Raw genomic sequence first — 72089 nt, 5'->3', positions numbered from 1 at the left:
GAAAAACTAACCATTGCACTTGCACTAAAATATCTTCTAGAACCCCCACAGGATACACATTAGATCTATCAGCAAGTTGAATAATTATACCCATTCCTTTTAATGGACCAACATTCAGAGATGGATAAACAGATAAAGGCATCACATTAATTGAAGCTCCTAGATCTAACACTGCTCTTTCAATATTAACATTACCTATCTTGCAAGGGATAGTAAACATACCAGGATCTTTGCACTTAGGAGGTAATTTTTACTAAAGGATAGCTGAAACATTTTCCCCCATGCTTACCATTTCATTTCCTTTAAACTTTCTTTTATTGGTGCACAACTCCTTGAGAAATTCAGCATACCGAGGAATTTGTTTAATAGCATCAAGTAAAGGGATATTTACCTCAACCTTTCGAAAGGTTTCAAGAATTTCTTTTTCTTCTTCATTCTTTTTGGATTTAACCAATATACTAGGAAAAGGAGGAGGAATTACCAAAGACTTCGGGGGCTCATCAACAGGCTTTTGATCATCTTGAGGTTGATGGACCTCTTTTTCAGTTTCCTCATCTCGGTTGGGTGTTTTTCTTACTTGAGTAGATTCTAGCAACTCTTTTCCACTTCTCTGTGTAATTGCACTTACATTTTGCTTTGGGTTCACCACAGTTTGTGATAGCAATTTACCCTGAGACTCCAATCTACCCAAGGTGGATGCTAACTAGCTCATTTGACTTTCTAAGTGTTAAATACTTGTTCTTGTTTCTTGCTGAAATTGTTGTGTGTTAGTAGCAAGTGACTTAACAATATCTTCCAATGACATACCTGAATTAGAAGATGACTGTTGTGAAGATGAAGGTTGTTGTTGTGGAACAGGCTGAAATTGTTGAAATTGTGGGCGTGCTTTATAACTAAAATAGGATAATCCCTCCATCCTGGGTTGTATGTATTTGAGTAGGGATCATAATTCCTTTGGGGTGGCCCCGGAAATCCTCCAACTGCGTTAGCTTGCTCACAAGAGTTGTATTGAAGAGTCGGGCACATGTCAGTCGGATGGCCAGTAACAGCACAAATCCCACAAGCTTTTACTTGTTGCACATTTCCTACAACTAACTGTTGAACAAGAGTAGTTAATTGAGATAATTTATTGTCAAGGGAAGAAATATTTACCTCATTCACTTTTCTTGTGAAGATGCATCTTGTCTACATCCAAACTGTTGTGAATTGGCAGCCATGATGGATATCAAATCTCTAGCTTCACGAGGAGATTTAGTCACTATAGCACCTCCACTAGCTGCATCCATCATATTTCTCTCGATAGGAAGCAATCCTTCATAGAAGTATTGAATGAGGAGTTGTTCAGAAACTCCATGTTGGGGGCAACTTGCACACAGTTGCTTGAAGCGTTCCCAGTACTCGTGGAGGGTCTCTATGTCTCTTTACTTAATGCCACATATTTCTCTTCTAATGCTAGCTACTCGTGATGCTGGAAAAAACTTTTCAAGAAATAGTCTTACCATATCCGTCCATGTGGTTATTGAGCTAGGAGGGAGATAAAATAACCAATCTTTTGCTCTCTCAGCTAATGAAAATGGGAAGGCATGCAGTTTGATTTGATCTTCCGTTACTCCTTGTGGTTTGAAGCTCGAACACACCACGTGGAACTCCTTTAGGTGCTTATGTAGATCTTCATTTTCAAGTCCACGAAAAGTTTGAAGTAATTGAAACAAACCTGACCTTAATTCAAACCAACCTCTAATGCAGGATGTTGAATACAAAGCGATTGTTGATTCACATTTGGTACAAAAAGCTCCCGCAAGGTCCTTTGTTCTTTGGCCATTGCTTGCTCTACTTCGGGATCGCAACAAGAGGCAGTTGATTCAGTTGTGGTATTTGATTGAAGAGATGTTGATGAAAGGGCTTGATTTTTGCGCAACTTAGTTTCCTTCCTCAACCTTTTAGCAGTCTTCTCAATCTCAGGATCGTATTGCAGTTGACCTGTACGAGAAGAACGTGGCATAAAAATAAATCTATTTGACACCAATCCCCGGCAACGGCGCCAAAAATTTGACGGATGTCGAATCCAGCAAATAATAAATTACTTACTCTATAATTTGCAATAGTGATGAGTAAGGTCGTACCCACAGAGATTGGTTTGATTTAATTTTATACCAAAATTTAAATAAAGAATGGAATGATAATTCGAGTTCAAAAAGCATTAATAAAATGATAAAGAATATTAGGTAAGAATGAATAGCAGGGAAACTAGTATCCAACCCAAGACATAATATCAGAATTGATTCAACGAAGTGATCATTGAAATAAAGTGTAAATCCTTTATCCTACACCAAATTGGTTATGGTTATTAACAAGATCTAACAACCTATCTCTCCTTGCTTTATCGGTAATCAAAACATGCTCTTCAATTACTTCCCTATATAATTAACAACTCTAAACAAGCTCTTAGGATTTAATTAACTACCAGCATTAAAAATTTGAAAGACGACCAATTCTAGTCAACAGACTCGCAAGCTCGGTCCATTTAAACTAGATTATACATTTCCATAACATAAGATTGAAAATCTAATTTATAATCAACTATGTTATTTTACTACTAAGGTTTCGAACACTTCAACAATTACGGATTTAAGAATTCTAAAAATCAATTTACTGGAATAAAAATTGAACAACGGATCCTTTTTGCACAATTAATCAAAGCAGTAATATCAAGATAATAGAAGATCTATAAATAATATAGCATAAAAGAAAATCAAATTAGATCTCACAATTCAAGAGGAACCAAAACTTCTATTATTCTTGAGTTCGAAAATAAACTTAGTAGAACATAATAATTAAAAGTTTACAGAGAAATAAAATTGTTCTAAAAACTGACTCCCCTCCACTGAAAAATCCAGCTCTATTTATACTAGTTCAGGCTCCCCAAAACATCACAAAATAGCCCTAATTTCCCTCACAATCACAAATTAAATTCATCTACCCAACCACAAAAAAACTGAAAAATAAATAATAGTTATTTTTCTAACCAGAAGAAATTAATAGAATAGACCCCAATTACTCCTTGCCTCAATCTGATTTCATCACGCGTAGGAATTCATTGCTAAAGTTCGTCGGTGGAATCCTTCATCGCAGCAATTTGTGGAAGCAGCTCGCGAACGGAATTCATCGCAGATGTCGCAGACGGAGTCTCCTTCGTTTCTGCCGTAGTCGTCGATCGAGTTTGTCGCCTCAGGTGCCGATGGAATCGCTCAAATCTCCTTTGAAGTCACCGACTGAAGCTGCTGCTCTAATCCCTGCGTAAAGTCACGTACAGAGCTGCAAGCCTGCAAATGGAATAAAGAATAGGTAAGTTGATATTAAATGGAACTTGGGCTTTATAACTTTTAAAATAATTACATCATTGTTTTGGGCTAAATAAATAAAGTAACAAAGTTTAACTCTTATTTATTGTAACCAATCATAATAGCTCAAAAATAATATTTAAGCTTAATTATATAAATAATTATTATATTATTGCAAAATATAGAATAAAGTTTAAAATAAATATAATATTAAATAAATAAAACTAATTTATTATAAAAACTAATCTAAATTAAATATATAAATAGTGCTTATCAACGGACCACCCTGGTTTGCTTGCTAAAGGCATGAGTCAGATTATAAGCACTGCGGTGCCATGTCTTTGTGCTATATGCAAGACCCCTTGATAGTGGTGCTAGAGGCACGTATCATGTGTTAATGACTTAATGGTAATGCGGTGCTAACAGATCGGTGGTTTGTTGGAGGTATGTTGGTGGGGGCATGTAGTTGCGTGGAGGGATAAGGGGGTGGTGTTATTAGGGTGGCCTGGAGGTACAGGTTGGAACTGATATAAGGATGGAGAGGAGTAAAGATTGGAACTTGGTATAAGGCTGGATTGCGATGTTACTGTTGCTATTGCCTTTGCTTGTCATTGTGATTTGTTGTTGTTATTGTTTGTTATTGCTGAGCTTTGTGGTTATCTTATCTTGCGTGTTAGGACGCATGCTAGTATCTTTATGATGATTCGTAATGTTAGACCAGTTGTTGTGTCTTGAGTCTTGATCTGGTTTTAAAGCTAGTGTTTTTTTAGGATTATATATGTATTCCAGTCTCAAAATGGTTTCTTATATCTACCTATATTATACTTAACGCGTGGGAGTGGGTTACCAGCATTATTCGCTGACGGTTGTTATACCGTACGATTTTTCAGGTGCAGATCAGTTGCTCCAGAGTGCACTAGATGGTTATGAGGACCTATCTCAGATAATTTAGTATTAGTTAGATGGCCTATGAGCCTTGGCTTGTATTATGGATACTAATTACAGTTTTTGCTTGTTTAGTCAGTTAGCCTGTGCATCTAGGTTCTCAAACCTAGATGTGGCATGGCACCTCGATACTTATGTTGTTAGTTCTGCTTTGTTTGGATGAATAATGATAGATTTGCCTTTATTTTATAGGCTTTAAATGTTTTAAAAATTTGGGGTGTTACAGTTGTTCCCCCAAGTTTAAGGTTGTTTTATTAAAGTTTAACTTGAGTTAGTTTTCTCCCTTTTTAGCCTGTGCAGTCATCGCGAGTGGTGACTGTGGCGGTAACACCCGTTATTGGTTTTAGTTGGTTTAAGTTATTAATCTTACTTTTAATTTCTTGTTTAGCTTATCTTGTTAAGTTAAGTAATCAGGATTTAGATTAAGAAAAGTGTGGTGTTACAGAAGGCCTCCTACCTTCCCACAACTCGTAAGGAGTCTTATTGAGTTTCTTGTGTGGTACCTTATTTAAAAGGTAATTGCTTGACAAAACTATCTCACCACACATATTTTGGGGTAAGTCCAAACTTATCAACATCGCATTCAACATATCTTTTAATGTACCCCGTACGATTTTTATGTTCAACAATACCATTAGATTGAGGTAAATAAGGTGTCATACGCTTGTGTACAATACCAATGCTTACGTAATAATCATCAATATGTGTTTCATATTTACCACCTCGATCACTTCTAACCCTCTTATTCTTATGATTAAGTCTGTCAGAGTGTGGCTCAAAATCATGTGGCTCAAATTCATTCCACTCACCATGATCATCCACGTATTGCGCCCATTGATGCAGCTTTCTTCCCACGTAGCAAGTGCGCACGTCCTCCCTTTCTTTCATGCGCAATTCTCTCAATTTTTAGTATAAATAACATTTGTCGTCTTTGCTTTCTAATTGCATCAATCTCAATTGCAATCATCCTTTCTTGTCTTTTGTTCTCACGTAGGTTATATATTTGTGATTTTGTGTGAAATGATAACCTACAATATTGATCTACTTGTTTTATCAAACAATTGGTGCGCAAGCTTAACACAGACAGTAAACCGGATAATCAAACAGATAAACCAACAGAAAGTAAAAGAGCGGAAAATAAATGCAGAATGTAAATCAACACAGAGATTTGTTTACCCAGTTCGATACAATGTGTATCTACATCTGGGGGATGATCACCGATGCGTCATAACACCAATGTACAAAGGTAGAGAAACTATCTCACCCAAGTGCCCCACACTATGTTTGTACCCAATCTACAGAGGTTTAGTGAATTGTTGAAGATGGAGAGCCATGCATCCAGAAGTCTATGAAATCCCTTCAATGGATAGCTAACTTTGATGCAGTCCGCTTCAATGACGCAGTACTACGCTGTTCCCACAACTGAGTAATTTTCGCGTCCACTGTTTAAGCACATTTGTTTCTTCTCAAGTTCATCTTCTTAAATCACCATGAACTTTTAGTCTTGAGAAGGGATGATAACCAGAGAGAGACTTTTGGAACGATGAGTGCTATTTTTGATTCAAGAGATGGATTGTGTGTATGCGTAACATTTCTTGAATCAGCAACTCACAATATATATGTGGCAACCCAAAATTTTTTATCCCAAATTCTATTTTATAAATTCCAAAATAAATTATTTTTACTCCTACTTTAATTTCCAAATGGGTGTATGAATTAAATATTTTTAATTCCTTTATTTTAAATGATCCAACACCAAAAAATACTTATATTTTAAAAATCCTATTTATTGAGTATATTTATGTTTCAAGTTTTGACTCAAAAAGTCAATCTGAGTGAAACCTGAGAGGAACCTGTGAAACTGATTCAAGTGTTTTGATCTAGAGATATTCGTAAGATTGAACCCATTTCATTCCTAATAATTTAGAAATCCATTTTTATCTTAACTTGACCCGACTTTTGACCCAAAATTATAACCCGATATTTTAAATCGCGAAATGACTTTCTTACCCCCATTGGCCAAAAATTTCAGCACATTGCCTAGGGTTTTGAGCCCTACCTATTTAAACATCACTATTCCATTGCCTAAACTCAATCCCTCCCATTTGTTCTACCTCTCCAAACTTCTAGAGAATTTTCAAGAAGAAGAAGAAGAAGTTCTTGTAAGAAAAATAATCTTTCCTCCATTTCCATCCATTTTCATTCATCTATCTTCCTATGCTTTCATCTTCTATCCTCTTCTAGTCTATTCTTTTAGACTATAGTTTATGTTTGTGTAAGTATGTGTGATGTATTCTCTATGTGTTCTTGTTGAAGGATTTAGGATGTGAAGGTGGAAATCTTGGTTGAAGAAGAGGGGGGATTCCTACTAGTGTCTAACAAGCTCAAGGTATAAACCATGGACTCCCAAATCTACTATTTTAATCTTGTGTTGTTGTTGATGATATGAATATTTTGTTGGTGTTTTGATGCCTAGAAATGTTGTAGAATATATGTTTATGTATGTATTATGAGCTTGTGTTGCTACCATGTTGATCTTGAATGTTTGGGATTGTTTTGATGTTGATCTGGAAGTCTGGAAGTGGAGTTTTGGTTTGCTATGTGTCATTTTCGAGCTCACTGCCTGGGCACTGATTTTGACCTTGCGGAACCACCAACAGACCCCGGAGGGATCCGCTGGTGTGTTCCGCCACCCAACAGAACATGGTGGCGGACCTAGAGGGGCTCCGCCACCTAGCACCGTGGCTCAACAGAGCCAAGTGACGGAGCTCCTCAGGCTCCGTCACCTAGCTCCATTGGGTAGTTCTGGGAGGGCAGGGCCCTTGTGGCTCAGCCCACTTTGTTGTTTCGGACCGGGAATCGTGGGCCTCTGTGGCTCGGAGACTCGGGCTCGTAACGACATGTTAGTATGAAATATGCCTATGTGATTTGTGAATAAAATCCACATTTCCAAAGAAGCATGATTCATGATTTTCCTAAGTGTTTATTGAGTACCGTTGAGTATGAAAATTGAGTACCATGTTGGACTTGAGTTATGAGATGAGTTGATTAAATGCCCTAGTTGCATTATCTAGTTCATGAGTATTGAGATTGGCATGATCATATGGTTACATTTGCATGAGCTACTAGTTTATAATCTTTGATACATGAAATCCATGATTTTCATATTGAAAGCTTTTGTATACTTTAGATGGCCTATATTATTGCCTTAGGATATTTTCAAAACCCGTATATGTATTTCGGAAACCTATATCTATATTATTTTGAAAAGCTTGCATATCATTTTAGTTGCCAACATGAAAAGAGAAGTTGTATGAGATATATGTATGCTATCTATATGAAGTGAGGAAAATCATTGTTTTGGAGCTCCCGTTTGGACTATGTCCTTTCGTATGAAAAGAGAAAAGATCGGTAAAGTCACTGACAAAATGAAGTAGCTTGGATGTGGTTCCCGAGTTGCTAGGTTGGATACTACCCACTGGGCTTGAAATCCCGGTTAGGGGGTGTGCACACTGAAAGTACGATACCTGATTCCAAAGAAAGAAAGAAAAGTTAGAACTATGAGTATTGGTTCGGTGGGCGAGATGAGTATTAGGTCGGCCCTTGTTTGCTAGCCCGGATAGGTCCATTCATGATTCTTGAAGTTCCTACCTCCCCACGAGTTTGAGGTTCTGTAGGTACGGATGTGGCGGTTGTGTGGGAAGCACCGTCGCTAGGACTTCGCTGCGGTGGAGTACCTGCCTCATAGACCCACTTTTGAAAAAAAGAAGAGAAAAGAGAATCACGAGATGTGAAAGAGGTCCCCCGCATAAAAGTATTATTATTATTATCGAAAGTATGAGTATCTATATATCTATACTATTGCATCTATCGTATGGCTTTTCATTGTTGCATAGTATATGCCTTATGATGAGTATTTGAGAAGTGAAACATGTTATTTTGTTGTACTTACTCGTATGATAAAATGTTCTTACTTGATACTCATACCTCTTGCTTATTGTTTATCTTAGAAATGTGTCGTTATTGCATATGTTGATGAGTATACCTGCTTATATGTATTGTATCCTTAATTGGGTTATTGTTGGTTTATTCTTTTATCTATATATATACTCATTGTATTTGAATGCCAACCATTTTACAAAATCTATATATATAGTTATGTTACAGGGTTGAGTGGTTTTATACTTAGCATTTTATGCTAACGGGTTTATTTTCCTATGTGCTTTTATAACCCTTTTAAGGTGGTCTTGATGCATGACGAGAGCTCACTTGTTAGTTGTAGTGTGTAGCTCTAGGGCTTAGTTGTTGCTAGCTCTAGTTATCCCTTCCATTTTGGATGTAGCTTGACTACTTTAGTTTTGTTGGTGTTTGGACACCGGGGATTGCATATTCCCTTATGTTGATGTTTAGAGCTTTTGACTCTGGATAGTTTTACAATTGTTTAGCCTGTGCAGTTACTCGAGGGTGGGTAACTGTGGCAGTGACACTTCCTCTTTCTTTTGTTAGCGTTGATTTTGGATCTATATTTATCTTTTTTTTTTTTTTTTTTTTGTCTTTTCCGCTGTTTTCGTCTTTTTAGATTATTAAATCTAAGTTTTGAAATTTAAGAAAAAGGGGGTGTTACAATATATCTCTGGTTGAAGGAGTAAGACACGTAATCGAGAATTCAAGCAGCTTCTTAGTTAGATTACGTCCATACCCTTTGCGGTGTTCAATTAAGGAATGACTTTCTTGTAAATTCACCTCAGGCCATAACAACATCTGCCAACACATACTCTCCTTCAATAAAATGTCTTCCAACGGCTTTAGATCTTCAGAGACGCTTCTGATGGATTCCCTGATCAATCAGGTCTTCATTCTTCAAACTCAGACTGACTCTGATCTACAACCTATTCTAATTCGCCATAATAATAATGTCAATTACATGTTGGGGTTTTAAGTAACCAAAACACTAACAAACTCCCATTCTGGCTATTATTTGGCAAAACAACTCAATAAAACAAAATACAGGATGATAACACATTTTAAACCAAAAGGTCAAAAACATACTGGCAGTTTTACTTAAGCAATTAAAAAGACATAATGTCATCATTACAACCAAATAAAATATCATCAGCACACAACCGTGCTGGAATAGAACAGAACCAAAAACAGATCAACAGATCAAACTTTAAAACAGACCATGAACCACAAAGCACGCCCAGACAAGGCCAGAAGGGACAGAACTTCAAACACCCCAACATACACCATCTTTTTACTCCCCCTGACTACTAGCTACTCCCCCTTTTTGCTAGATAATAGACAAAGTAGGTCCTCATTATCAGAGGGACCTTCTTCACCAACAGCTTGAGTGGAGTCAGACACCGGCTCAGCATCAGATAGACTCGTTGAAGTAGAACAGTAGCTAGCTCAGTGCGAGCAGCATGGAGTTGAGTGTTAATAATAGTGCTAGCAGTTTGGAGCTCATCAATACGAACCTTCAGGATCTTAGACAATCTTAGATCATTCACATAGGGAGTGGTGTCAGTAGGATCACTCGAAGCACCTTGTAGAGGATCAACTAGTTTCATGTCTCGAATATGCTTGCCACCAAGAAGTCTGGAATCAACAGTGTAGTATAAGGAGGTGCGTACGACCTCATTTGGCATAGGAACAAGCCCTTGAGACGTTAGAATTCCGAAATTCAGGTTTGGATAGAGCAGTTTGACCTTTTGCTCCCTTGGGTGAATCAGAGTCAGCATGTGGTCGAATATCCATTTGCCTAGATCCACAGCTTTCTTCGTGCCGATACGAAAGATTAGAGCTGCAAGGGATTTGCTAACAGTGTAGAAGTGGGTTGATGGCAACCAGTTGTGTAGAGCAATCCTGTGCAATATCACAAATTTTGAAGTAAAATCAGCACTTAACAAAGCATCTACATCAGAAGAGGGCCATTTAGTCAGAACACCACCAGTCAAGGTCTTCGCGACCAGATCCCAGTCAACAATTTCATCTTCATCTACTATAGGTAAGCCATAATATTCATTAATAACATCCGGACCAAAGACAAACCACGTCTTTCGGATAAAGATTTGCATGCATCTCTCATGAGTTAAGTCATCAATGGACTTGGACAGATTGCAGAAAAACTCATAGGTGAGAAGCTTGGAGTATGGACCAACTTTCTGCACAGTACTCATCAAATCAAGTTCTTCCAGAAGAGGCACAACATCACAGTCTATGTTCAGTTGCTTGACATCAACTGATCTTTGAACAATAAGCTCTCTTTGATCATGGAGGGCCATTTCTCTTCTACCTCAGTGTCAATAAAGGATGAAGTATACACATAGGAATATGGACTCTCAGGAACTTCAGGTGTGACACTTCTTTCCCTAGATTTGGAGGAACATTTGGCTTTCTTTCCCTTAGGAACTGGAGGTGGAGCAGCTAGATCTTTTCCTTTCATAGAAGATCTCAAAGTCTTAAAGACTTGTTGAACAGGTGGATATGGGTTTTCCTTTTTTTTTTTTTTTTTTTTTTTTTTTTTTTTTTTTTTTTTCCAGAACAAGGGGCTATGACAGGCTGAGAGGTAAGATCAAACCACGAATTTTTCAGGAGCACCTTTTCTCTTAGACTTTCCGGATTCTCCCTTTGGAGACACATCAACAGGGGTAGTGGAAACAGAATGACTCGTTTCAGTGACAGTGGGCTGAGGAGATGTAAGAATGTTCTGGACATCTCTGATTTTGAAACTAGTTGACTCTAGATGAGCAGTCTCAGCAATAGATTGATTAACCTCATGAACAATAGCCATTGCAGAATCACCCATCTTCTTAGTTAACTCAGTGAGCAACAGATCATCATCATCAAGAATAGGAGCAACAGACTTAGGAGATAAGACTTTAGATGGAACAGGAACAAATTCAGTAGGCAGGTTCGCAAAGTATTCAACTGTTTCTAGTTTCTCAAGAGCAGTTTTGGGAGTATAAACAGGAATTGTAACACCCCGTGTTACGGCCTCTAAACCAAACTAATTACTTAATTACTTACCCTTAAAAGGGGATTTAATTCCCTTAATTAATTAAGAAGGGTCCACCATAAGCCATGGACCCTTATCCCTAAACCAAACCCTTAGTCCTATAAGAAATAGAATTAGTAAATCCACATCATTCAGACCCTAATTAGGACTCTTGGATATATATAAGGACATAGGAGGCACCTAGAACTCACACCACAATAGCTTTCACCACACAAGAATTCCAAAGAATTCCCATAGGAGAAACAAGAAGAGGAGATCTTAGAGAAAGACCCTTTATAGCCAAGGATTCTAATTAAGGCTAAGAGGTAACCCATGTCTCAACAAAACCTATTTTCCTTGCTATAATCTTCTTCTTTGGCTCCTTCTCTATGCTTGTGTCTTGATAAATCTTTTATGATGATTATGATATGATCTTGATGTTGATGAGATGATCTTATGTGTTGATCTTGATAATCTTGATGATTATAAGAGGATCTTGATAATTGTTTGTTGATTCTTGATAAATCTTGATGTTCTTGATTTTAAAGATAAGGTATGATTTTGTGATTTAAATATGTTTAGAGCCCTAGGTTGAATCGTGAATTTCGTATTGTGATATTCTTGGTATATTTGGGTGGGAATTCGCATGTTCGGGTGTTGATTATGTTTAGAAGTCATGTTTGGATATGTTCAATGTGATTCTTGGTTTTGATCAGTTATTTGACTACATGGTGTCGTCCTTTGCGTTTAAAAGTGTCTAAACATGGCTTCGGGTTCAACAAAAGATCCTGGGACCCAAGTATTGAAAAAAAGTCAGTGGGGGGTAGGTGGGGGTAGGGGAACCCGCCACCTACCTGCTGCCCCTATTGGGCGTCGCCGGCTGCCCGCTGCCGGGGGCAGGCGACTGCCCGCCGGGCACCCGCTGCCCAGCGTCTCGCCGCCGGCGGGTGGAGGTCCACCCGCCGGCCACCCGCTGGAAATTCCCAATGTGGGAAGGTGGCTTCATCGTTTGATGTTTCCCCGACCCTCGTGGTGTCCCAACGGACTCCGTTTATCGTGCCTGAGTCTAGTTTGATGTTTCGGGTACCGTTCGTAGGATAAAAGAGTCTTGTGTATTGCATGCTAGTTGAATTGGTATCCTGTTGGCCTAGATGAAAGAAGTATGAACCCCTTAGGAACATTCCTAGTATGTGGATGACCATGCATAAGTTTATTATACGTATTCTCACCCTTTTCCCAATGTGCTAATGTGGGTTACATGTGCTTGCTATGTGTTATGTGTGCATGATACCCCAATTTGGTTACGATCAAATTGGCTATACGGGCAGTTGGATAGGTTGAGAACCATACCAACTGTTGCGGTCCACCGTTTGGTTGCGATCAAACGTTTTACATGAGCTGCGGTTCATAATCTGGTTGCGATCAGAAATACACTTTTGGGCTGCGGTCCACCGTTTGGTTGCGATCAAACGTTATGATGAGCTGCGGTTCATCGGTTGGTTGCGATCAATCCCTTCGTGTTGCGATACGAGGTAGGGTGCTGCGGGGCCGTGTTAGCGCTATATGCGCTGACCCTCATGTATGGGCATGCGATTGGTCCTGTGGCGCCACCAAAGTGTGCTTATGTGCTGAGATAATGATTGAATGAAAGATATGAATGATGTGAAATAATCTTGTGTCCTTAGGATATATGCTAGTATCTTTATGTGCATGATTATATCTGTTGAATGTGCTTGTCCCTACTTGTTGAGTCTATTCTCGGTTTTTAAAGCTAGAGTCTCCTAAGTATATATCTTCCGGCTTCAAAATGGTTTTCCTATATATATATATATATATATATATATATATATATATATATATATATATATATATATATATATATATATATACCTATATTGTATTTTAACGCGTTGGAGTGGGTTACCAGCATTATTCGCTGAATAGATATATTTGGCTTTCAGGCACAGATGAGTAGACTCCGGAGCGCGCTAGAGGACCGAAGCTTAGTTAGATAGTTTTCCTTTCGGCCTGCGTGCCAAGATGTTGTATTGACATACTTTGAGGATATTTAGTAGTATAGCCTGTGCATCTGAGTTCTCCAGCTCAGATGTGGCATAGCACCCCAGACTCTTATGTTTAGTATGCTCTGTTTTGAGATTTAATGATAGTATTGCCTTTATTATATAAGTTTTATAAGTTTCGAAAATCTGGGGTGTTACAGGAATACCAACATTAGATTCAGTGGGGACAGACACATTAGGATCAATGGACTCTTTCGAAACTATAGGCTTGACAGAACTATCAAAGACAACAGCATCAGGCATATCAATATCAGTAGAATCAACAATTTGTTTTAAAGAAACATTATCAACCGACATGGGAATAGATTTATCAGACAAATCAGATTTAGGCAAAGCAGACTCAACGTTCTTAGACTCAGGCAAACTAAGCTTAGTCACAACAAAATGATCAGTAGGAATAATATGGGAAAACAATGAAACATTCAAAACAGGGGCAGCAGATATAGACTCTACAACATTAACAGAGGATAGATTAGATTTAGACCTGGTTTCAAGAATCTCCATCCATCGTTGTACCTCATCATGAGCCAGTTTCTAGTTATGTTCCTGAGCAGATGATCGATATCGAATAGTATCTTCCCATTCAAGAGCCTATTTCCCGAAATGCTTCAAAAACTCTCCAGCCCTGTTTCCGTCTTCAGGATCATCGATCGTGTTGCCAAAGAGACATCACTGTCTATGTCAAATTCCATCAACATCTGTGTAGTAGTATCATCATCTGACATTCCTTCAAGGAATTCTAGAAAGTTGGAGATTATCGTCACAATGATCTCGTCTCTAAGAACCGGGTCAAGCTTCAATATGTTCTTCATAGCAAGCTGAAGAAGCGACTTGACGTGCTTTAGAGCATTCTCAGGAGAATGGTCATTCATGTAGAGCTTAATCATCATATTCCTCACTACGTTAGCCATGGATACTAAGATTTTTAGTGAGGGAGAGGAGATGCAATTCATAAACCCTAGAAGGAGGCTTAGAAAATTTCAGAGTGTTAGGGAGAAATCGAATGAGCTAAACCTTGAGTATTTGCAACTAAAAAGACTTAGATGGTGTTTAGAGAGAGAAGATGGTAATTAATGCGATTGATGTGATAGACATGCAAAAGCAATTTTTACTGACACAATGGTACAACTATTTTTTCGGCATGGAAATGACATTTCCAAAAATAAAATAGTGTAGGCTTTGAAATAGGGATATCAGATCCGAATTTGAATTAGACGGACCAGATCAATTTGAAGAAGGAAATGTTGACTAAGATGGACTCAAATAGCAAAGAATACCCAAAAGGTAACATTTTAGACCATGATCCCATATCCTTCTTCTGATACGATAGACTGGCTTAGTTATCCATCCGGCAGACTCCCAGAGCAGACCTGAGAATCTCAAACTGATTTGCATCAAGTGGTTTAGTCAGTATATCTGCCAATTGTTTATCAGTCTTAACATATTCCAACTCGATCTCCTTAGCTTCAACAAGATCCCTAATGAAGTGATGCCTTATATCGATGTGCTTAGTCCTTGAATGTTGAACAGGATTCTTAGAGATATTAATGGCACTCATGTTGTCACAATAGAGTGTCATAGATCTTTGTTGTAACCCATAGTCCAAAAGCATATGTTTCATTCATATGAGTTGAGTACAACATCCACGAGCAGCTATATACTCTGCCTTAGCAGTGCTTAATGATATAGAGTTCTACTTCTTACTTAACCACGATACTAGGTTTTTCCCAATGAAGAAGCAACCTCCAGAGGTACTCTTTCTGTCATCCACATTTCCAGCCCAATTAGCATCACAATAAATAACTAAACTCACATGGCTTTCCTTAGAATACCATACGCAGTATTGTTCAGTTCCCTTGACATACTTCAAAATCCTTTTAGCAGCAATTAAATGAGACTCTTTAGGGGCTAACTGATATCTTGCACAAATCCTGACACCATACATAATGTCTGGTCGACTAGCTGTCAGATAGAGAAGACTTCCAATCAGACTTCTGTATACAGTAGAATCCACTGGTTGACCTGCATCATCCTTTGATAACTTTGTTGAAGTAGAGATCGGCGTTCTAGGTGATTTGCACGATTCCAGCTCAAACTTCTTAATCAGATTCTTGGCATATTTTTCTTGAGAGATAAAGTATCATTCAACAATTTGTTTCACTTGAAGACCTAGAAAATACGTCAGTTGACCAACCATAGACATTTCAAACTCTCTCTTCATAACATCTACCAATTCTTCAGTATACTTCTGTAGTGTATATCCGAATACAATATCATCCACATAGATTTGAGCTATAGTAACATGCTTTCCAGTAGACTTGACAAATAAAGTCTTGTCTACTCTTCCCCGATCATAACCATGTTGAAGAAGCTATTGAGTCAGACGTTCATACCAAGCTCTTGGAGCTTGCTTAAGGCCATAAAGAGCTTTCCTTAACTTGTAGACATAGCCTAGGTACTCAAGATCCTCAAATCCTTTAGGTTGAGCCACGTAGATATCTTCATGCAAATAACCATTTAGAAATGCTGTCTTTACATCCATCTGAAACAATGTGAAACACAGAATGCAAGCAATAGCCAGTAGAATTCTAATTGATTACAGCCTAGCAACTGGAGCAAACGTTTCATCATAATCTATGCCTTCCATTTGAGTGTAACCCAGAGCAATAAGTCTGGCCTTGTGATGTTGTATATTTGAGTGGGATGGAATAAATGTGATGGTGAAAGTGTTTAAATGAGGATTGTGGAACCCCCGAGTGTCGAACTCAAGGATGGCTGTTCGGAGCAAGTAAAGTGCAAGACAACCGTTGTCACAATGTATCAAACGAAGTGAACTAGGTGTAAGTAGGAGAGTGTGGTAGGTGTTGGGAACAAGTGTAAACATAGAAAACAAGGAAACAAAGGAAATAAAACAAGAAGGGAAAACAAGGATTTGGATGGAAAGAATTTGTGATCATGCATTCATTGGTCTCAAGGTGGACAAGAATGTGATGCATGGCTTGACTATCCTAAGGGAGAACCAAGGCACCAACATTAGGTTGTGTCAAACCTAAACTCTCATTCCCTACTTTGGGTGAGGCATTTTATCAAACACTTGGCGGGTGGTCTACCGTCTCCTCCCCTAAGTTCGCCCTCTCGGGTCGTAGGAAGGGGGTTGCAAGGTCAAGACTAAGGAGAGTGAAATCTCTTGCTAAACAATACTCTCACACTCATCTAACCATTGGGTACCTCAACGGAAAGAGATCTATATGCACACCTCTACAACATAGGCATTCAATGCCAAACAATACATCAAATCTCATCATCTAATCTATACAAAGCATGAATACACAATCATAATCCATTTCCAATCCTAGTCCTAGAAATCTAGCAATTCATCATCATCAATAGACAAAAACACACATTAGATAAGAAATTAAGAACAAGAAGAAGAGGTATACCCCAAAGCTTCAATCCAAGGTGTTGTCATCCATAAGTAATCTTGTACAATGAATTCTAGAGATGGGAAAATGAAAAGCTAACCTAAACCTAATCTAAGAGATCTAATTTTTTAAAATAGAGGAAATGAAAATGAGATAGATGATGGAGAATCCCCCTACAAGCCCTTGCTTATATCCTGAAATTTCCTTTAAGTGATTTCGCAAAGCCCGTACAACGCACGTTGCGAGCTTCCTAGAATTTTCTGGGATTTTTTCCCTTCTTCGGAATTGTAGCCCTTGAAAAGCCCGAACCATAGCCACTTGAATCACTTCATTTGGACACTCCTAGCTCAAGATATGATCATTTTACTGAACTGTCGTCGGAATGCCCTAAAAATGACAATGTTTTGCTATTTTTCAACAAATGCAAGATAATTAGTCCTTAATCCTAACTTCTATCAAATTAAGCTATTTAAGCATGAATTAGTCCAAAAGGACTCCAATTATAACACAATTTTTCTCCTAAATACCCTACAAAACATAGCATCTTTGCCACTTATCACCTTGTTCCTGGCAACATTTCCAGCTTCATCATTCTTATTTTTGAAGATCCATTTTGTTCCGATAACGTTCACACCATCTGGTTTAGGTACGAGATTTCACACATGATTTCTTTCAAACTGCTGTAGCTCCTCTTGCATTGCCTTAACCCAGTGATCATCTTGCAAAGCTTCTTTGACATTCTTGGGTTCTATTTTTGAGGTGTAGCAAGAATATCCAGCCAACTCGATCAAATTTTTCCTCACTCTACTTCTTGTGCAAATTCCAGTAGTCGGATCACCAATAATGTTGACTGATGGATGATATTTTTGAGTTCTGCTTGACTTGTCCCTTCCATCACGATCAGATAGAGGTTGACTCATCACAGTATTATCATCATCTTCATCTGGTGGATCATCAGAGGCAGGTGGTTGATCATCTTTAGTGATGAATGCCATAGACTTTTCTCATCTGCTTGAACTCATGTTATCATTAGCTAACACTTCAATTTCATAAGTGTGTAGACTCCCCATTAGTTCACCAACACTTTTATTTTCCCAACCGGCATTTTCTTGGATCGCAGTCACTTTCATCCGGAATCTCTTCGGCAAACATCGTAGTATCTTCTTGACAACTCTATCTTCTTAAAATGGTTCACCAAGAATAGCCACTCTGTTCATCAGATCTTGAACTTTTCTATGGAAGTTCGAGATATTTTTGTCTTCATCCATTCTTAGAGCATCAAATTCTGACAATACCATATGAAGTTTTGATTTTTTCACATCACTTGTGCCTTCATATCTGGTTTCTAGGATCTCCGATGCTCTTTTGCCTCCTTTACACCAGTAACTTGAGTGAATACGGATTCATGTAAGGAACCCACAATCAAATTTAGGGCTTTGTTGTTGAGATTTGAAGCAGTTATCTCATCATCAGTCCAGTTGGCTATCGGTTTAGGCGTAGTAGTTCCATAAGCATGCTGGACTGTTAGAGGTGTCCATCCAGTGAGAATGGTCCGATACACCTGTGACACCCCGTAATCCAAATTCGATTAAGGGATTAATTAAGTAATTAATCCTAATTCAATTGGTAATTTAATTCCCTAAATTCCTAAAAATTCAATAGTCGAGGCCTAGTAATTGACTAGTCAACCCAAAGTCAAGGTTGTACCTAAAGCTTTGTGAGTAGTTCCCTTGTTCCCTTACACCTCTTCATTTTAGTAAGGGTATTCAAGACATTTCACCTTATGTTAGTAATGCAAGCTAACCTAGAAGACACACCTCATTCTTTCTCCTTACCCTTTCCAAACTTGAACTCCTCCTTCTCTCTAAAAGTTAGATAGCTTTTCTTCCAAGCCAAGTTGGAGCTTTGTCAAATCTTCAAAGTTTGTCTCCAAGATTCTACCTTTCATACGTTTGAGCATCTAGGAGGATAAGATCTATGTTTATCTTGTATTTTTAGTGTTTTCTATGGTGTCTTTCCTTAAAGATAGAATCTTTATGATCTTTTGGTGTGTTCTTGAAGTGGGTTTGGAAGGTGAACCTTATTAGGAGCTTGGTGAAGTGTTAAGTGAAGGTTTTTGTCTACAAGAGGTAACCAATGCTCTATAAAATCTATTTTGCTTACCTATTTGATGATTCTTGGATTCTACATGTGATTTTGCTATGAAATGTGAGTGTTTATGCATTGTCTTGTGAAAATGCATATCTAGAGTTTGTTATTAGGGTTCTTGTATGCCATTGCTTGGCTATTCCTTTGGTTCAAGCCATTTTGTTATATTTGGTGAGATTTGACATGTTTTGGACTTGAATTTGAGCTTGGAGTTGAAAATCCCCGAAGGGATTGTTTTGGTGTAAAGGTATGTGGGTGTGTATTTGGCAGTGGCCTACCCGCCGCCCCACCCGCGGGGTACAGGTGGCTTGTGGGTGTGTACCTGCTGGCGGAACCACGGGTGGGGGTCTACCCGTGGGTCCACCCGCGGGGAACATATGTTGACTTGTTTGGGGATTTGCTCCCCGTGATTCTTTTGACTCGGTATTTGGTCTTTTGACTTCCCGATGTTCTTTTGTGGAACTATTTGAGCGTCTTCTTGATGTTTCGTATGTCTAGAACTATATGGTAGGAATCCATATAGGTTTTGGTGTCTTGAATCGTGCTAAGTGTTCAACATTGTGTTTCGTTGAACCGTGATGAGTCTTGTGTGTTCTTCGGAACTACTTTCGGTTTACCCGTTTGATAAGCATGCTAGTTCAGTGTTTAAATGCTAGCATGTATGTTGTCTGTACTTTCCTATTGTTAATGATGACTTGTTTTAATCATCGTTGTTGTTGGATTGTGATCCATTCCTTGATTGAGTATGGTTTCATATCTTCGTTGTGATCCGTTGATTGATTCCTATTGTGGCGTGGTGTGTGTGGCTGTACCTGGATTGCACGATTAATGGTTTGAGACATTAGTCTCCAAGGTACGGTAGTGGTCCTCGTGGTGGCCATGACGCGATTATGGATTTTGTGACCTTTGTGTAAGGTTCACGTATTTCTTGGGAAGCATGTGTTGCCGTGTGTGTTCGGTACCCTCGTGTACTATGAAATCGGTGGTTCTGTTGGAGATCTTTTGGAGAGGGGACGACGGTCCTCGGAGGGATAAGGTTGGACTTGGTGTACAGGGGTCCTGGAGGTAAAGGTTGGAACTAGATATAAGGTTGGGGGTAGCCATAAGGTTGGAACCGGGCATAAGGAATGGATATGAATTCGTAATGGGTGATGTCACGAAGGCTTATGTAGCCGTGGTTGTGTATTTCTTTATTTGTGACGTGTGATGTCACAAAGGCATGTGTTGCCAATGGTTGTGTCTTTACTCTCTCTTGTGTTATGCATGTCGGGTGTTAATCTACTGTGTGATGGTAGATTATGCCTTGAGTCGTTCTTTTGCGTCGTTGTACTTCTTGTGGTCTTGGGATCTGTTCCCGAATGCTTGTGGTGAGTGCATAGAGCCTTGTGTTGACTTCTGCTCTTGGTTTGAACATATATATATATATATATATATATATATATATATATATATATATATATATATATATATATATATATATATATGTATTCCCTTTCGCAAATGATTTTACATACGTATATCCTATCTATGTATGATATTTCACATGTATTGGTGGGTTACCAGCATTATTCGCTGTCCGGGCGTCGTCCCATCTTTTATGTGTTTCTTTCAGGTGATGTGTAGACGAGAGCGCGGTCTAGAACCTGTTAGTGTAGATCTCTTTGTTTTGAGTTGTTGTGGCCTGTGAGCCAAGGATAGACATTAGTACTCTTGTGTGGTATGGATTTAGTTGTGGTTTATGCAGATGTTTATCCTGTGCGTTCACCTTTGGGTGGGCGTGGCATAGCACCCCTTTTATTTCCTGTTTATATAACCCTTGTTTAGTCTTCCGCTGTGTTTGATGTTTTAGTTAGTTATCTGCATGATTAAGGCTTAATTCTGCATGGAAATTAGGGGGTGTTACAACACCCTTGTTCCTTGAGCTTGAACGTAGATCTCCATTCGAGTTTTCTAGAATTGGTAATTGTGACCGTCTAACTCTGGGGGTTTCGTTTTTGCATCTATCCTGACACAATCAGACAACCAACCAGCACCATAGATAGAAACACAAACAGATAGAAAGAAATACTAACTAACTCTATTATCAAGACATACAAAAAAGCTTTTCCCGAATGGATCAAGTCACTATGTAGACTTAAAAGCCCTGATAGCAATTGTGATTTTGTGTGAAATGATAACCTACAATATTGATCTACTTGTTTTATCAAATAGTTGGTGCGCAGGCTTAACACAGACAATAAACTGGATAATCAAACAGATAAACCATCAGAAAGTTAAAGAGCGGAAAACAAATGCAGAAAGTAAATCAACACAGAGATTTGTTTACCCTGTTCGATACAATGTGTATCTACATCTGGGGGACAATCACCGATGCGTCCAATCCACTAACCATAACACCAATTTACAAAGGTAGAGAAATGATCTCACCCAAGTGCCCCACACTATGTTTGTACCCAATCTACAGAGGTTTAGTAAATTGTTGAAGATGGAGAGCCATGCATCCAAAAGTCCATGAAATCCCTTCAATGTAGAGCTAACTCTGATGCAGTCCACTTCAATGACGTAGTCCTGCACTGTTCCCACAACTGAGTGATTTTCGCGTCCACTGTTTAAGCACAGTTGTTTCTTCTCAAGTTCATCTTCTTAAATCACCATGAAATTTCAGTCTTGAGAAGAGATGATAACCAGAGAGAGACTTTTAGAACGATGAGTGCTATTCTGCATTCAAGAAATGGATTGTGTGTATGCGTAACATTTCTTGAATAAGCAACTCACAATATATATCTTTGGTTAAAGGAGTAGGACACGTAATCAGGAATTCAAGCAGCTCCTTATTTTGATTACGTCCATACTCTCCTTCAATAAAATGTCTTCCAACGGCTTTAAATCTTCAGAGACGCTTTTGATGGATTCCCTGATCAATCAGGGCTTCATTCTTCAAACTCAAACTGACTCTGATCTACAGCATATTCTAAGTTGCCATAATAATAATGTCAATTACATGTTGGGGTTTTAACTAACCAAAACACTGACAAAGTAGCTTTCTTCCCACGTAGCAAGTGCGCACGTCCTCCCTTTCTTTCATGCGCAATTATCTCAATTTGTAGTATAAATAGCATTTGTCTTTGCTTTGTAATTGCATCAATCTCAATTGCATTCAACCTTTCTTGTCTTTTGTTCTCACGTAGATTATATATATATATATATATATATATATATATATATATATATATATATATATATATATATATATATATCTTGTATTTCATTTTGAGAGTTTAATATATATTTATTCCATATTCCCAATTTTGCAATTTTCTTATTTGTCATTTATATAATTTTCTTCATTTATATATTTTCACTATCATTTAACTTTTATAATTATCAATTTTCGATTATTCGTTTCCGCATTATTCCACTATATTTCTTACAAGTGGTATCAGAGAGGTTTAATTGAGAATTATTTTTAAAGATGTCCACTGTTACCAAGTTTGATATCTAAAAGTTTGACGGGAAAATTAGCTTTTCTATCTTGAAGGTTCAGATGGATGCCGTTCTACCCCAGAACGGTTGAAGAAAGCTCTAGCTAGGTGATAGACTTAATTTCTAGACATTATTTAGAGTAATTTTAACTAGTGATTTGCATAAATAGATTAAGTTTTAGGGTTAATTATATTATAAATATTATATTTAGTATATGTTACTAGTTTAGACTAGTTTAGATGAGTTTTAATAAATATTAGGCTAATGTTGCATTTTTATTAATTTAAATAGGAGTTTTATTTTATCTATAGTATTAAATTTATTTGGTAGTTTTATATCTTAAATTTTAAATTTGTGTTTTATTTATTAAGTAAAGTGGTGTCATTAGGTTAATATAATTATTATTATTTTAACTTAATTGGTTTTGTTTTATTTTTCCTTTACAGAATTGCGTAGCAAGGAAAGAAAGAAAAAAAGAGATTAAGGTTAGGGATTATGCTTTTAATTAGAGGGTCGGCAGATTAGATACGAAACAGAGAGCTTAGAGGCGGCGGCGACTTCGGCGAGGAGACTTCATCGCAGGGGATTCCTGAGCTTCGATCGCAGCTATCATCTTTTTAGGCTTGAATTATTTCTCTTTATCTTTATTTTTATTTCTTGTTAAAATTTCCAGAATGCTATTTCTTGAACATTTAATTATGATTATTGGCTAGAACTCTTTATTAGGGATTTGGATTAGCCTAGATTAGATTAATTGACTATTTTTCGTGTGTTAATTCTTCCAATTTCAATTTAATAATTGAACTTGATTATATTTATTTTATGTATTTTAATTGTGGATTGTGTGACTGGCCATTGCATAATTCTAATATTAGGGTTCATAAGAAGAACTGACAGGTGAATTATGAACCTAGAACTCGTAAGATAAACACTTTTGACCTAAACTAGACATAGCTTTAGGTATTTGTGGTGATACTTGATTGTTGCTTAATGGGTTCAATTAATGTTGGTGAGATATCGACGGATGATCACAGTTAATTGGATACAACCTAGTAGCTCGACGGAGTATTAGGATATATATGGAGCAATTGTCACTATAATCATAAGAATCAATATTTAGGAGAGTTAGTTAATTATCTAATAGGTGAATCCCAAATCCCTAATCTTTTCTCAATTGGATTTTCCCTCTGCTTAAAATTCATAAATATTATTTTTAATTATATTAATTATATTTATTTGCTAATTTCCTTATTAACAATTTGATGATTTAAGATAACAGTTAATAGTGTTCTTCGTGGGATCGACCCTGGAATACTCCAGGAATTTATACTGTGATTGACTCTGTGCGCTTGCAGATTATAGCAATCACTGGGAAGAAGAAAAAATCGGCTACAATGACAGATGAACCCTGGGAAGATTTAGATGACAAGGCACGTTCAACCATTCTTTTGTGCCTGTCAAAAGAGGTTCTACGTGAGGTGGCAAGTGAGACGACTGCGTCAGATTTATGGTTCGCGTTGGATTCGCTTTACATGGCCAAATCTCTGGCGAACATGCTACGCCTGAAGGAGCGTCTGTACACAATCCGTCCGACGGAAGGTACTTCTATTAAATCTCACTTGGATGAATTCAATTCTATTTTATTGGATTTTGGGAATATTGATGTCATAATTGAAGATCAGGATCGTGTTTTTTTATTGCTTGTCTCTCTCCCTAAATCATACAAGCATTTCAAAGAAATTATGTTGTATGGTAATAGTAGTGATACCCTTACTTTCAACAGCGTTAAGTCAAACCTATTGTCCAAAGAAATGTTTGACTTACAAATTAAGTCCGAGGACAAAGGTGAAGGCTTGACTGTAAGGGGTCGCTCACTTGAAACAGAGAGTAGTAATAAAAAAACTAGATCCAAGTCCAAAGAACGTAAGTTCAACAAATCCTGTAAGTACTGCAAGAAGCATGGTCATGATGTGACTGAATGTTTCAAGCTGAAAAACAAGCAAGAGAGAGAAAAGAAGTCTGCTGAAGCTAGTGTTGTTGAAAGTGATTCAGAAGGCGATGTTATGTTATCTATTAGTTCCGGTTGCAAACGGAGCGAAACCGAGTGGGTTTTAGACTTTGGTTGTACATTCCACATGTGTCTTCACAAAGACTGGTTCGTCCTCATAAATCAGATTCTTACGCACTTCCAGAGCATACAACACATTGTTTAGAGTCAACTCCTTCCTGAAGGCCATCTTCAGAACCACTCTACCCACGCCTTCAACATTGGAATGTGAAGAATTTCTCATCCGCACCATCTCACTAGTAGCAGTCTCAAAGGTAGTTAACAACTAATGGTTGAAGCATATATGTTTGGTAGCACTAGTGTCAATAAACCATTTCTTTTGGTTGGACCCAACCATGTTCACCTCGAACACTATCTACGAGAGATGATTTTAGCATCTTGATTGCTTTGTTTCCACCAGATTAGCATGAGAATTTTTATTCTTTTAATTTTCTATGGAGCTTTGCAATCAGTAGACTTATGGCCTATCTTGCCACTATTAAAGCATTTTCCATGAAATTTACTCTTTGAAATGCCACCATTAGGACTGATGAGTGCCAAAGATGTATCTTTCTAAGGGTCATTTTGAGGTTGTTTTGTGTTTAATTGGAGTCCTTCGTGCTTAATTTGGATAGTAAATGACATAAAATTATTTAATTGAGGTATACGGACTAATGATGAGTGCAGTATAGTTTTTTGAAGGGGTTTGAGCTAAAGTGGAAGAATTTGGACCTAATTTGGAGAAAACGCTATAACAGCAAGGGACACGAGTGGGTGCACGACCGTGGAGCTGGTGTGGGAAAACTTCTACAAGTTCCACTACACTGGCCATGATTGCGGCACGATTTTTGGAACTGCACGAGCACGACCACGATCGCTCATGCACAGGTTCGTGGGCAGAGGCGCGAAGACTATAAAAGGCTTGAAGAAGTTGACTTTTGGATAGCCAATCTTAGACTTTAATTTTACATCTTTTCGTCAGCCCAAAAACTCTCCCAATCTAGAGAGAAAGTGGTTCTAGGGTTCAAAATGAATCGACAACTTGCTTTAATCTTAGAGCTTCTTCTTCTTGCTTGAGTTGGATTTCTTGTTGGATTGATGGCTATTGTGAATTGAAGCTAAGTAGTTCCAACATTTTCTCCATTTAATTCATCCTTCATCTCCATTGATTGCTTCAATTTCAATCGTTCTTCAATCTAAACATGAGCAACTAAATCTTCTTAGGGATAGGATTAGCATTTACTTGCATGGTGCTAGTGTGAATGTTAATTTCTAATTGGAAATGTATTTGTGTTGATTGCTTGATTTCTTGATGGAAGTGGAGGTTTGTTTTATTTTTTTTGGGGTTAGAGCCAACTTTATGGATGATCTAGAAATTTGTATGCTTGATAACCGCTTGCAAACGTACTAAGAGCCTTGATTCCACTTGCATTTCACGCTTTAGATCCGAGAGGGCAAAGTCCGGAATGAGGTGTAGGCAAGGTATTAGATAAAATATCTCATGGTTGTAACATTGTCACTTGGGTGCTCTATTACCCCATGATAGGCCAACAAGACCTAAAAGGATAAAATGGCTTTGGCATTGGCAATCACCACACTTGAATTCCAATTAGCACAATCATACATTTCATACTTTAGACACTTGAAAACACCATTACAAGGAAAGGCTAATCCATACCCATTTCATATCATTTGTTCTTACTCCAACGGAACAATTTTCAAGCCTATAAATACCCCCTTCCTCTACAGAAGGAGGTTCTGATCTTTGAAAAATATTTAAGTGCAAAAATCTCTATTGAAACATCGAGTTATTTGTGACTAGTTTGAGAGAGAAAATACGCTAAGTTTATATCCATATTTACGAAGGCTTGTGTTGCTACATCGATTCACACCCAGTTTTTAAAGCCAAGTTCTTCAGTTGGAGGAAGAAGAAAAATCTTCTTCGTCTTTGTTTCCTCTACTTGGAATAGTAGAAAGAGGAGGAGTATACTTGGAAGAAGTCAAAAAACCTGTGTAGCAAGATTTTGTCCAGCTTTGTGTCAATGAACAATCTTGGGGTGTTTTTGTACTAAGGAGATAGAGCAAACTTTCACGTATTGGGAATAAGAGTGGAGTAGGCTTTGATAACAGCCGAACGACTATAAAACTCTCTCTCCCTCTCTCTCTCTCTCTCTCTCTCTCTCTCTCTCTCTTATTTATTTATTTTTTTATTTACATTTACGCTTACATACTCTTACACACTACAAACTTATATTTTATCAATCAAACCTACGTGCAACCAATTCTTAAAAGAGTTAACTTATTTCCGTTGTGCATATAAACTCTAAGCGAGTGGTTAAGTTTTACACTTAATGATTCGTAACAATTTTTCAAAATCTAACAAATCTATTCACTTCCTTCTAGAATTGTTCCCTAAACCCTTCGGGACCAATACGGGTTGGATCATGTAACCCACGGGCGAACCCGTCTTACCCACTTCCCATGTAACACCCCCTAAATACCATGCTATTTAAAGCCTTAAACATGAAGATATCTTAAACAAAACATTAGACACAACGGAAGACTGAAAGAGGAATATATAAACTGGAAGTAAAAAGGGGTGCTATGCCACGCTCATCCAGAGATGAACGCACAAGCTAACATCTGCATAATTCGACATCTAAGACCATACATGTTCAAGTACTAAGTCTATACTGGGCTCATAGGCCACAAAACAAAAGAAGGAGCTACACTAGCTGGCACTAAACCGCGCTCTCGTCTAAACATCACCTGAAAGAAACACGTAAAAGATGGGACGACGCCCGGTCAGCGAATAATGCTGGTAACCCACCAATACATGTGAAATATTATACATAGATAAGATATACGTTTGTAAAATCATTTGTGAAACGGAATACTTATATATAAGTTCAAAACCAAGAGGAAAGGTCAACACGAGACTCAAAGCACTCACAATAAGATAAGGGAACACATCCAATGACACGCCAAGAAGTAACAATGACAACACAAGTAAGGCTCAAGTGTAAAATCTATTATCACACAATAGATTAACACCCGACATGTATAACTCCAAAGAATAAGGACACACCCAACGGCAACACATGCCAAGGCAACACATGCTTTTGTGACTACACACGTCACAAGAAGAGAACTCACAACAACGGCTACACAAGCCCTCGTGACATCACCCATCACGAGTTGAAATGCCTTCCTTATGCCCGGTTCCAACCTTATGGCTACCCCCAACCTTATGTCTAGTTCCAACCATTACCTCCAGGACCCTTGTAGTTCTTAGTCCAACCTTTTTCCTCCTGGGACCATCATCCCCCACCAACAAACCACCAACAAGACCACCAATTCATAGTACACGAGGTACCGATCACACACACGGCAACACATGCCACCCAAGAAATACGTGAACCTTACACAAAGGTCACAACTCCATAATCACGTCATGGCCAACACGAGGACCACTGCAATACCTTTGTGACACCCCAAAATCCAAATTCAATTAACGGATTAATTAAGTAATTAATCCTATTTCGATTAGTGAATTAATTCCTAAAATCCTGAAAATTCAATACTTGGGGACTAATAATTGACTAGTCAACCCCAAAGTCAAAGTTGTACCTTGAGCTTTGTAAGGAGTTCCCTTGTTCCTTACATTTCCTAATGTTAGTAAGGGTATTCTTGACCTTTCACATTGTGTTAGTATTGTAACCTAACCTAGTAGACCATCTTCATTCTATCCCTACACTTTCTAAAAATCTAGCGCCACCCTCTCTCTAAAAGGTGAGTAGTTTTTCTTCCAAGCCAAGTTGGAACCTTGCCAAGATTTCAAGAGTTGCTTCCAAGATTCAACCTTTCCTATATTTGGGCATTTAGGAGGGTAAGATCTAAGTTCATCTTGTGTTTTTGGTTTTATCTAAGGTGTCTTTTCTTAAAGCTAGGATCTTTATGATCTTTTGGTTTATTCTTGAAGTGGGTTTGGAAAGTGATCCTTGCGAGGAGCTTGTTGAGGTGTAAAGTGAAGTCTTTAGTCTACAAGAGGTGACCCATGCTCTACAAAACCTATTTTGCTTACCTATATGTGATTTCTTGGATTCTACATGTGTTTTGCTATGAAATGTGAGTGTTGATGCATGATCTTGTGAAAATGCATATCTAGAGCTTGTGTTTAGGGTTATTGTATGCCATTTCTTGGCATTTCCTTTGATTCAAGTCATTTTTTTGTGTTTGGTGAGATTTGGCATGTTTTAGACTTGAATTTGAGTTGGAGATGAAAAATCAGCGAAGTGGTGTTTTGTGGTATAGGATATGTACCCGCGGGCGGAACGGCGGGCGGGGCACCACCCGTCGCCCCACCAGCGGGTACGATCCTTGTGGGAATGTGTTCCCGCGGGCGGAACCACGGGCGGGGCACCACCCGTGGGTCCACCCGCGGGTACACAAGTGGTGTTGTTTGGGGATTTGTTCCCCAAGATTCTTTTGACTCGGTATTTGGTCTTTTAACTTCCCGATGTCTTTTGTGGAACTATTTGAGTGTCTTCTTGATGTTTCGTATGTCTAGAACTATATGGTAAGATTCCATGTAGGTTTTGGTGTCGTGAATCGTGCTAAGTGTTCAACATTGTGTTTCGTTGAACCGTGATGAGTCTTGTGTGTTCTTCAGAACTATCTTTGGTTTACCCGTTTGATATGCATGCTAGTTCGGTGTTTAAATTCTAGCGTGTGTGTTGTTTGTACCTTCCGTTTGGTTGATGATAACTTGTGTTATTCATCCTTGTTGTTGTTGGACTGTGATCTATTCCTTGATTGAGTATGGTTTCATATCTTCGTTGTGATCCGTTGATTGATTCCCGTTGTGGTGTGACGTGTGTGTGGCTTTACCTGGATTGCACGATTAGTGGTATGGGACACTAGTCACCAAGGTATTGCAGCGGTCCTCGTGGTGGTCGTGACGTGATTATGAAGTTGTGGCCTTTGTGTAAGGTTCACGTGATTCTTGGGTGGCATGTGTTGCCGTGTGTGTGTACGGTACCCTCGTGTACTATGAAATTGGTGGTCTCGTTGGTGGTCGTTGGTGGGGGGCGACGGTCCCAGGAGGGAAAAGGTTGGACTAAGAAGTACAGGGGTCCTGGAGGTAATGGTTGGAAAGAAGATACAAGGTTGGGGGTAGCCATAAGGTTGGAACCGGGCATAAGGAAGGCATATTAACTCGTGATGGGTGATGTCACGAGGGCTTGTGTAGCTGTTGTTGTGAGTTCTCTTTCTTGTGACGTGTGTAGTCACAAGGGCATGTATTGTCATCGGTCTTGTCTTTATCCTTTGGGATGTGTTCCCGTATCCTTGTTGAGAGTGTTGAGTCTTGTGTTGACTATTGATCTTGGTTTTTGACTTATATACTTATGTATTCTGTTTTGAAAATGGCTTTACAACTTATATCTTACTTATGTATGTTATTTCACATGTATTGGTGGGTTCCCAGCTTTATTCGCTGATCGGGCATCGTCCCATGGTTTATTGTGTTCTTTCAGGTGATGTCTAGGCGAGTGCGCAGTCTAGTGCCTGTTAGCATAGCTCGCCCGTTGGTTTATGGCCTGTGTGCCTAACTAGTTGTAGACTGTTGAGATCTTTTGGATAGCTGTAAACAATGCTGATTCTGCCGTAGCGTTCATCTTTGTTGGTGAATGTGGCATAACACCCCATGACTTGGATTTTTATTTATCCAGTTATCTTTTAGTCTTCCGCTGTGTTTGTTGTTTAGTTGTGTTATCTGCATGTTTTAAGGTTTTAATGAGCCTGTTTTAGGGGGTGTTACAACCTTGGTGACTAGTGTCCCATACCACTAATCGTACAATCCAGGTAAAGCCACACACACATCACACCACAACAGGAATCAATCAACGGATCACAACGAAGATATGAAACCATACTCGATCAAGGAATGGATCACAGTCCAACAACAACGATGATTAACACAAGTCATCATCAACAATAGGAAGGTACAAACAACACACACACTAGCATTTAAACACCCAACTAGCATGCTTATCAAACGGTAAACCAAACGTAGTTCCGAAGAACACACAAGACTCATCACGGTTCAACGAAACACAATGTTGAACACTTAGCACGATTCAAGACACCAAAACCTACATGGATTCCTACCACATACGAAACATCAAGAAGACACTCAAATAGTTCCACAAAAGAACATCGGGAAGTCAAAAGGCCAAATACCAAGTCAAAAGAATCACGGGGAACAAATCTCCGCCAATCACCAAAGTTTACCCCGCAGGTAGGCCCACGGGTAGACCCCTACCCTTGGTTCTGCCCGCGGGTACATACCCACGTCCAACTTGTACCCCGCGGGTGGGCGGCGGGTGGACGCCTACCCGCTATTCCGCCTGCGGGTACGTACCTGTACACCAAATAATCCCTTAGGGAATTTTCAACACCAAGCTCAAATTCAAGTCCAAAACATGCCAAATCTCACCAAATACAACAAAATGACTTGAATCAGAGGGATAGCCAAGCAATGGCATACAAAAACCCTAATAACAAGCTCTAGATATGCATTTTCACAAGACAATGCATAAACACTCACATTTAATAGCAAAACACATGTAGAATCCAAGAAATCATCATAGGTAAGGAAAATAGATTTTGTAGAGCATGGGTTACCTCTTGTTGACAAAAACCTTCACTTAACACCCCACCAAGCTCTAATAAGGCTCACCTTCCATACCCACTTCAAGAACACACCAAAAAGATCATAAAGATTCTATCTTTAAGAAAAGACACCTTAGAAGACACTAAAAACACAAGATGAACTTAGATCTTACCCTCCTAGATGCCCAAATGTATGAAAGGTAGAATCTTGGAGACAACTCTTGAAGATTTGACAAAGCTTCAACTTGTCTTGGAAGAAAAGCTATCTACCTTTTTAGAGAGAAGGTAGAGCTAAAGTTTGGAAAGTGTAAGGAGAGAAATGATGATTGTCTACTAGGTTAGCTTGCATTACTAACACAAGGTGAAAAGTCATGAATACCCTTACTAACATAAAGAGGTGTAAGGGAACAAGGGAACTCCTTACAAAGCTTAAGGTACAACCTTGAATTTGGGGTTGACTTGTCAATTACTAGTCCTCGACTATTGAATTTTTAGGAATTTTAGGAATTAAATTACCAATTGGTTTAGGATTAATTACTTAATTAATCCCTTAATTGAATTTGGATTACGGGGTGTCACATCCTCTCCCCCTTCAAAGAAGCTTCGTCCCCGAAGCTTGGGTACGACAAATTAAGACAAACGGTGAGATGAAACAACTATGTGACAAGAATGCCAAGAACAATCTCTTTTGGTCAAAACCCAAAAGGATTCAAAGCAAGAAAGAAGGTATACTAAAACAAGAATTGGAGGAATTTAACCAACAGATATATTGAGCATATCAAACTCTAAACCAAACACAACTGCCAACTTCTAGCCAACAACTACGAACTAACGACTACTTCAAAGCACCAACTAACAAAGCTAACTACTCAACTAAACAAACAAGCAAGAACAAACACAAAAGGCAAGCAACAAACAACTAACAAACGATAGGACAAGGTACCTGCCGAGAACAAATCTGGGTAACGCTCCCTCATGGTCGATTCCAACTCCCAAGTAGCTTTTTCTACTCCGTGATGTGACCACCAAACCTTCACCATCTTCACCGATTTCCTACGCGTATCCTGGGTCTTAAAATCCAAGATTTTGAGCAGCCTTTCTTCATAAGACATATCATCGTCCAAAGGGATCACTTCTGGTGGAAGAACATGTGTCAGGTCGTGGACATACTTCTTAAGCTGAGATACGTGGAAGACATTATGGACCCGCTCCAACTCCATCGGTAGAGCCAACTGATAAACTAGGTTCCCAACCGTCTCAAGTATCTCATAAGGTCCTATGAAACGGGGGCTTAGCTTGCCCTTCCTTCCAAACCTCATCACTCCCCGGCTGGGCGATACTCTTAGCCAGACTTTATCCCCCACTGCGAACTCTACTTGCCTTCTTGCTCGGTCGGTGTAGGACTTTTGACAATCTTGTGCCGCTTTCATCTTGCTCTGAATCTGTTTAACCTTTTCTGCGGTGTCAAGCAAGAACTGTGGTCCTAAAACTACTGGATTGACCTTATCCTCCCAACACAACGGGGTGCGACACTTTTGACCGTAAAGAGCTTCATAAGGAGCCATGCGTATACTCAAGTGATAACTGTTGTTATAGGAGAACTCTATTAAGTCCAGGTGATCTTCCCATGATCCTTGAAAATCCATCATGCATGCCCTCAAAATATCCTCGATAGTCTGAATAGTCCTCTCTGTTTGTCCGTCTGTAGCCGGATGGAAGGCGGTACTGAGATTCGGCTTGGTCCCCAAAGCTGCATGCAAGGACCTCCAAAACTGTGACAAGAACCTTAGATCCCGATCGGAGACTATATCTTTTGGCACTCCATGATACTTCACTACCTGACTAACATAGGCTTGGGCCAACTGCGTCATTGTCCATGTTTCTTTCATCGCGATAAGGCGAGCGGTCTTGGTCAAGCGATCAACTATTACCCAGATTTTATCCTTACCGGAACGGGTTGCCGGCAAGCCTCCACGAAGTCCATAGATATGGAGTTCCATTTTCCTTGTGGAACCTCCAATGGTTGTACCAAGCCTTTGACCCTGCAACGCTCCGCTTTCACCTTTTGACAAGTCAAGCATCTGCCCACAAACTCCGCCACCTCCTTCTTCATGTTAGGCCACCAGAAAAGCTTCTTCACGTCTTTATACAATTTTTCGCCTCCAGGATGTACCGAATAGGGTGTATTATGGCCTTCTTCCAAAATCTGACGCTTCAACCGATCTCAAGATGTAGGTACACATAGACGGCCTGCGTACCTCAGCTCTCCCTCCGTGGACAACTCAAACGGTCCCCCCTTTCCCTTTTCTAGGTCCTCTCTTGCCTTCATCAAGTTAACATCCTTCCATTGTTCCGCTCTGATCTCCTCCAAAAGCGTAGGTATGACCCTTAGGTTGAAAAGACGAGTTTCCGACTCAACTTCACCTTGTTCCATCACTTCTAGGTTCAACCTTTGAAATTCCTTGCAAAGCTCATCAACCACTACCCAAATGGAACTAACAGCATGTTTGATCTTCCTGCTCAGAGCGTCCGCCACAACATTTGCCTTTCCTTCGTGATATTGTATATCCAACTCATAGTCTTTAATGAGTTCCAACCACCGTCTCTGGCGCATATTGAGATCCTTCTGAGTGAAGATATACTTGAGACTCTTATGGTCCGTAAAGATCTTGCAACGAACGCCATACAAATAATGCCTCCAAATCTTCAAAGCGAAAACCATGGCTGCCAACTCAAAATCATGCGTGGGGTAGTTCTCTTCATGCACTTTAAGCTGTCGCGATGCGTAAGCTATCACTCTCTCATTTTGCATTAACACACACCCTAGTCCATTCTTAGATGCATCACTATATACCTCGAACCCCTCTGTCCCGGATGGTAGGATTAGCACTGGTGCAGTCGTGAGCCTCTCTTTCAACTCCCGGAATGCTAATTCGCAAGCTTGATTCCATTGGAAGGGCATATCCTTCTTCAACAGCTTTGTCAACGGTTGAGCCACCTTAGCGAAGTCCAACACAAACCTTCGATAATAACCTGCTAAACCCAAGAAGCTTCTTACTTCCGCCACAGTTCTCGGCACGATCCATTCTTTCACCGCCCGAATCTTATCTGGATCCACCGATATACCTCTACTGTCTATCACATGGCCCAAGAATGCTACACTATCTTTCCAAAACTCACATTTCGAAAGCTTGGCATACAACTCCTTTTCCCTCAGAATCTGCAGTACTGTCCGAAGATAACCCACATGGTCTTCTTTATCCCGAGATTACACAAGGATGTCGTCTATGAACACGATCACGAAGTCGTCGAGATGAGGCTTGAATACACGATTCATTAGATCCATGAACACTGCTGGCACGTTAGTTAACCCGAACGACATTACCGTGAACTCGTAGTGACCGTAGCGCGTTCGGAACGCCGTCTAAGGTATATCCTGATATGCCACTTTCAACTGGTGGTAACCTGATCTCAAATCAATCTTGGAGAACACCCCGACACCTCGGAGTTGATCAAACAAGTCGTCTATCCGCGGCAGGGGATACTTGTTCTTGATTGTGACTTGATTCAACTCGCGGTAGTCGATGCACAACCTCATGCTTCCATCTTTCTTCTTCACAAACAACACTGGCGCTCCCCAGGGTGATGTACTCGGCCGGATGTAGCCTTTGTCTAACAATTCTTGTAACTAAGTCTTCAACTCCTGCATCTCCTTGGGCGCTAAACAATAGGGAGCTTTGGATATAAGCGTTGTACCGGGTATAAGATCCAATGAGAATTCAACTTCTCTTAGAGGAGGCATTCCCGGAATCTCCTCGAGGAAGATACCGAGGAATTCACATACATCAGGTATGGTCTGAGCTACATCTCTTTTGCCCTCCAGGTTTTCAACTGAGCACAAGAAGATCTCGTGGCCCTTCTCCACGTACTTTTTCATCTTCATCATGGACACTAACTTGATCCCTGGTTCTTCTGTTGACCCTCGGTACGACACCCTCTTTCCACTTGGTCCTCTCAAAACCACTTTCTGTTCACCACACAAGATCTGGGCTCTGAACCGTCCTAGCCAGTCCATACCCAGGACCACATTTATCCCGTCCAGGCCGAACTGTATTAGATTACTGGAAAAATCTTCTCTGCTGATGGCTATCCTAACGTCTTTGAAGAGACGATCACAAGCCTTAACTTCTCCTGATGCCACTTTGACGTTAAGCTTCACCCCGACACCTTTGGTTAGGCCCAACTTCTTCACGAGTTCCGGGGATATAGACGAGTTGGACGCCCCGGAATCGAACAAGATTACTGCTGGAACGGCATGCACCAAAAACGTTCCGATCACTACATCACTGTCCCCCGCCCGAGCCTCGCTTAGGATGAGGGTCCTCTCTTGGGTTAACTCTTCTGACAAACTCTGAGCCCCCAACCCACCACTTCTTCTTAGATCGCGGAACGATGGCAAGGTAGCTGCGCAGGGGCTTATTCGGGTGGACGTGCCACTTCGAATCCATTGCTCGACTATACTAGGGGCGTCACGAACTCCTGTTGTTCTGGGTCTCTTGGCGGCATAACACACTTCTTCAAACGACACGATACGCCGACGAGGAGACATCGCAAACTTCTACAACAACAACACGGTTACCAAAAGACAACAAACAAGCAAATAACTGAAAGCAACACTCAGCTCACCGCGCAACCTAGAGTCCTAAGCCTAACACTTAGATTCTTGGGGTCATTTTAAGGTCTCAAACCATACTTAGCCACTTAGAAGTCTAGACTTAACCCTCCTAGGATCAAACCTAGGCTCTGATACCAACTGTAAGAACCCCTAAATACCATGCTATTTAAAGCCTTAAACATGCAGATATCTTAAACAAAACATTAGACACAACGGAAGACTGAAAGAGGAATATATAAACTGGAAGTAAAAAGGGGTGCTATGCCACGCTCATCCAGAGACGAACGCACAGGCTAACATCTGCATAATTCAACATCTAAGACCATACATGTTCAAGTACTAAGTCTATAATGGGCTCACAGGCCACAAAACACAAGAAGGAGCTACACTAGCTGGCACTAAACCGCGCTCTCGTCTAAACATCACCTAAAAGAAACCATATATGCTAACGAGACTTTGTAAGCATTCATGTATTATTATCAATTTATTTAAGTCATTCATATATATATATATATATATATATATATATATATATATATATAGCCACACATGACAATTATTCGACAAGTTCATTGTGTTTAGTTGGTAAGGACTTTAGTTCTCCATTATTAGGTTTAGGGTTTAAGTCTTAGAATATATGAATAATAAGAAATTTTTAAAACAATATAATTAATTATTTAATTAATAAGAAACGGGCTGGATTGTTTACCCCACAAGCCCGTGCTTAGCCGGGTTGTGCCAAAAATCCCAACCCGGAATCAGAACGGGTCGGGTTGAGACCGACCCATTTTTTCCCCAACCCGTGATGGGCCAACTCGTTTCCACAGCTCTACAGAAATACTGTTGCGATGTGAGTGCATTTTTAGCATCAAATATGTTGAATTCCATCTAGTTGGCACATCAAGAGTCAAAGAAGACTTGACTTTCACCCCAATAAAATCAGCAATGTTCAAGAAAGGGCTTGTAATCTGTAATACATTTGAGATACAACAATAATACAGAATACAATAGGAACAAAAATTGGATCATTTGATATCTTCAGGCGTGTAATCACTTTCCTATAAGCTTTAAATCTCCCTATATAAAAGCAACAAGGTACAAGATTTAATCTTATGGGATACAAGAAGATGAATGAAATTCTCAAGTATGTTTGTTTGAGAATTTCCTGAAGAACTGTAAGACAGTGAAAATCTCAGTTTAATGCAAGTTTTTGCATATCCCTTTTAGATGTTTCTCCAAAATATTTATAGATGAAAAATATATCTGTTTGGAGAAGTTACATGGAAGTTGCTGTGATTTAAAACTCAACTTTCATAAGATAAGATATATCCTGAATGATATATCCATCATTGGAGAAAAAATTAAATTTATTTTGAGTCAGTAACTATATGCAAAATTATATATATATATATATATATATATATATATATATATATATATATATATATATATATATATATATTCCTTACGCATGAAAACATATAAATAATATCCATATATGTAGTTTAATAATCCCAAGCATATAATTACATATCTCAAGCATATAGCTATATATCACAAGCATATAGCTATATATCTCAAGCATATAGGTATATAAATCTCAAGCATATAGCTATATATCTCAACCATATAGCTATATATCACAAGCATATAGCTATATATATCAAGCATGTCGCTATATAAACCTCAAGCATATAGCTATATATTATAAGCATATAGCTATATATCACAAGCATATAGCTATATAAATTTCTCCCAGTATTTTAATTAACTTTCTACTGAACTAAAATAATATTTATAACTCCACAACTCCAAATATTATTTAAGCTTTCATGGTAGTTCATTTAAAACATTAATCTCCATTACTATATAAATTGTTGTAGAAAGGGCTTGTAATCTGTAATACATTTGAGATACAACAATAATACAGAATACAACAGGGAACAAAAACTGGATCATTTTAAAGCTTTCATGGTAGTTCATCTGAAACATTAATTTCCATTACTATATAAATTGTTGGAGAAAGGGCTTGTAATTTGTAATACATTTGAGATAAAACAATAATACAGAATACAACAGGGAAGAAAAACTGGATCATTTGATATCTTCAGGCGTGTAATCACTTTCCTATAAGCTTTAAATCTCCCTCTATAAAAGCAACAAGGTTCAAGATTTAATCTTATGGGTTACAAGAAGATGAATGGGTTACAAGAACTTTTGCATATCCCTTTCAGATGTTTCTCCAAAATATTTATAGACGAAAAATATATCTGTTTGGAGAAGTTACATGGAAGTTGCTGTGATTTAAAACTCAACTTTCATAAGATAAGATATATCCTGTATGATAAGTCCATCACTGGGGAAAAAATTAAATTTATTTTGAGTCAGTAACTATATGCAAAATTATATACACTATATATATATATATATATATATATATATATATATATATATATATATATATATATATATATAATTCGGATAAGGTGAGGACCTAATCTTAGGTGAGGACGTGAGGACTAATCTTGTGTGTTTGTTTTTTTATTTGGATGGTCCAGATTTGAGTTCTTGAGATGACATGGATTGATCTTTTTTGTTAAAGTGGGATAATAGTGTCTATTTCTATTTTTTTTTAAGTGTGAACGCATGTATAATCCTTGGCCAAATAAATTTCCTATTTTCTTGGATCATCACCGTTGCAATTTGGAGCCGCGATTTCTTCATCATTGATTGAGTGTTCGCCCATGCAAACTAATCAGTATTTTTTATTTTTTTTAGCTTGTTCTTTTGAGTATAATATTGTCTATATTTGGATTGTCGTGTATATGTATAAATGCCTGGGTAGTATGATTGTGCATTCGTGTGTGCTGATTGTGCAATCTAGTGTTGTAAGTTGTGCACTATAGGCTAGGGAGTTGTGCATTATAGCACATAGTTCAATGCATCGTAAAACATTGGATGTTCACTGTATGATTTTTTGGCGGGGTTTGAATGCACAACAATGAAGTTATTGATGCACAACACTCAGTATAGGAATGCATAACATTTTGTATAGGAACACACATCTTTTAATAACACTGATTTACCCTAAATTTATATATTTTAATATTTTAAAGGGATTTGTTTTCTTAATCCTTGTGATTTGTTTCTTTTAATCTCAATCATACATCATTCTGATTTAATGGTCTAGATTAGTCCTCATGTCCTCACCTAAGATTAGGTCCTCACTTGATCCGGACCCTATATATATATATATATATATATATATATATATATATATATATATATATATATATATATATATATATATATATATATATTCCTTACGCATGAAAACATGCAAAGAATAAATATAAATAATATCCATATATGTAGTTTAATAATCCCAAGCATATAGCTACATATCACAAGCATATAGCTATATATCACAAGCATATAGCTATATATCTCAAGCATATAGCTATATAAATCTCAAGCATATAGCTATATATCTCAAGCATATAGTTATATATCACAAGCATATAGCTATATAAACCTCAAGCATATAGCTATATATTATAAGCATATAACTATATATAACAAGCATATAGTTATATAAATTTCTCCCAGTATTTTAATTAACTTTCTACCAAACTAAAATAATATTTATAACACAACAACTCCAAATATTATTTAAGCTTTCATGGTAGTTCATTTGAGACATTAATCTCCATTACTATATAAATTGTTGTAGAAAGGGCTTGTAATCTGTAATACATTTGAGATACAACTATAATACAGAATACAACAGGGAACAAAAACTGGATCATTTTTAAGCTTTCATGGTAGTTCATCTGAAACATTTATCTCCATTACTATATAAATTGTTGGAGAAAGGGCTTGTAATTTGTAATACATCTGAGATACAACAATAATACAGAATACAACAAGGAACAAAAACTGGATCATTTGATATCTTCAGGCGTGTAATCACTTTCCTATAAGCTTTAAATCTCCCTCTATAAAAGCAACAAGGTTCAAGATTTAATCTTATGGGTTACAAGAAGATGAATGAAATTCTCAAGTTTGTTTGTTTGAGAATTTCCTGAAGAACTGTAAGACAGTGAAAATCTCAATTTAATGCAAGTTTTCTCATATCCCTTTCAGATGTTTCTCCAAAATATTTATAGACGAAAAATATATCTGTTTGGAGAAGTTACATGGAAGTTGCTGTGATTTAAAACTCAACTTTCATAAGATAAGATATATCCTGTATGATATGTCCATCACTGGGGAAAAAATTAAATTTATTTTGAGTCAGTAACTATATGCAAAATTATATACACTATATATATATATATATATATATATATATATATATATATATATATATATATATAGAATTCGGATAAGGTGAGGACCTAATCTTAGGTGAGGACGTGAGGACTAATCTTGTGTGTTTGTTTTTTTATTTGGATGGTCCAGATTTGAGTTCTTGAGATGACATGGATTGATCTTTTTTGTTAAAGTGGGATAATAGTGTCTATTTCTATTTTTTTTTAAGTGTGAACGCATGTATAATCCTTGGCCAAATAAATTTCCTATTTTCTTGGATCAACACCGTTGCAATTTGGAGCCGCGATTTCTTCATCAATTATTGAGTGTTCGCCCATGCAAACTAATCAGTATTTTTTATTTTTTTTAGCTTGTTCTTTTGAGTATAATATTGTCTATATTTGGATTGTCGTGTATATGTATAAATGCCTGGGTAGTACGATTGTGCATTCGTGTGTGCTGATTGTGCAATCTAGTGTTGTAAGTTGTGCACTATAGGCTAGGGAGTTGTGCATTATAGCACATAGTTCAATGCATCGTAAAACATTGGATGTTCACTGTATGATTTTTTGGCGGGGTTTGAATGCACAACAATGAAGTTATTGATGCACAACACTCAGTATAGGAATGCATAACATTTTGTATAGGAACACACATCTTTTAATAACACTGATTTACCCTAAATTTATATATTTTAATATTTTAAAGGGATTTGTTTTCTTAATCCTTGTGATTTGTTTCTTTTAATCTCAATCATACATCATTCTGATTTAATGGTCTAGATTAGTCCTCATGTCCTCACCTAAGATTAGGTCCTCACCTGATCCGGACCCTATATATATATATATATATATATATATATATATATATATATATATGTATGTATGTATGTATGTATGTATGTATGTATGTATGTATGTATGTATGTATGTATGTATGTATATATATATATATATATATATATATATATATATATATATATATATATATATATATATATATATATATTCCTTACGCATGAAAACATGCAAAGAATAAATATAAATAATATCCATGTATGTAGTTTAATAATCCCAAGCATATAGCTACATATCACAAGCATATAGCTATATATCACAAGCATATAGCTATATATCTCAAGCATATAGCTATATAAATCTCAAGCATATAGCTATATATCTCAAGCATATAGCTATATATCACAAGCATATAGCTATATAAACCTCAAGCATATATCTACATATTATAAGCATATAACTATATATCACAAGCATATAGTTATATAAATTTCTCCCAGTATTTTAATTAACTTTCTACCAAACTAAAATAATATTTATAACACAACAACTCCAAATATTATTTAAGCTTTCATGGTAGTTCATTTGAGACATTAATCTCCATTACTATATAAATTGTTGTAGAAAGGGCTTGTAATCTGTAATACATTTGAGATACAACTATAATACAAAATACAACAGGGAACAAAAACTGGATCATTTTTAAGCTTTCATGGTAGTTCATCTGAAACATTTATCTCCATTACTATATAAATTGTTGGAGAAAGGGCTTGTAATTTGTAATACATCTGAGATACAACAATAATACAGAATACAACAAGGAACAAAAACTGGATCATTTGATATCTTCAGGCGTGTAATCACTTTCCTATAAGCTTTAAATCTCCCTCTATAAAAGCAACAAGGTTCAAGATTTAATCTTATGGGATACAAGATGATGAATGAAATTCTCAAGTTTCTTTCTTTGAGAATTTCCTAAAGAACTGTAAGACAGTGAAAATCTCAATTTAATGCAAGTTTTCTCATATCGCTATCAGATGTTTCTCCAAAATATTTATAGATGAAAAATATATCTGTTTGGAGAAGTTACATGGAAGTTGCTGTGATTTAAAACTCAACTTCCATAAGATAAGATATATCCTGAATGATATATCCATCACTGGAGAAAAAATTAAATTTATTTTGAGTCAGTAACTGTATGCAAAATTATATATATATATATATATATATATATATATATATATATATATATATATATATATATATATATATATATATGTATATATGTATGTATGTATGTATGTATGTATGTATGTATGTATGTATGTATGTATGTATATATATATATATATATGTATGTATGTATGTATGTATGTATGTATGTATGTATGTATGTATGTATATATGTATATATATATATATATATATATATATATATATATATATATATATATATATAGATATAGATATATTCCTTACGCATGAAAACATGCAAAGAATAAATCTAAATAATATCCATATATGTAGTTTAATAATCCCAAGCATATAGCTACATATCTCAAGGATATAGCTATATATCACAAGTATATATATAACAATATATCTCAAGCATATAGCTATATAAATCTCAAGCATATAGCTATATATCACAAGCATATAGCTATATATCTCAATATAGCTATATATCACAAGCATATAGCTATATATCTCAAGCATATAGCTATATAAACCTCAAGCATATAGCTATATATTACAAGTATATAGCTATATATCACAAGCATATAACTATATAAATTTCTCCCAGTATTTTAATTAACTTTCTACCAAACTAAAATAATATTTACAACTCCACAACTCCAAATATTACTTAAGCTTTCATGGTAGTTCATCTGAAACATTAATCTCCATTACTGTATAAATTTCCAACAAGCAAGGTCCCTGAATTTTTTAAGCCTAAGCTAACAGGAGAATTTTTCACATATCTAACTGCATCACCCACCTTCCTCACAAAAATGTCAACATCCTTTAACCCATTTTGCACAACTAAATTTAAGATATGTGCAATGCATCTCATGTACACATAATTGCATTTCATAGAAGAGACCCCCCAAGACACCAACTTCTTTTTGAAGAAACTCATAGCAGTGTCATTACTTGAGGCATTGTCAACAGTGACAGTGAATACATTTTTACCCCCTCACTCAAGCAAGCAAATTTTTAAGGCTTTAGAAATATATTCCCCCCTATATGAGGTGACCAGGACAAAAGAAATAATATTTTTGTGTAGCTTCCACTGGTCATCAATAAAATGTGCAGTTACACACATATAATTTATGCTTTGGATTAAAGTCCAAGTATCAATTGTAATACTAACACTTTGACAGCATGTCCTAAACAGTTTCTTCAGATATAACCTCTCATCACAAAAAAATATGATAAATGTCCTTACTTATAGTCCATCTAGCTGAGATTTTAAATCCAGGACAGATAACAACTATAAATTTCCTAAACCCCTACTCCTATAGAAATATGAAAGAGAGCTTATGAGATTTTAAATAGGACAGATCGACAGCAGTAATAAATTTCCTAAACCCCTACCCCTCTACAAATCTTAAAGGGAGTTCATCAATGATTATCATTTCTTGCTTCTTGATTAAATACCTACAAATCCGAAAGGGAGCTTATGGGATTTTAAATATAGGACAGACAATAGTAATAGATATCCTAAACCCTTGCCCCACTACAAATCTGAAAGGGAGCTCATATATGATTATCATTTCTTGCTTCTTGATTGATCGAGTACCCGACCTTCCTAATTGATTACTGATTGAATACCCTTATGGATCTCAATGCTGCTTACTTCCCAGTGGGCCACCCATCTTGTGACTGCGATAAGTCAAGTACGTATTGGTGATAGGTAGGTAGACATTAACCGTTTAACCACATCCGATGGATCTCAATGCTGCATTATGCTTACTTCCTAGGGGGTTACCCATCCTGTGATAACTGTAAGTCAAGCACGCTTAACCATGGAGTTCTTTGACTATCTCGTTGCCATATCCTACTTAAAACCAATTGGTGATAAGTAAGTGGACATTAACCATTTAACCACATTCCTCCGAGGTAAGCCACAACGTCACGTCTCGAATCAAGTAGGGTATGAACTCGGCCAACCCGATCAACGCCCAACAATCCCCCTCCCAGCACTTGCCGCAATCTTTGATTACCAATCCTAGTTACACAGCATGCCGAACTCGGTTCTTAGCCTCCGCGCCCACTATTTTTCTTCCTAGGACTGCACTTGGCCCGACCTCTGCCCACATCCCATCTAGGACTAGACTCGGCTTTCGCCTCGCCATTGAATCGAACCCAAGACCTCGAATCTAATACCAATATATGGATCTCAGCGCAACACTATGCTTACTTCTCAGTGGGTCACCATCATGTGACTGTTGTGAGTCAAGAACGCTTAACCACAGAGTTCTTTGCCAAATATGGATGAAAGAATTCTAAAATTTATGTATTATAAACTTATAAATTCAAGATTAAATATAATATATAGAAATAAGTAATGGAATATTAAAATTCAAATTCGAATTAAATAAAAATTTGACGTACCTCATTTTAAAATGTACCTACCTCTTCTTCTTCTACTCTTTTTTTTTTTATTTTTTTCTTTTTTTTTTTTGGTTCCTCAAAGGGATCGTAGCCTTTATTCCTAATAACAATCTAATACTTATAATAGATACTCTTGCCACATCATGAGTCAGGTGATCTTCCAAGTTGTTATGTGACCACTACTTATACCTCATTCGCGCACTTGGCCCAAGTTCGCAAGAAATCCGCACATTGGTTTTGTTCTTTCATAACATGAGAGAATCATAAAGTTTAATGCCTAGTTCTTGTAGCTCAGTTAGTTAGAGCACCCGTTTAATAAGTAGGAGGTTTTGAGTTCAACTCTAACCAAGAGCAATATTTAATTTTTAATTTAAAATTTTAAAGTACACTACAAGTCTACAATACAATATATAAAATTAATAAGTAATGAAATTAAATAAAAATTGATTTACCTCATTTTAACAAATGTAACCACAACTTCTTTATTTTGTTTGGTTCCTCAATGGGATCGTAACCTTTAGTCCTAATAGCTATCTAATTCTTAACATAGACACACCTTCCACATCATATGTCAGGAGATCGTCCAAGTGGTCATTTGACCACTCCTTGTACACCATTCGCGCTCAAGGTATTTGTTGGCAAAAAAGTCAGCCTTTACTCCTAATAACTATCTGTATCTTATAATAGACACTCCTACCACATCATGAGTTAGGAGATCTTTCAAGTTGTTATGTGACCACTCCATGTACCCCATTCGCGCACTTTGCCCAAGTTGGGAAGAAAGTTCGCACATTAGTTTCGTTCTTTCATGACGTGAGAGATTCACAAGTTTAATGCTTAGCTCTTGTAGCGCAGTTGGTTAGAGCACCTGTTTTGTAAGCAGGAGGTCTTGAGTTCAACTCTCAACAAGAGAAATATTTAATTCAAAATTTAAAATTTGAAATTACAGTACAAGTCTACAATACAATATATAGAATTAAAAAGTAATGTAATTAAATAAAAATTGATGTACCTCATTTTAACAAATGTAACCACGACCTCTTTATTTATTTGTTTACTTTTTTTTTTTTTTGGGTGCCTTAATGGGATCGTAGCCTTTAGTTTTAATAGCTATCTAATTCTTATCATCGACACTCCTTCCACATCATATGTCAGGAGATCTTCCAAGTTGTCATGTGACCACTCCTTGTACCCCATTCGCGCACTTGGCCCAAGTTGGCAAGAAAGTTAGCCTTTATTCCTAATAACTATCTGTTTCTTATAATAGACACTCCTACGACATCATGAGCCAGGAGATCTTTCAAGTTATTATGTGACCACTCCATGTACCCCATTCGCGCTCTTGGCCCAAGTTGGCAAGAAAGTTCGCACATTGGTTTCGTTCTTTCATGACGTGAGAGATTCTCAAGTTCAATGCCTAGCTCTTGTAGCTTAGTTGGTTAGAGCACTCGTTTAGTAAGCGAGAAGTCTTGAGTTCAACTCTCAACATGAGCAATAGTTAATTTAAAATTTCAAATTCAAAATTACACTACAAATCTACAATACAATATATGTAATTAAATAAAAATTGATGTACCTCATTTTACCAAATGTAACCACAACCTCTTTATTTATTTGTTTAATTTTTTTTTTTTTTGGGTGCCTTAATGGGATCGTAGCCTTTAGTCTTAATAGCTATCTAATTCTTATCATAGACACTCCTTTAGTAAGCGGGAGATCTTGAGTTCAACTCTTAACAAGAGCGATATTTAATTCAAAATTTAAAATTTGAAATTACACTACAAATCTACAATACAATATATAGAATTAAAAAGTAATGCAATGAAATAAAAATTGATGTGCCTCATTTTAACAAATGTAACCACAACCTATTGATTTATTTGTTTACTTTTTTTTTTTTTTTTGGGTGCCTTAATGGGATCGTAGCCTTTAGTCTTAATAGCTATCTAATTCCTATCATAGACACTCCTTCCACATCATATGTCAGGAGATCTTCCAAGTTGTCATGTGACCACTCCTTGTACCCCATTCGCGCACTAGGCCCAAGTTGGAAAGAAAGTTAGCCTTTATTCATAATAACTATTTGTTTCATATAATAGACACTCCTACGACATCATGAGTCAGGAGATCTTTCAAGTTGTTATGTGACCACTCCATGTACCCCATTCGCGCTCTTGTCCAGAGTTGGCAAGAAAGTTCACACATTGGTTTCGTTCTTTCATGACGTGAGAGATTCTCAAGTTCAATGCCTAGCTCTTGTAGCTCAGTTGGTTAGAGCACCCGTTTAGTAAGCGGGAGGTCTTGAGTTCAACTCTCTACAAGAGCAATATTTAATTTAAAATTTCAAATTCAAAATTACACTACAAATCTTCAATACAATATATAGAATTAAAAAGTAATGTAATAAAAAAAAAATTGATGTACCTCATTTTAACAAATGTAACCACAACCTCTTTATTTATTTGTTTACTTTTTTTTTTTTGGGAGCCTTAATGGAATCGTAGCCTTTAGTCTTAATCGCTATCTAATTCATATCATAGACACTCCTTCCACATCATATCTCAGTAGATCTTCCAAGTGGTCATGTGACCACCCCTTGTACACCATTCGCGCACAAGGCATAAGTTGGCAAGAAAGTTAGCCTTTACTCCTAATAACTATCTGTTTCTTATAATAGACACTCCTACCACATCATGAGTCAGGAGATCTTTCAAGTTGTTATGTGACCACTCCATGTACCCCATTCGCGCTCTTAGCCCAAGTTGGCAAGAAAGTTCGCACATTGGTTTCGTTCTTTCATGACGTGAGAGATTCTCAACTTCAATGCCTAGCTCTTATAGCTTAGTTGGTTAGAGCACCTGTTTAGTAAGCGGGAGGTCTTGAGTTTAACTCTCAATAAGAGCAATATTTAATTCAAATTTTCAAATTTGATTTTACACTACAAGTCTACAATACAATATATAGAATTAAAAAGTAATGTAATTAAACAAAAATTGATGTACCTCATTTTAACAAATGTAATCACAACCTCTTTATTTATTTGTTTACTTTTTTTTTTTTTGGTGCCTTAATTGGATCGTAGCCTTTAGTCTTAATAACTATCTAATTCTTATCATAGACACTCCTTCCACAACATATCTCAGGAGATTTTCCAAGTGCTCATGTGACCAGCCCTTGTACGCCATTCGCGCACAAGGCATAAGTTGGTAGGAAAGTCAGCCTTTACTCCTAATAACTATCTGTTTCTTATAATAGACACTCCTACCACATCATGAGTCAGGAGATCTTTCAAGTTGTTATGTGACCACTCCATGTACCCCATTCGCGCTCTTGGCCCAAGTTGGCAAGAAAGTTCGCACATTGGTTTCATTCTTTCATGACGTGAGAGATTCTCAATTTTAATGCCTAGCTCTTGTAGCTCAATTGGTTAGAGCACCCGTTTAGTAAGCGGGAGGTCTTGAGTTCAACTCTCAACAAGAGCAATATTTAATTCAAATTTTGAAATTTGAAATTACACTACAAGTGTACAATACAATATATAGAATTAAAAAGTAATGTAATTAAATAAAAATTGATGTGCCTCATTTTAACAAATGTAACCACAACCTCTTTATTTATTTGTTTACTTTTTTTTTTTTTGGGTGCCATAATGGGATCGTAGCCTTTAGTCTTAATAGCTATCTAATTCTTATCATTGACACTCCTTCCACATCCTATGTCAGGAGATCTTCCAAGTGGTCGTGTGACCACCCTTGTACACCATTCGCGCACAAGGCATAAGTTGGCAAGAAAGTCAGCCTGTACTTGTAATAACTATCTGTTTCTTATAATAGACACTGCTACCATATCATGAGTTAGGAGATCTTTCAAGTTGTTATATGACCACTCCATGTACCCCATTCGCGCTCTTGGCCCAAGTTGGCAAGAAAGTTCGCACATTGGTTTCATTCTTTCATGACGTGTGAGATTCTCAAGTTTAATGCCAAGCTCTTGTAGCTCAGTTGGTTAGAGCACCCGTTTAGTAAGCGAGAGGTTTTGAGTTTAACTCTCAATAAGAGCAATATTTAATTCAAATTTTCAAATTTGAAATTACACTGAAAGTCTACAATATAATATATAGAATTAAAAAGTAATGTAATTAAATAAAAATTGATGTGCCTCATTTTAACAAATGTAACCACAACCTCTTTATTTATTTGTTTACTCATTTTTTTTTTTGGGTGCCATAATGGGATCGTAGCCTTTAGTCTTAATAGCTATCTAATTCTTATCATAGACACTCCTTCCACATCCTATGTCAGGAGATCTTCCAAGTGGTCGTGTGACCACCCTTGTACACCATTCGCGCACAAGGCATAAGTTGGCAAGAAAGACAGCCGGTACTTGTAATAACTATCTGTTTCTTATAATAGACACTGCTACCATATCATGAGTTAGGAGATCTTTCAAGTTGTTATATGACCTCTCCATGTACCCCATTCGCGCTCTTGGCCCAAGTTGGCAAGAAAGTTCGCACATTGGTTTCGTTCTTTCATGACGTGTGAGATTCTCAAGTTCAATGCCAAGCTCTTGTAGCTCAGTTGGTTAGAGCACTCGATTAGTAAGCGGGAGGTCTTGAGTTCAACTCTCAACAATAGCAATATTTAATTCATAATTTCAAATTTGAAATTACATTGAAAGTCTACAATATAATATATAGAATTAAAAAGTAATGTAATTAAATAAAAATTGATGTGCCTCATTTTAACAAATGTAACCACAACCTCTTTATTTATTTGTTTACTTTTTTTTGGGTGCCTTAATGGGATCGTAGCCTTTAGTCTTAATAGCTATCTAATTCTTATCATAGACACTCGTTCCACATCATATGTCAGGAGATCTTCCAAGTTGTCATGTGACCACTCCTTGTACCCCATTCGCGCACTAGGCCCAAGTTGTCAAGAAAGTAAGCCTTTACTCCTAATAAATATCTGTTTCTTATAATAGACACTCCTACGACATCATGAGTCAGGGGTTCTTTCAAGTTGTTATGTGACCACTCCGTGTACCCCATTCGCGCTTTTGGCCCAAGTTGGCAAGAAAGTTCGCACATTGGTTTCGTTCTTTCATGACGTGAGAGATTCTCAATTTCAATGCCTAGCTTTTGTAGCTTAGTTGGTTAGACCACCCATTTAGTAAGCGGGAGGTCTTGAGTTCAATTCTCAACAAAAGCAATATTTAATTCAAATTTTCAAATTTGAAATTACACTACAAGTCTAGAATACAATATATAGAATTAAAATGTAATGTAATTAAATAAAAATTGATGTGCCTCATTTAACAAATGTAACCACAACCTCTTTATTTATTTGTTTACTTTTTTTTTTTTGGGTGCCATAATGGGATCGTAGCCTTTAGTCTTAATAGCTATCTAATTCTTATCATAGAAACTCCTTCCACATCCTATGTCAGGAGATCTTCCAAGTGGTCGTGTGACCACCCTTGTACACCATTCGCGCACAAGGCATAAGTTGGCAAGAAAGTCAGCCTGTACTTGTAATAACAATCTGTTTCTTATAATAGACAATGCTACCATATCATGAGTTAGGAGATCTTTCAAGTTGTTATATGACCACTCCATGTACCCCATTCGCCCTCTTGGCCCAAGTTGGCAAGAAAGTTCGCACATTGGTTTCATTCTTTCATGACGTGTGAGATTCTCAAGTTCAATGCCAAGCTCTTGTAGCTCAGTTGGTTAGAGCACCCGTTTAGTAAGCGGGAGGTCTTGAGTTTAACTCTCAACAAGAGTAATATTTAATTCAAAATTTCAAATTTGAAATTACACTGAAAGTCTACAATATAATATATAGAATTTAAAAGTAATGTAATTAAATAAAAATTGATGTGCCTCATTTTCACAAATGTAACCACAACCTCTTTATTTATTTGTTTATTTTTTTTTGGGTGCCTTAATGGGATCGTAGCCTTTAGTCTTAATAGCTATCTAATTCTTATCATAGACACTCCTTCCACATCATATGTTAGGAGATCTTCCAAGTTGTCATGTGACCACTCCTTGTACCCCATTCGCGCACTAGGCCCAAGTTGTCAAGAAAGTAAGCCTTTACTCCTAATAAATATCTGTTTCTTATAATAGACACTCCTACGACATCATGAGTCAGGGGATCTTTCAAGTTGTTATATGACCACTCTGTGTACCCCATTCGCGCTTTTGGCCCAAGGTGGCAAGAATGTTCGCACATTGGTTTCGTTTTTTAATGACGTGAGAGATTCTCAAGTTCAATGCCTAGCTCTTGTTGCTTAGTTGGTTCGAGCACCCCTTTAGTAAGCGGGAGGTCTTGAATTCAACTCTCAACAAGAGTAATATTTAATTCAAAATTTAAAATTTGAAATTACACTACAAGTCTACAATACAATATATAGAATTAAAAAGTAATGTAATTAAACAAAAATTGATGTACCTCATTTTAACAAATGTAACCACAACCTCTTTATTTATTTGTTTACTTTTTTTTTTGGGTGCCTTAATGGGATCGTAGCCTTTTGTCTTAATGGCGCGAATGGGGTACACGGAGTGGTCACATAACAACTTGAAAGATCCCCTGACTCATGATGTCGTAGGAGTGTCTATTATAAGAAACAGATATTTATTAGGAGTAAAGGCTTACTTTCTTGACAACTTGTGCCTTGTGCGCGAATGGTGTTCAAGGGCTGGTCACATGAGCACTTGGAAAATCTCCTGAGATATGTTGTGGAAGGAGTGTCTATGATAAGAATTAGATAGTTATTAAGACTAAAGGCTATGATCCCATTAAGGCACCCAAAAAAAAAGTAAACAAATAAATAAAGAGGTTGTGGTTACATTTGTTAAAATGAGGCACATCAATTTTTATTTAATTACATTACTTTTAATTCTATATATTGTATTGTAGAATTGTAGTGTAATTTCAAATTTGAAAATTTGAATTAAATATTGCTCTTGTTGAGAGTTGAACTCAAGACCTCCCGCTTACAAAACGGGTGCTCTAACCAACTGAGCTACAAGAGCTAGGCATTGAACTTGAGAATCTCTCACGTCATGACAGAACGAAACCAATGTGCGAACTTTCTTGCCAACTTGGGCCAATAGCGCGAATGGGGTACATGGAGTGGTCACGAAGGTGATTAGAAGAAATTGCCAACCTAACCTAGGCAGAATTCGTCTTCTTGGCTTTCTCCCACGGGGTTTGCGTGGTTCTCGTCTTCTGGGCTTAGGTTCCCTTCCTCGAGATCGCCCTCGTTCCCGAGGTCGGCTTTGAGTGCGGCTCATGACGAATATTTTTCCGGGAGTGCCGTAGTTTCCTTGATGAGTGGTGCCCCCATGTTGTCCCATGGTGGTAGTGTGTGGCCTTTGGGGTTGGGTGCAAAGGAAGGCCTTGTGTCCTTCTTCTCCGCAGTTGAAGCATCGCAAGGGTTTGCCCATGCAATCCTTGCCTCTATGGTTCTTGTTGCATTTCGGGCAAGGAAAACCCCTGGTTCTAGTGTCGTTGTTCTCCAGAGGTGGCCTTTGGTTGGTCCGGTTGCCAGGTCTCGTGTTGGTGTCGCTTCGTGTTCTTTTTACTGGTGGCGCCCCTCCTCCGGGGCTCCTCTTCCGCATTTGCTCCTGAACCCCGCGTTGGAGTAGTTGGATTCGGTAGGGATTGGTGGCACTGGAGTAAGCCTCGTTGAGAGTCCGAGGTCTGCTTACCACTAGTGCTTTTCGGGCTTCAAAGTTGAGGCCCGATACGAATCTCTCTATTTTGGTTACTTCGGTGGGGACAAGTTCGGGTGCGAAGCGTGCTAGTTCAAGGAATCGTTTGTGGTATTCCATAACGGTAGTTGTCCCTTGTTTCAGATGGAGAAACTCCTCGTACATGGACGCTCTCACGTGTGTTGGGTAGAACCTCTCTCGTAGTCGTGTTTTGAGTTGTTCCCAGTTGAACCCTGGTTCTTGTTGGTAAGTGGGACCCTCGTGGATCCACCAGAGGTCGGCCTCGTGTCCGAAGTAGAACGAGGCTATCTCCACACGGCGTTCTTCTGGGCATTCCACTAACCCGAGGATTTTGTCAAGGGTTCGGATCCATTCTTCCAGAATTACGGGATCCTCCTCTCCTGGAATGTGGGTGGCCGGTGGCTAGAGACTTGTCGGGCGAAGTCGGTGTTCGCGTTCGACGGAGGTGGTGGGGGCCTGTCGTTGCGGAGAGCTACGTTGCTTAGTGCTTGGGCGACTTGTGTTAGTTGTTGTAGTGTTTGGGTTAGGGGGTCGTGCGCGGCGGGTTCTGGAGTCCTTGATTGTCTTCTGTTGGGTGCCATGATGTCGTCTTCCTGGGTCAATGTTTATAAGAACGTTAAATTGGGGCTTGGTGTCCTTCTTTGTGATAATGGGGGAAAGTTTTCTCCAGGTAAGGGAGTTTATGTGTAGGTTTCACAATCTCACCGCGTGTCCTAAGTTTCCTGAATCTTATGTTCCTAGATACTCTAGAGTTCGAGCCTATTGTCTTAAAGTCCGGTCTTAAGAGTCTTATCCTAGGGTCAAACTTAGGCTCTGATACCAACTGTAACACCCCAGATTTTCAAGATATTTAAAACTTATAAAATAAAGGTGAAATCTCATTAAATCCCAAACAGAGTACGGGTGTACGGGGTGCTATGCCACACCTGAGCTAGAGAACTCAGATGCACAGGCTAACTAACTAATGTCTCAATGATATGAATGTATAAACATGTCACGCAGGCCGAAAGGGGAAACTAACTACTTCTATGTTCCAAGCTCTAGCGCACTCCAGTGACTTAATCTTCTGTGCCTGAAAGCCAAATATATCTGTTCAGCGAGAGATGCTGGTAACCCACTCCAACGCGTTGAAATACAATACGTATAGAGATATATATAGATATACGAAAACCATTTTAAAGCATGAAGATATATCCTATGAGACTCTAGCTTTTAAAACCGGGAATGACTCGACAGATAAGGCTAGACACAAGCAACAGTTATAACAGGCGTATACAATCCACAACAGGCAAGACAGATAAAGCTGAGCATAATTAATAATCATAACCCAACATAAACAATCCCCGGCATAAATCCCTTAGTCACATCCCCCAATATACTCATAAACACAACTCTTCCATATCTCATCACATAGCACACTTTGTTAGCGCCACAGGACCAATCGCATGCCCATACATGAGGGTCAGCGCATATAGCTCTGACACGGCCCCGTAGCACCCTGCCCCGTCTCACATTACGGAGGAGCCGATCGCAACCGACTGATGAACCTTTGTCCTACATAATATTTATATACCTGACCGGTCTTTACCAGCCTGGTTAACAGTTGGGATGGTTCTCAGCCCATTCAACTACCCGTATAGTGGACCTTTGTTCTATATAATATTTATATACCTGACCGGTCTCTACCAGCCTGGTTAACAGCCGGTATGGTTCTCAGCCCATCCGACTGCCCGTATAGTGGAACTTAGTCCTATATAATATTTATATACCTGACAGGTCTCTACCAGCCTGGTTAACAGCCGGTATGGTTCTCAGTCCACCCGACTGCCCGTATAGCCCGATTGATCTTAACCAACTCGGGGTTACATGCACACATAACACATAGCAAGTACATGCAACCCACATTAACACATTGGGAAGGGGGAGAAAACGTATAACAAAACCTATACGTGATCCTTCACATGCTAAGAATGATCCTAAGGGGTTCATACTCCTTTCACCTAGGTCAACGGGATACCGATTCAACTAGCATGCAATATATAAGACTCATAAACCTACGAACGGTACCCGAAATATCAAACTAGACGTAGGCACGATAAACGGAGTCCGTTGGGACACCACGGGGGACGGGGAAACATCAAACGGGGAAGCCGGGAACCCAAGATGGGGAAAATTCCAGCGGGTAGCCAGTGGGTGGGGGCCACCCGCCGGCTGCCCGCCGGATTTACTATTCCGGGCAGCGGGTCGCCGGCGGGTAGCTGCCCGCCCGCCGGCTGCCCGCTGCCGGGATCACTATTTCGGCCGTGAGTAGGTAGCGGGTCCCCTACCCCCCACTGACTCTTATCACACAAATTCGCCCTGGAGACCATTGTGGAACCCGAAACCATGCTTAGACACTTTGCAACGCAATCAACGACAACACGTAGACAATTAACGGATCAAATACGAGAAACGAACGGCACATAACCTATCATGCTTTTCTAAACATAATCAACACCCAAACATGCGATTACCCCACCCGATAACCCAAGAATAACATCATACAATACAACCTAGGGTTCTAATCACTTTTATATCAACAAGAATACGATTCGCCTTCTAATTGCAAGATTCGGTAAGAATAACACATAAGCATCAAGGGCATCGTACAATTATCAAGAACAACACATAATCATCAAGAACTCCATATAATCATCAAGAACATCATAATTATCAAGAATCTCCCAATATCAAGATTATCAAGATCCCCCATGGGATCATCACATCAATCATCAATCATAATCATCACAAGTCGTTAATACACAATAATATGGGGAAATCCTACGGGGGAAATCATAGCTACGAATATAGGTTTTGTTGAGACATGGGTTACCTCTTAGCCTTAATTAATTCCTTGGCTATGAAGGGTCTTTCTTTAAGCTTTCTTGCTTTCTTGATTTCTTCTAGGGGGATTCTTGGAGCTCTTTGGGGTGGTGGGCGTTATTCTTGTGGTGGGGGTTTCTAGGTGCCTCTTAAGTCCCCTATTTATATATTTAGGAGTCCTAGTTGGGAACTAATATTATGAGCTTGCTAATTCTATTTCTTTTGGGACTAAGGGTTGGGTTTAGGGATAAGGGTCCGTGGACTATGGTGGACCTTTCCTAGTTAATTATTGTGTTTTAATTCTTTCTTTTGGGTAATTGATTAAATGATTTAATTGATCTTAGGGGTCGTAACACGGGGTGTTACACACCCGTTTAGTAAGCGGGAGGTCTTGAGTTCAACTCTCAACAAGAGCAATATTTAATTCAAAATTTCAATCTTGAAATTACACTATAAGTCTACAATACAATATATAGAATTAAAAATTGATTTACCTTATTTTAACAAATGTTACCACAACCTCTTTAATTTTGGGTGCCTCAATGGAATCGTAGCCTTTAGTCCTAATAGATATCTAATTTTTATCATAGACACTCCTTCCACATCATATGTCAGGAGATCTTCCAAGTTGTCATGCGACCACTCGTTGTACCCCATTCCCGCTCTAGGCCCAAGTTGACAAGAATGTCCGCCTTTACTCCGAATAACTATCTGATTCTTATAATAGACAGTCCTGCCCCATATTATGAGTAAGGAGATCTTCCAAGTTGTCATGTGGCCCCTCCTTGTAACCCATACACACCTATACCAAAATAATCCCTTCTGGGATTTTCATCACCAAGCTCAAATTGAAGTCCAAAACATGCTAAATCTCACCAAATACAATAAAATGACTTGAATCAAAGGAATAGCCAAGCAATGGCACACATGAACCCTAACATTTCACAAGACAATGCATAAACACTCACATTTCACAGCAAAACACATGTAGAATCCAAGAAATTTTCATATAGGTAAGCAAAATAGATTTTGTAGAGCATGGGTTACCTCTTGTAGACAAAAACCTTCTCTTAACACCTCACCAAGCTCCTAACAAAGCTCACCTTCCAAACCCACTTCAAGAACACACCAAAAGATCATAAATATTCTATCTTTAAGAAAAGACACCTAAGAAAACACTAAAAACACAAGATTAACATGGATCTTTGTAACACCCAGAAATTTTGAAACTTTTAAAGCGTATATAATAAAGGTGAATTCTCATTAAATCCCAAAATCAACATAAGACTGCGGGATGCTATGCCACATCTGAGCTGGAAAACTCAGATGCACAGGCTAAACTAACTAAACAACCTTAAAGCAATGTCAATACATAATCATGGCACGCTGATATGAACCTAGTCCAAGGTTCAAATAAATATGGAATATTGTCCCAAGAATGCTCTCAAAACTAAAGATAGAGATGGGTCAAAATACCTTAAACGTCCCGAGAAACCCCTTGTCTCGAATCCTCAAAGACTTGGAAGAATCCCATGTAGCTTCAAATACCTTGATGTTGCAATCTTCAATCAACTAGAGTCGGATCTAGTTTCCTTCGATTCAAGAACGAGTCCACGAACCTAAATCTAAGGTTGAAGAAAGTAAGATTGATTCGAGTCCACGAATCAATTTGCTAGTCGAGTCCACGACTAGCCACTAATTGAGTCCACAATTAGCCATAAGGTTTCTTACACAAGTGTAAAGAAAAACTTAAGAATTTTATTGAATTGAAGCCTCCTCGAAACTGATATGGATGTGCCCTATTTATAGGTATAGGGGCAGCATTATAATTCTAAATACAATGGGAAAAAGAGTCCTAAACCTAATCTAGAAAACAAGTAAATAGAGTTTTATTTAGAAAAGGATTTAAGGAATCCTTTCTAAATACAACTAGTGTTTTCTCTTTTATGCCAAACAATTTAAATTAATGATGACTAAAACTAATAGGGCTGATTTGGGCCAAATTTAATCACCAAAATCAGCACTTAAACAATTATAAAAAGCCTTGAATTCTTCTTCATCTTTTGCAAATGGGCTTGACTTGGATTTCCACCATCTTTGAATATCACCAATGAAGAGTTATCTTAATCGTTTGGACTTGGGCCTTGTGATTGGCCTAATAGGTACTCTTGATGGATCTTCATTATGTTGGGCCTCATCATCCTCCCCTTCTTGAAAATGATTCAACCTTGAATCTTGTAAGCATTGTCTTCGATCCATGATATCACATGAAATGGGCCAGTATAATACTTTCCTCTATCGAATGGAATTATTATTGGGCCTTCTTGTTTCTTCCTCCAATGATTCTTTAAGGATGTAGTTATGGGCCTTGTGATGAGCCCACTATACACCCTTATTGGATTCCATGTGTACTGGTTCTTATTATTCTCCCCTTCTTGAAAAGGATTCGTCCTCGAATCCAAATCTTCAATGAATGACAAATTAGCAAGCTCACTTTGTGTTTTATCACGCTCATGGAACTTTTTCTTTGGATGCTTGACACGAGTAGCTCCAATTATCATCCTACAATCAACAAGTAAGGGAATTAAGTCTAATGACACAACATGAAATTTAAACATTTTTAATGGTAATAGTTCAACAAAATGAGACATATTAAATTTAGCCATCTTGTTTGAATTATCAACAAGCACAAGATCTTTCCGCCTAGAGCTTAAGGGTAAACCAAACACAAAATCCATGGAAATATCAAGTAATGATTTAGATGCATTGTGGTGGTAAGCAGCACAATTATGAACATAAGATTCTACATCATTTTTCTTCTTTGGCCAATGAAAATATCCATGCAAAACATCATCACTCTTTGGAAAACCATTGCTCAAATCCAAGCAAAAAATGCCAATCCCATTGACTTTGAACGAAAACCCCTTGAGCAAGTAGTATTTCACATAAGAAGTTTTCAAATGTGCCTGATAACTTCCTAGTGATTCCTTATCTCTATTAAATAAAGTTTTAGTAAAATCAAAATTAAGGAATCTTGGATGTATGGAGGCAAACAAATTTCTAACACATCTAGCAAGTTGCTCATTAATAGAAACATGACAAACAAATCTAGAGAATTTTAATGCATGCTTTTGAAATAAAAATGAGTAAATAGTTACTCCCCTTCTTTTCTCTCGCTTACTATCTTTTTTTGTTACCAAGCGAGGCTGCACTTTGATAGCTCTGGCTGGTTCTTTCCACTGTACCACTGATAGCGGTTCCTTTGTTTGGCAACAAACTAAGTTAGAGGACTGGAGTGGTGATTGCAATTCCAAACATGGAGGTTCCACTTTTCTCTCTTTGATTTCGTCCTTCTTTGAGGCTGGTTTGAGAGCTTGCATCAATGTCAATTGAATTTCTTCTACTTGTTTAGGATACTAACGAGGCAAGACATATGTAACTCCATTCATGTGAAACACATAAGTGTTCCTCATTCTATCATAACTTATTTTTCTATCAAATTGCCATGGTCTACCTAACAAGATATGAGCAACCTGCATTGGGATATTATCACACAAGATTTCATCAGAGTAACTGTTAATAGATAAAGGAATAAGATCCTGTTCGGTTACTCTAGCTTCTCCTGCATCAGTTAACCATTGCAAATAATAAGCATTTGGATGATTAAGCAAAGGTAACTGGAGAAATTTACCCATAACTGCACTAGCCATATTTGTGCAACTTCTAGAATCTATTACCATAGCACAAGCATTCTCTCTAATTGACCCTTTAGTACAAAATATATTTTCTCTTTGAGACTCATCTTCTTTTAAAGGGTGAACATTCAAAACCTCCTTAACAACAACAGTATGACTAGACTCACTAGTAACATATTTAGGATCAGAATCTAAAGGTATGATGGTTCTCCCTCAACATGTTCATTGAGAGTTTAAAAATGGTCACATACCTCATCCTTAGACTTATATTCAAGACAAGAAGCAAAATTTTCAGATTGTTTTGTTATCTTAACTACCCTCTTGTTAGGGCAATCACGAGCTATGTGGCCTCTCCCATTACATCTATAACAAATCAATTCTCTATCATGTTGAGGCCTCACTGCCTCACCTACCTTTTCCTTACCTTTGTCTCGTGAATAATCTCTTGGAGGGGGATGTTCATCACGCCTTTTAGGGGTGGAACTTGTGTTGTTCCATCTTGATGCACCATTGTTGGACTTGTACAATTTCATCTCTTTGATTTTTGCCTCAGATTCACGTGCAGCATACAAGGCCTCATAAAGGGTGTCATATCTCTGAATACTCATTCCACATTGAATTTCTAAGTTCAATCAATGTACGAAATGAGCAACAGTTTTTGTCTCTTCTTCATGTATGTCTCCCTGTTTAAGCAAAATATTTGTAGTTTGGTAGTACTCATCAACTGACTTTTTTCCTTGCACCGTTCCCTGCAATTTTCTTTCAAGATCATAGAAAAAAGATTTAGGACGAAAGGTTAGGCGCATATCTTCCCTCACTTGAACCCAAGATTCATAGGGAATAAAATTAGAAACTCTCTCTCTATTACTTTTGCGCCACCAAGACAAAGCATACCCCTTAAAAGATGTAGCAACTAGCCTAATTTTTGTAAGATCATAATATTGATTTAAATAAAAAAGAGTTTCAACAGCATTCTCCAATTCTATGTATTCGGTAGGCCCTTTCTCACCAGTAAAGTTAGGGTCATTTTTAATGTTTCCTAACTCCGCATTATGCTCCTGGAACCTTTGACATCTAGGATCCACTCTTCCTGCTGGTGGCAGGTGTCGCTCATCATTGTGTGGTGGTTGCACTTACTGTGAGCGTTGCTCCAAATTATTCATTCGTTTGAGTAACCTATCTATCTTTTGTTCTAATGTATGGGGCAGGTTTGGAACTTGTTCAACCATCTGTATAGGGAAAAAAAATTCTAAAAACAAGAAGATGTGTGAGTAGACACGTTAGTGAAACCAAAAAGTTGGTTCGCTCCCTCACTATTCTCAGCTCGCAGGTAAGAGGTGGATTATATAGCTCTGGGGGTGCACTATACACTCTTACAAACACACACTCCACTCGTGTATCACTCAAGGTGGCAGATACTCTCACAAGCCTTTTTCCAAAAAGGAAAATTCTAGTCCGGAACTCAAGTTGATATGGATTCAACCTCAAAGTTCAAGAAAACGTACCCTGGAAAACTTCACAAGCCTTTGAGAGTAAGGTGTATCGTGAGGTAGGTAATAAAAATTGAGAGCAAGAAGCAAAGAAAAAAGGACAATACAAGCAAAGAAACTAAGCAAGATTTGAAAGAAAAAGGGAAGCAAAGAAAGAAGTATGGCAGAAAGATATGCAGGACCAATATCAGAAGATAGACACAAATAGAATGTAAAAGTGGTTCAAGTGTACCACAACCAAATAGGAACGTATCAACAAATCCTTTCAACCTTATACTTTTCCCCTTCCTTTTCCCTCCAAAATTCTCCTACCAACCAGATTCTTTTCCCAACCTTATTCTTCTTCTTTATTGCTTTCTCTTTTTTGTTTTTTTTTTCAAATTTCTTGATTTTTTTTATTTTTTTTATAAGTAACCTCCAAATAACTACTCTAAATATCAACAAAAATTTGGGACCAAGAGGATCCACACAACACCTTCAAAACAGAATCAAGAATTTCAAGAATCACCCAGAAAAACAGAAACGCTTCCCTTACTTCGAAGATGAATATCTCAATGAACGTAAGGAATTAGCACGTGTATAATATATCAAACGAACTCCCCAGAAGAGATCGACAACATATCAAAATTTCAGATAAAACTAACCATAGGATCTCGAGATATAAGTCATTCTTTGAAACTGGTCACAGAACGCGGGAATCTGGACAGGGTGTGATTGAGACGTAATTACGCGTAAATGAGCTTTGTATATAGGTAAGGATGAGATGGGGTTATTTTCCTGACAGAATTTGTGGTAATATGGTGCTTAGGAGGTGTGAGGTCTCGTTGATATTGGACTGGAAAAAAGGAAAACTCTTTCGGGATTGTTTTTCAAGAAACTGGAGAACATGTATCAAGATTCAAGAATGCAATCAAGAATGCAAAGGAAAATTTTTTTGTGGATTTTTAACGAATAAGACACGAATAAAAGTAGTATGTAAGATAAGAACGAGATAAACCTAGGGAACCAAAGAAACCAAATTTCTAACGATAACGAGATAAACCTAGGCTCTGAATACCAAATTGATATGAACCTAGTCCAAGGGTCAAATAAATATGGAATATTGTCCCAAGAATGCTCTCAAAACTAAAGATAGAGATGGATCAAAATACCTTAAACCTCACGAGAAACCCTTTGTCTCGAATCCTCAAAGACTTGGAAGAATCCCATGTAGCTTCAAATACCATGATGTTGCAATCTTCAATCAACTAGAGTCGGATCTAGTTTCCTTCGATTCAAGAACGAGTCCACGAACCTAAATCTAAGGTTGAAGAAAGTAAGATTGATTCGAGTCCACGACTAGCCACTAATTGAGTCCACAATTAGCCATAAGGTTTCTTACACAAGTGTAAAGAAAAACTTAAGAATTTTATTGAATTGAAGCCTCCTCGAAACTGATATGGATGTGCCCTATTTATAGGTATAGGGGCAGCATTATAATTCTAAATACAATTGGAAAAAGAGTCCTAAACCTAATCTAGAAAACAAGTAAATAGAGTTTTATTTAGAAAAGGATTTAAGGAATCCTTTCTAAATACAACTAGTGTTTTCTCTTTTATGCCAAACAATTTAAATTAATGATGACCAAAAATAATAGGGCTGATTTGGGCCTAGTTTAATCACCAAAATCAGCACTTAAACAGTTATAAAAAGCTTTGAATTCTTCTTCATCTTTTGCAAATGGGCTTGACTTGGATTTCCACCATCTTTGAATATCACCAATGAAGAGTTATCTTAATCGTTTGGACTTGGGCCTTGTGATTGACCCAATAGCTACTCTTGATGGATCTTCATTATGTTGGGCCGCATCATCCTCCCCTTCTTGAAAATGATTCGACCTCGAATCTTGTAAGCATTGTCTTCGATCCATGATATCACTTGAAATGGGCCACTATAATACTTTCCTCTATCGAATGGAATTATTATTGGGCCTTCTTGTTTCTTCCACCAATGATTCTTTAAGGATGTAGTTATGGGCCTTGTGATGAGCCCACTATAGACCCTTATTGGATTCCATGTGTACTAGTTCTTATTACACACAGGCCGAAAGGGAAACTAACTAACCTACGCTCCAGATCTCTAGCCGGCTCCAGTGTCAACTCATCTGTGCCTGGAAGCCAAATATATCTGTTCAGCGAATGATGCTAGTAACCCACTCCAACGCGTTGAAATACAATATAGGTATATATATATATATATATATATATATATATATATATATATACGAAAACCATTTTGAAGCAGGAAGAGATATACTTAGGGGACTCTAGCTTTAAAATGAACCGCAGCTCCTACACACCGCCGGTGGGCTATGGTCTTCCTCAGGCTGGTGGCCCTACACACTGCTGGCGCGTCCAGTCAGTGGACCATCCGCACACAAGGCCCATGGGCTGTAGCCCAAGAAGTGAATCATTGACCGCAGCCAGGAAAATGAACCGCAGCTCATGTAAAACGTTTGATCGCAACCAAACAGTGGACCGCAGCCCTATATAATATTTATATACCCGACCGATCGCAACTGGCCTGGTTAATAGTTGGTATGGCTCTCAACCCATCCAACTGCCCGTATAGCCAATTTGATCGCAACCAAATTGGGGAATCATGCATCACATAACACATCGTAGCACACAATAGCATATTGGGAAGGGGGAGGTGTATAAATAAACTTACGTGTGATCATTCACATACTAAGAGTAGCCCTAAGGGGTTCATGTATTCTTCTCCTAGGCCAACGGGTTACCGATTCACTAGCATGCAATTCCTAAGACTCTTTTATCCTAGGAATGGCACCCGAAACATCAAACTAGACTCAGGCACGATAAACGGGGTCCGTTGGGACACCACGGGGAATGGGGAACATCAAACGAGGAAGCCGAGGACCCGGGGTGGGTAATGGACTTGCGGGTAGCCGGTGGGTTGGGGTCACCCGCCGGCTGCCCGTCGGCGATGGCCTTCCGGGCAGCGGGTGGCCGGCGGTCAGGCGTCTGCCCGCCGGCTGGTGGTGATTCTCGGGCAGCGGGTAGGTGGCGGGTACCCCTACCCCCCACTGACTCTTTTATCAAATATGTGACACCCTAAAAATCCAAATTCAATTCATGGATTGATTGAGTAATTAATCCTATTTCAATTGAGGGATTAATTTCTAAAATCCTGAAATTTAATAATTGGGGACTAGTATTTGACTAGTCAACTCCAAAGTCAAGTTGTACCTTGAGCTTTGAAGGGAGTTCCTTGTTCCTTACACTTTCTAAAGTTAGTAAGGGTATTGTTGACCTTTCACCAAGTGTTAGTATTGTAACCTAACCTATAAGACATCTTCATTTCACCCCTTACACTTTCTAAAATATTAGCTTTACTTTCTCTCTAGAAAGGTGAGTAGCTTTTCCTTCAAGCTAAGTTGAGACCTTGCCAAGACTTCAAGATTTGCTTCCAAGATTCAACCTTTCACCTATTTGGGCATCTAGGAGGGTAAGATCTAAGTCCATCTTTTGTTTTCGGTTCCATCTTAGATGTCTTTTTCTTAAAAGTAAGATCTTTATGATCTTTTAGTTTGTTCTTGAAGTTGGTTTGGAAAGTGAGCCTTGTGGGGAGCTTGTTGAGGTGTAAAGTGAAGTCTTTTAGTCTACAAGAGGTAACCCATGCTCTACAAAACCTATTTTGCTTACCTATATGTGATTTCGTGGATTCTACATGTGTTTTGCTATGAAATGTGAGTGTTTATGCATTGTCTTGTGAAAATTCATATCTAGAGCTTGTGTTTAGGGTTATTGTGTGCCATTGCTTGTCATTTCCTTTGATTCAAGTTATTTTATTGTATTGGGTGAGATTTGGCATGTTTTGGACTTGAATTTGTGTTTGGAGATGAATTTCGCGAAGTGTGTTGTTGAGGTACAGGATTGTACCCGCGGGCGGAACGGCGGGCGGGGCACCACCCGTCGCCCCACCCGCGGGTACGGACCTTGTGGGAATATGTTCCCGTGGGCGGAACCACGGGTGGGGCGCTACCTGTTGGTCCACCCGCAGGGAACATGATGAGATGAATGGGGGATTTGTTCCCCTTGATTCTTTTGACTCGGTATTTGGTCTTTTGACTTCCCGATGTTCTTTTGTGGAACTATTTGAGTGTTTTCTTGATGTTTCATATGTCTAGAACTATATGGTAGGATTCCATGTAGGTTTTGGTGTCTTGAATCGTGCTAAGTGTTCAACTTTGTATTTCGTTGAACCGTGATGAGTCTTGTGTGTTCCTCGGAACTATCTTTGGTTTCCCCGTTGATAAGCATGCTAGTTTGGTGTCTAAATGCTAGCATGTGTGTTGTTTGTACCTTCCGATTGGTTGATGATAACTTGTGTTATTCATCGTTGTTTTTGTTGGACTATGATCCATTCCTTGATTGAGTATGTTTCATACCTTTGTTGTAATCCGTTAATTGATTACCGTTGTGGTGTGGTGTCTGTGGCTTTACCTGGATTGCACGATTAGTGGTATGGGACACTAGTCACCAAGGTATTGCAGCGGTCCTCGTGGTGGCCGTGACGTGATTATGGAGTTGTGGCCTAAGTGATGGGTCCACGTATTTCTTGGGAAGGCATGTGTTGCCGTGTGTGTGTACGGTACCTCGTGTACTATGAAATTGGTGGTCTCGTTGGTGGTTGTTGGTGGGGGATGACGTCCCGGAGGGAAAAGGTTGGACTAAAAAGTACAGGGGTCCTGGAGGTAATGGTTGGAAAGAAGAAACAAGGTTGGGGGTAGCCATAAGGTTGGAACAGGGCATAAGGCAGGCATACCAACTCGTGATGGGTGATGTCGCGAGGGCTATTGTAGCTGGTGTTGTGTGTTCTTTTCTTGTGACGTGTGTAGTCACAAAGGCATGTGTTGCCGGTTATGTGAGTCTTATCCTCTGGCATTGTGCTTGTCGGGTTTTGATCTATTGAGTGATGATAGATCATGCCTTGACTCTTTTGTGAGTCGTGTTGTTCTTGTGGTCTTGGGATGTGTTCCCGTGTTGTTTGTGGAGAGTGTTGAGTCTTATGTTGGCTTTGACTCTTGGTTTTACACTTATATATATGTATTCCGTTTTGAAAATGGTTTTACAGCTTATATCTTACATATGTATGTTATTTCACATGTATTGGTGGGTTACCAGCATTATTCGCTTACCGGGCGTTGTCCCATGTTTATCTTTGTGATCTTTCAGGTGATGTCTAGACGAGCGCGATGTCTAGTGCCCGATAGTGTAGCTCCTTTCGTTTGTGTTATGGCATGTGAGTCGGTTTAGCTTTAGACTATGAGTTTTTCTATAGTTGTATACCATGCAGATTTGGCCGTAGCATTTATCGTGTTGATAAGTGTGGCATAACACCCCTATTTTGGATTTTATGTTATCCAATTACCCTTTTATCTTCCGCTGTGCTAGTGTTTTGTTATGGTATCTGCATGCATTAAGGCTTTTATTATAGCTTGTTTTGAGGGGGTGTTACAGTTGGTATCAGAGCCTAGGTTTGAACCTAGGAAGAGTTAAGTCTAGACTTTCTAAATGGCTAAGTGTGGTTTGAGACCTTTAAGCGACCTTAAGAATCTAAGTGTTAGGCTTAGGACTCTAGGTTGCGCGGTGAGGTTGTGAGTTCTCTTATCGTTTTCTGTTGTATTGTCTGTGCTTTGTTTTCCTTTTAGTTTTGGTTCTCTTTAGTTAAGGTACCAGGTAAGGGTGCGGGCCCTGAGTTTCCTCCCGTGATCGTGCTGTTGCTGTAGAAGTCGAGGATGGCATCATCGAGACGTCGTGCAAAGTCTTCACAAGCAGTCACCAGTGAACAGTTAGCTACGTTCTACCCTCGACAAGAAGCGGACTTGTGGTGGATGCTTGAAAGGTCAGCTTGTAGACAAGATCCGGAGTTTAGTTGGGAGGACCTGAAGGTTAAGATACGTGCGCGGTTCTATCCTGCTCGTGTCAAGGAGGCCTACCTTTGTGCAGCCGACCCCTACCGAGTTCAGCAAGGTCAAAAAGGAATCCGGGAGAGCCGTAAAAGGAAGCTTGACGGAAGTGTTTCACCGGTGGTTAGTAGTTTGATGGCTACCGATGTCGAATCAACAAGAAGTTTTCAAAGAGATGGCTCTAAGAGAGGTAAGGCTCCCCAGCCAATCCGGAAAATCAAGGCAAAGGGAAGGCGCTCCGTTTGCAAGAAGTGTGGAAGTGACCACCCCGACGTCGTCTGTCTTGGGAAACCGATAGAGTGTTTTGCTTGTGGCAAGAAAGGTCACCGGTCCTTTGAGTGCAGGGCTAAGAGGAAGACTTCAACGGACTCAACAACAACCTCGGCAAGGCAAGATCAATAGTTGTGAGACAGATGCAAGTGGGAACCGTGGAAGTAAGTTTTGTACCCTTTTGTTGCACCTCCGTTCATCTTCGTGCCTTTCCTTGCATGCTAGCTTCGAATGTTAGCTTGTTTGAGTGTTACCCTTGACCCTCGTTAATCTTTCCTTTCCCCTTAGACGAACCCTATCACCCTTTTTGTCAATTGATCCCTCCTTCCGAACCTTGTCCTTGTTTTCTTTCCGACCCATCTTGTGCAAGGCGGCAGTGTCATCAGCTTATGAAGAAATCTGGCAAGGTCTAAGAGTGTAGCTGCGTCTGAGTCAAGGTAGAGAACCTTTAGTTCGACAAGTGTAGTGACCAGCGTCAAGCCGAAGTTTCGCCAGAGGTCGTGAACCCTTTTACCTCTTGAAACCGATCTTCATACCTTATCTGCTTCCGAGAAACCTTTCATATCTCTTCGAGCGTCGTTCTCGTTTCCTTCTTAATTCTATTCTATACAAGATGACAACCTCGTTTTCCTAAGTTGTAATCTTGAAAATCTTGATTTCCTCCTTAACCTACGCTATTCCTTAGCCTAAATCTAGTACCCCTTGTTGGGAAATCCTTTCAATTCTTTCAAACCTCGTTCTTGTTCCTCTCTTGATTTGACTCTGTTCAAGGTTGCAACCTCATCTTTTCTAAGTTGTGACTTTGAAAATCGTGATTCCCTTCATAATCAACGCTATCCTTGAGTTTTAAATCCGGTACCCTCCGTGAGGAAATTCTTTCAACTCCCTAAAACCTCGTTTTGATTTCCTTACTCCCTAAGTTGTAACCTCGTTTACAATTCTCCTCTTCTTAATCAACATGGTCATCGAATTGTTGAACCTAAACTTTTACCTTGATCCTTCCCTTTGAATCGAACCTCGTTCTTGTATTCCCCGCTTCTAACGATTCTGTGCAAGGTGGCAACCTTATTTCGTAAGTTGCAACTTCGATGACTTTGATCCTACTCCTATGTAACGTGGTCCTTGAGTTTCTGAACCCAAACCTTTCGCTCTAATCCTTTCCGTTGAACGAAATCCCTTCTTGTGAGTCTTCTTCCCCTGAGTTACCTTTCTCCTTTGTTACCGTTCCTCTTTTGGTCTTTCATCGGAACCGAAGCCTTGGAGTTTTCAAGCGTTGCTTTGTGGAGAGTTGGATGTGGTGTGCTAATGCAAGTGTTAAGTTGGCAGGCTGCATCAAGTTAGCCCAAGAGTTAGGGAGAAGTTCATCTTGCTCGTGTTTTGAAGCTGGCAGTTGCAGTCTTTGTGTGGAAGTGAAGGGCCAAGTTTAAGCGAATGCCGAGCTCAAGTTGTGTACTGTGTTTACCTTATTTCCTTTGGTTAAAGAAGTCAGCAGAGATCAGTTGAAGATGTAACCCTGGTTCTGTGATCCCGAGTGATCTAGTTTAGGGTTCTTGTGGCGTCAGTTTCTGTTTGAGGTTTGTTCCTTAGCTGAGCCGTCTCGTTTTGAGTAGATCGTTGGCTAGTTTTGAGCAGGAGTTAGGCTCGGTGTGAAGTTAGCTTTCCTTTCCGGTAAATCTTTTATCTATCACCTTATCTTTCTTTCTTGTCTTACCTTTGTGAACCCTCAACCTATCTTTAAGCCTCTTCTCTCGTTTTGTTAACCGACGGTTTTGGTATTGAACTTCGTTGTGACCAAGCCTATCAATCTTACCACCTTAATTCGAACCCTTGTTTCCTCGAACTCTGGTTAGTGGCGAACACCTTTATCGCTTAAAACCTCGTTTACAACTCATCTCTTAAACTTTGTCACCCGTTTCGCAAGCCGACCGTTTTGTTGTGGTAGCTCGTTTCTTCCTCCGTTTGCTGTTGCCACTCTGTTGTTGTCGCTTTTCGGCTGTGCTTAGTTGTTCTCTCTTGTTTGTCGTGGTCGTTAGCTTGTAGTTTGGGTAGTTGGTTTAGTAGCCTTGCTTTTGTGAAGACGCCGTCCGTCGCTGTTAACCAGAGGTTGGACCAGCTTGAGGTCAGTTCTAGCTGAGGAAGAGCCGACGAAGAGTTGATGAAGATACCGAGGAGTCAGAGAGCGAGTCCTTCTAGGGTGAAGCTGTGGCTACCTTGTTTTCTATTTTCTTAGTTGTTGTATCTCCTTAGCCGTTGTTGCCGTTGTTGGTTGTTTGTTGTTTGCTTTTGTGCTTGTTTTGCTTGTTGCCTTGTTGCTTAGTTAGCTTAGTAGTAGCAGTTAGTGCTTTGTGTTGGTTGTTAGTTCTTAGTGGTTGGCTAGAAGTAGGTGTTTGTGTTGAGGCTAGAGTTCGTGATGCTCCAAAACTTTCCTTTGTTAAACTCTTGCCAATCCTTGATTTGATATGCCGTCATTCTTGTTTTGAAACTCTTGTGAAATCTTTTAAGTTTTGACCAAAAAGAGCTTGTTCTTGAACCTCTTGTCACAATGTTGTTTCCTATCACCGTTTGTTTCTAATTCGTCGTACCCAAGCTTCGGGGACGAAGATTCTTTGAAGGGGGAGAGGATGTGACACCCCAAAAATCCAAATTCAATTCATTGATTAATTGAGTAATTAATCCTATTTCAATTGAGGGATTAATTTCTAAAATCTTGAAATTTAATAGTTGGGGACTAGTATTTGACTAGTCAACTCCAAAGTCAAGTTGTACCTTGAGCTTTGAAGGGAGTTCCCTGGTTCCTTACACTTTCTAAAGTTAGTAAGGGTATTCTTGACCTTTCACCAAGTGTTAGTATTGTAACCTAACCTAGAAGACATCTTCATTTCACCCCTTACACTTTCTAAAATATTTCGATCTTTGTTAATTGTGCTTCCGCATTCAAGTTATAGCGCATAAAGGATTATTTAACCTTTCCTTATCATCTTACAATCCCGTCCCTTGATGTTTAGTCATGTGTAGCTTAGACTAATTTCATGAGCTTTTGATAGTGCTTAAACACTTAGGCCTGTGAGCCTTGTTTACTAGTTATTGAGCTTAGACTCCAGTTATTTGGGTCTGTGTACCCCTTGCTTGTGAATTAAAAATGTTAGTTTTCCGGGTAGTTGCTCTATTGAGAGTGGCTACGAAGTAGCATCCCCTTTTTCTTTCATGTTGGGTGTTTAGCATTTGCTTTAACCGCACTTCTATTCCCATGTATACCATTTTAAGTATGTTAATTACTAGGCTCGAACGTATGAAAATTGAGGGTGTTACAGTTCTGTAGGATTTTTTAGAACCCTACCCGTTTAAATATACCCGCTACAACTTATGGAATGGTTCGGATATGAGACTTGGTTTCGGATACCGGCTCAGCCCCTTGATTTGAATTTCAGATCGGTCGGGTTTGTCGAAAATTTCGGATCTTGCGCAACCCTACTGATGACAAGCTTAAAAAAAGTATAAAGCATCAGTAAAGCTCTAATTAATAACGCTTTTTTAACTTCATCGTGCATACTTTTGCCGACGTTTTATTATATATTCGTCACGAATTCTAACTTTTACACGACATAATTTAGAGTATATAAATACGTCAACAATTATGAAATTTAACGATGAAATTTTAAGTTCATCAGTAGTACCTTTCCATATGCCGCAAGTGCAACAACCATGGTGATATTTTTATTTCGTCACTAATAATTATTAATGACATTTTTCTTTCATTTACCAACATTTTTAAATGTCGGCAAATGAGTAATTTCTTATAGTGCACCCTTTTGGCTCTTTATTGGTTAAACCTACAACTTTACCATTCCTCCTCCCCAATTCCGTGCAGACATCAGAGTCCCGCTTATCTCCCTGAAGCTTGAATTCCAATCCATTAAAAATCACCTTCATCCCAATGAAGCTAGGTATAAATTCTATTCCCACTCAAAATTTCCCTTATCGATCTTCACCAAGATATTATACGGCGTTTGGTTGGAGGGAATTACAATTCCATTCCCACCTAATTCCCACATATTTTCGAAGGCAAGCAAATTCCTTTGTTTGGTTCGACCTTCATTTTCATGGAATTAGAATCCCATGGCTCCCCTTGGTATTTCAATTACATAGATTTTAGGAAGAAAAATATTAATTTCGAGACAAAATTACCTCTTGTTGGTCCCAAAAGAGGTAAGGAGAGGGGGGGGGGGGGGGGGTGAATAGACTTTCAAACTTTTTCGCACAGCACAACAATTGCTAAGCCAGAGATAAACAAAAACACTTTACTAGATTGTTAGAGTATGGTGCACAGCGGAAATAAATAAAGATAAAGTGTGTGTGAGATTGTGTGAGCAGTATATCTTGTGTAGAGCAATTAAGTAAAGAAAGCAGTAAAGAACACAAGACAATTATAGTGGTTCGTGAGGTGGTGTAATCCTCCTACTCCACTTGCTCTTATCTCTAAGAGCAATTCACTATATCTACCACTTCTTGGTTCTAAGATACAATGAATTTCTGTGATCTAGTGCTTTGATCACAAAGCCCGCACTAATCACGCCCAGTGACACCACATTGCTGCTTCGGGTTTCACGTCGCCGCGCTACTATCCCAGGATTTCACGACTCCGCGTTACTTCACCCCCGTCTTCCACACTCCAGTAGAACGTATCCCATGATCTAGTGCTTTGATCACAAAGCCCGCACTAATCACGCCCAGTGCCTCCGACACTGCTGCTTCGGATCTCACAGCTCCGTGTGACAATCTAGGATTTCACAGCTCCATGCTACTTTCCTCCCTTTTCTTGTTTTGCTCCAAAACAAGTGTTGTCTTGCTTCCAACTTCTGAGACTCTGTAGATGATCTTCAATGATGCGCAGGTCTCTTTGATGAAGATTAAACACTCTGGAATGATTTCTCTTGATAGCTCTGAGTGTTTTCTCTCTTTGAGTGTATCAAGTAAAGAACTTGATTTTTATGCTCTGTTTTGCTCTGTTTAAGAACTCTCAAAATATTTTCTTTGAAGAGATAAGATAGCCGTTGTTAGAGCTTCATCTCCATGTAAATGAGTTCCCAAACTTCATCTGATATTCCTCTGGTTTTACGTTGAGTGGAAATATCTGGGTCTCTGTTTTGGTGTAGAATGGCTTCTCAGATCAGCTTTGAAGTGGTCCTTGTATCTTTGGGATTTAAAAAATATTCTTTAATTTAATCCCATACTAGTTAGACTAGTATTTTTCCTTGTGAGAAATTCTTCTCTGTAAGTTTTTCTTCATCTTCTTCATTCTCACGTCTTGGTGTTCTCAGACTTCAAACTGGCTTTGAACTTCCTCCCAATTTTAATTTCTCCTTTGTAATTGACACCCAATTTCAATTGACTTATAATTGGCACCCAATTTGAATTTCTCCATTGTAATTGGCTCCCAATTGACTTTGACTTGCAATTGGCTCCCAAACTTCTCCTGGTGCTTCAATTACATCCAATTTTGAATTATGT

The 72089-nt window shown here is 38.5% G+C and overlaps 1 protein-coding gene and 9 non-coding genes across 10 annotated transcripts; 8 read left to right on the top strand and 2 right to left on the bottom strand.

Moving 5' to 3' along the window:
* Positions 1-34827: 34827 nt before the first annotated feature.
* Positions 34828-35748, bottom strand: LOC109162227. Its single transcript, XM_019310972.1, has one exon. The coding sequence runs from the start codon at positions 35746-35748 to the stop codon at positions 34828-34830; it is 921 nt and encodes a 306-aa protein (XP_019166517.1).
* A 9635-nt stretch (positions 35749-45383) lies between these two features.
* TRNAT-UGU lies at positions 45384-45457 on the top strand. Its single transcript has one exon. It is a non-coding gene; the product is annotated as a tRNA-Thr (tRNA).
* Positions 45458-45963: 506 nt separating this feature from the next.
* TRNAT-AGU lies at positions 45964-46037 on the top strand. The gene has a single exon. It is a non-coding gene; the product is annotated as a tRNA-Thr (tRNA).
* A 758-nt stretch (positions 46038-46795) lies between these two features.
* On the top strand, positions 46796-46869 carry TRNAT-AGU. The gene has a single exon. It is a non-coding gene; the product is annotated as a tRNA-Thr (tRNA).
* Positions 46870-47373: 504 nt separating this feature from the next.
* On the top strand, positions 47374-47447 carry TRNAT-AGU. The gene has a single exon. It is a non-coding gene; the product is annotated as a tRNA-Thr (tRNA).
* Positions 47448-47951: 504 nt separating this feature from the next.
* Positions 47952-48025, top strand: TRNAT-AGU. The gene has a single exon. It is a non-coding gene; the product is annotated as a tRNA-Thr (tRNA).
* A 1083-nt stretch (positions 48026-49108) lies between these two features.
* Positions 49109-49182, top strand: TRNAT-AGU. The gene has a single exon. It is a non-coding gene; the product is annotated as a tRNA-Thr (tRNA).
* A 500-nt stretch (positions 49183-49682) lies between these two features.
* On the top strand, positions 49683-49756 carry TRNAT-AGU. The gene has a single exon. It is a non-coding gene; the product is annotated as a tRNA-Thr (tRNA).
* Positions 49757-50258: 502 nt separating this feature from the next.
* TRNAT-AGU lies at positions 50259-50332 on the top strand. Its single transcript has one exon. It is a non-coding gene; the product is annotated as a tRNA-Thr (tRNA).
* A 1185-nt stretch (positions 50333-51517) lies between these two features.
* On the bottom strand, positions 51518-51591 carry TRNAT-UGU. The gene has a single exon. It is a non-coding gene; the product is annotated as a tRNA-Thr (tRNA).
* Positions 51592-72089: the final 20498 nt, after the last annotated feature.

The sequence above is a fragment of the Ipomoea nil genome, unplaced genomic scaffold (genome assembly GCF_001879475.1).
Source record: "Ipomoea nil cultivar Tokyo-kokei standard unplaced genomic scaffold, Asagao_1.1 scaffold0117, whole genome shotgun sequence".
NCBI lineage: Eukaryota > Viridiplantae > Streptophyta > Magnoliopsida > Solanales > Convolvulaceae > Ipomoea > Ipomoea nil.
This window is presented reverse-complemented; position numbering and strand designations above follow the sequence as displayed.

Bases quoted from the DNA above. Each gene is read 5' to 3' on its own strand.
- LOC109162227 (XM_019310972.1), bottom strand. From the start codon at position 35,748: ATGTCTCCTCGTCGGCGTATCGTGTCGTTTGAAGAAGTGTGTTATGCC.